We start from the raw sequence: 72,089 nt of genomic DNA on the forward strand, positions 1-72,089 counted from the left end.
ACACAGACTGGTTCTAAATTATTCCAAAACCTTTGAACATAGTGTTCCTTTACAGAAATTATTAACAATATGGTTCTTAAAAAAAAAAAAAAAAAAAAAAAAAAAGAAAAAATTAAAAAACAAAAAGCCAGATTGCCTTCATAGGCTCCTAGAGCAGGCAGATAAATGATAAACATAATTAATGGCAGGTTCTAGTTCCCGAGAAGAGCTAAGTACCATTACAATAATAAATAAATAAATAAAATCAGCTTGTTTTGCTATCATTTTTGTTATTTTAAACAGTGGTTCATCAATGCATTTTTCTTTTATTTTCATGATGTATATCAAAATTAAGAAAGAATTTTCCATCTATAGCTCTTTCTACTTTGCAAGAATTCAGACATAAGATACAAAATAAAGTCATTAAAATTCTTAATTCTCTATACTACTTCAAGTTTTCCTTAAATATTACAGACAATACAGAAATATGCTGAAGAAATCCAAAATATATGAATGTAAATGGCAATTTCCTTATTTCTATTCCATCAGAAAGATTAAGTATTTTGGCTAATTTGGGAACAAAATTGTTCATGACTCAAATGTTCAAAGCCAAAACATTTAAATTAAATTCTAAGCTCATCTTAAACTTGATTTCTATGTTATTTAAAATAACTTCTGAATCAAAATACTTATCCAGCATTTATGAATACACTTCAGATAGTGCAGTACTATTCCTGGACATTTTAAGTACATCTTTGATGATGTAAAGCTCAAGATGTAAGAGTAACAACAGGTCAAAGAGAACAGTATTGCAATGTCTCAACAAAATGCTCGTCAGAGGAAGATATTTTTGTCAGAATTACAAAGCAGAAGAATAAATGTCAGATCTGTGGGGTGAACATCGACAACCGAAGGAGTCTGTCATCAGCAGACAGTTTTCATTTCTACAGCTTACACTGTAGCCCCACCTAAAAAAAATGAAGATTGAACACTCATCATTTCTGCTATGGATATCCTTTGCCAGTTCTACATCAGCTGCTTTCCATGCCCTTTTTGCCCCCATCCCTTTGAGACATCAAGGGGGAACCCTGTACCCGTAGAGAAGTATGGGCAGCCTTTCCCTTTCCTCCATTTCACACCCCTTTTCAGAGGGCAGGTGGGTCACTGATTGCCTCATCATGCCTCAGTTACACCCCAGCTACAGAAACAGAGGGAAAAAAAGTGACAGGACCCTCAGGGCACAAACAGGCCTCAATGGCCCTGACCAGCCTCCCTCAGTTCTTGCTGTGGCTAAGGACGTCCCTCTTGGATCCATGTGAATGTCCTCTGTGTAACACTGTCCAGGAGTACCCAGCCCCTCCACAGCTCCCTGTGGCATCTCTAGCAGCCCTCAGTCTAGCAAATCTTTTCTGGATGAGGCCTTCTAAGCACCAGGGATATACTGGATCTGCCAGAAATGCCTATGGAACTTGTCTGTGCACATCCTGCATTCATGTCCTAAAAATCTGGGGGACTTTTTAATATGTGATAAATATGTCTTAGCTGTTAGTCCCATTATGGAAAAGAGAACTAAAATTAGAAATTTAAATTGACCTATAATGCAGCTAAGTGGGGCTGTTCCCAAAAAGGATGTTCACAGGGCAGCCTGGGCCATAGCCTGACCAGCAGGGTGTCACCACACTGTACATAGCAAAGGTGAGCAGAGTGGGGTGGTGATGACAAACATGTCCTATGGGCAATCCATTGATCCTCAGGGGGAAGCAAGGCAACCAGCCAAGCCCAAGGCCAAGATGAGAAACCCAAGAGCAATCCAGGACTAGGGCTGGGGCAGACACACTGCAGATGTAGACCGGGACAGGACAGAAAACCCAGGTCTGAGCTGAAATGGGGGCCCTGGCCAGAGGGGCTATGGTGATGTCCCAGGTGAGGCTGATCTGGGCGACTGAGGCTGGTCTGTAGGCTCAGGGTCACAACAGTCAGTCACCTCTGTGGCTGCAAAGACTTCACATTTCACAATTCCTTTGAGTCCTTTCAGCATGCTGTGGCTTCCTATACTTGTCCTTGATGAGCCATGTTAATTACCAACATCTCTTACAGACCACTGAGACTGTGTAGACTTTCAAATGCCCTCATCATTGACCTATCTCTGTTCTGACTGATTTATTTATTTATTTATTTAGTAAAATTCCTGTCTACCTCAGTGTTAAATGAACCCAGAAATTGGGAAAAGTTTTGTCTTACCACGTGGTTTGAAACAAAGTTTGTTGTTCTTGTAAGCTGTGTAGGCAGCTATTGATCCAACAACTAATATCACAAAAGCAGAAATTATAGGAGAAGTAACTCCAGCTATTAATCCTGAATCTGTAGAAAATGAGAGAAAAAAAAAATAAAATCAGAGGCACTGAAATAGCATGACTTAAGCATATTCCCCACTAAGATGTGTTTTTGCAAAACTTTGAGAATTGTTCAGTGAAAACATTGGAAATCTATTAAGTAGAATTAAACAGAAGACTGGAAATTATGTTACATGACAGCTAGTATGAAAACAGTGTCACACAGATCATTTAGTATATTTACTAATAAGGCTAACATTTTCCTACTTTTTATGGTGAACTGAAACAAATTGTAGAATACATTATTTACTATACCTGTGTTTCCACCGTGATTGAAATGATGCTCTTCTTCTCCTGGAATAGAGGGTGAAGTTTCATTAAGAAATGTCTTTCATCATGTTTGAGAACAAAGTATATGCTCAGCAAAGTGCGATTTCATGCAGCGTGAAATTGGGAAGCTAGTGTGGGACTCTGTGAGAGAGGAGCTCTGATTCTAATCCTGACTCGCACTGGTGTTGGTAGGAGGATTAACCTCCCCTCCTCCTGCCACTTCATTTCTGAAGAAGAATATTATCTGAAGAATATATATAAAAAAAGGGTAATCCTTAGCTGTCTACATCAGGCTGATTTAAAGGAAATAGAAGGCTAGTACTGTACTCTCATTATCCTCTACTGCCAGACAATCAAATGATTTATGTCAAGATATAGATGTGGTGCATTTACTTTCAGTTCTCAGCAGAAGCCCCGTGCTTTGGGACTATCCAAGCTGAATTTGAAGGGATTAATCTTGCAAGGTGCTGCCTTAGCCCTGTAAGGCATTTAGGGATTTGTTTCAAAAGATCTAGAGCTTCGTGCTCAAAGCTGTGGTTCGTGGAGAAAGGTGGCTAATCTAAATAAAAGTAGCAGAGTCTTGTGCTACACTATTGGTGACAAACAGATTTCTGCTAAAGCAAAACCAGACAGCTCTTAATTATAAATATTAGGAAAAAAACTACAATGAGAATTGGTAAATAAATACTACCTGCGATGTGCGGTGGTAAGGGCTTCCCATCAACGAGATCCAAGTCATTAAAACCTCCTGCAAGATAAAAATTAGGATTTCTATTGGAAAAATAACTGAACAGTGGTAACCCCTTCAGCTCCCTTGGCCGGTCGTTTTCTACTGTTCTAGGGAAAGGTGAGGGACCTTTGAAATCCCATCTGCTACATGGCAGTGGGTCAGGTGCCTTGCACAACTAGTCACCCATTCAAATTCACCCAGAAGCTGGATAATGAAGACTGTTGCTGGCTGCCCATTCTGAGCATGAAGACATGCATGTTTGTAAAAAAGTGCTGTATTTAAGAACCCAAAGTGTGGACTCAAATCCCAGCAGCTCCTGCAGTGGGAAGTCAGTGGGTCCCTTCTAGGCAAGACTCAGGAAGGGCACGTCCACAGCTCACCACCACAATCATACCAGTAGTAAATATGGGGTACATGGTAGTAGTTAGGATTGATGTACCACTTCCATTGTATTTAGAGGTTGTCTGGGACTACATCCAAAAGCAACATAGGCTTAAATCCATCTCCCCAGTCCCACCAGTTGTATGCCCCAGAGCCATTTCACATCCATATCTCAGCATGGATTTGTACGTAGGCTTATGTACTCCATGTCGACAGATGTCAGTTGAACCTTAGCATGGTTCAGTGTGTACATATTCATAATGAAAGGATAAACAAGGTAAGTATTAGTCTCCTGCCACTTAGGATTCAACATCCTACAGTTGGGGCAGGCAGAAAAGCTTTATGGGGCCATCACAAAAGCTCAGAAAATCTTTCCAAACACTGGGTCAGGAGCAGTGATAAAAAAAGGAAAATATACGGAAGGGATGATAAAAATTATGTATAATGAAAAAATAAGAAAGTAATCTATTCGACACATCTGCTCCAAACAGTTCAGTGGTAGATTTTCTTAGGAGAAAATATTCTTACCAGAACTACTGTGGCTTCCTGGTCGTGGTGGAAGAGGTGGGTATAAAGGTTGTCTTGGGATTTCACCTGTTGATAGTAAATAGTTAGGCGATTGAACAAGAAGAACTGAGAGCTGTAAATGAAGAGTCTAATAACCTGGGATTTTGTACCTATTGCTCATTTGTCCCCTGGGGAATTTGGAAAAGGACCTTGTCACTAGTTAAAACATTTCAAGGCCTGTATTAAAGATAATTAGCTACTAAATCTAATTAGAAAATGGAAAGGAAAATTTTCAAAACTGAAACGAGAGAAGAACTCGAAAAATGTTCAATGAAAATATTTCATGTATTTCTGGCATGTCCTAACATTAATCAGTGCTGACAGCTGGAAAGAACGGTATGCTACTGTAGGTGTCAGCGGTGCAGTTACACATAGCCAAGAGAGCAGCCGGTGTTCTGGGCTGGGTGGGAGGCAACAGGTTTTCTCTGTGTCCTCAGCAGGTATTACTAAGAACACTACATTACATTAGTTCATCTAAAACATGATGAATTCAACGAACGCATGATGAAATATCTGCTCTTAAGCAGTGCAAAATGTACTCAGATTTCAGCTATTTCTTAGGTCTTTGTGCTGGCATTTAGTCTTAATTCCTGCCAAAGTTATGGGCAGAGATGCGCTGGACAGAGAGGCATTTGATTAGCAGTAGCAGTTTCCAAATTGCACACAAAGAGCTGGTGCAATGAAATCTGACTCAAACAGGATGCCCAGGGCTGTTCCTCTGCATACACAGAGTAGGCCCCCACTTGCTGTCCCTTTTCCAACCAGGTCAGTAGCATGTTTAACTGCTCACATAGTCAGGCAGCAAATTTGCATCTGGTAAATCAAAGCTAGGTCACAGAAATAAATAACATTTTCCCTCCCTCTCCTTAAATCTTTCTTTCACCTACAATGCATGGCAGATGCACTTTTATCATGTTTTCTCCTTGTCTAGATACTAAACATAATGCTTCTGTTTGTGAGTAACTTTTATGTTCTGAGTCAGAAAATTATTTAGAGATATGTTCAGCTTTCAGCATGAATTTAGCCTATGGCAGCCAATGGATTCTAGGCACATTCTTAAAGCTTTTCTGAATCAGACTTTACCTAATGAATTCTATTTAATAGAAGAGACTTATCCTATTCCAGAACCCTGTGTACCGACCTAAGACTCAACACCAAAGGGAAAGCTACCAATCCCATTATTCCTTCTATTATGATGCTGCAGTTATTCAGTCTTCCTTAAGCACAAGATATTAGTAGCTATTAGATATTTTACATATTCTCTCATAGCTTCTAAGAAAATAATGTCTTAACAGCTATTGATAGAGGTATATATTAATCCCATTATACCACGTATGAATGTCAATTTAAAACATGAACTGAAAATGGACCAAAGAAATATAAACCAAGGAAATGGGAAGGCGGCTACTACTGAAGATGTTTTAGTCATTCATAAGTAATTTAATCAGCATATTAAAACAATCCTCTCACAAAGATAGTCAGTAAAAACTTGCAGGAATGGAACACTTGCTTTGAGCAGGAAGAAGCAACAGCATAAAAATGGGACTTATCAACAAAATTAGCTTCAGCTCTATAAAGTGCAGACTAACATGTCATTCAGCACAGGTATAAAATGCCAGAGGAGAATCTGGAAGTGGGAAAGAACAATGTAAAAGGTATGATTCTCTAAGACTGAAATACCTGTATATCCATCAGTGCTCATCTGTAAAACACTTCTTCCTTCATTTCTGATTTGTGGTCAGCAGAGCTAAAACAAGCTCACAGCTCTCTCCCCACTGTTACCTCTGATTTCTAAAATTCAGCAGATTCCCTTCTGGAAGTTGAAGGAACTGCTGGCATTATCTGCTGCTGTCTTCAACCTTCTGCCTCCCACCCTGGTCCCTCATGGCTGACTGGGCAGTATGGCCACTCCCTAGCCATGGCTGTGGTGGGCTGGCATGGTGATGTGAAGCACAGCTGACTTCTGTCCATACAAATTGGACAGCCAGCAAGCTCCTATAGCTGGCAATTGGACACAGCCCATCCTACTGTCCCCACTCTTTTTGTACAAATTAGGCAGACTTCAGAAAAAGAGTAACAAAAACAAAAACAAACAAACAAAAATCTGAGAAAATAAAGTACTCACCTCCACCAAAAGCATCTCCTAAATGCAGATCATTGTCTAAAAATGAAAGGGAAGAATATGTAGAGAATTAAGTAACACAGTTCTTGGGGGAAGAGAAATGTTAGCTTTTAACAGAAAATGTAAAACTATTTTTGACAAGGAACTGTTTTTCAGGTCATACCCACAAATTCAAATAAGATATTCCACTTTTCTTGAAAAACTTTACAGAATTTAATATTTGCCAACAAAATAATAGACAAATTATGTCATACTTTCCACTCAAAATACAAAGGATTTGTTCCTATATAATAAATCTTATACTGGAATCAAGATCGGTATGTCTTTAGTATATGTGCAAGATACATAAATAAAATCAGTTAGATTAAAATATTAAAATATTAAAATGTATCTGATTATTTTATTTTATATTAAAAAATCACACAACATATTTATTGATGTCTGTGTCTGTAGTTAAAACTTGTACGTGCATGCTTGGCTTCGGTGTAATTTGTTTGTCTATGCACCTGTCTAAGGTTGAGCAACAATCTGTTTTTCTTTGGCTGAACTATAAAAGTTTTAAAATGTTCTTAAATGTCTGCATAGGCACATCATGCAAAGAATAAGCAGACTGTTACCATTCCCCAGCACTGTGCATGTGTCTCACAGTACCTGGAATGGAATTTTCCATTAAACAAACAATTTGTCAATGAGCTGCATAAGATGCACAAGCAAGAGGAATTCCATTTCCAATGTTCAGGTGTGGATATGAATATGTGGGTGATATTTTAGGGTGTGTTTGGAATGACAGTGACCCCTCAAAGGTCACTAACTTATAGGCAGAAATACATTACTGTCCTTCTCTTGCTCCTTGTTAATATGGAGTGATAGAAAGTATCAGAAGAAAAAGCAAAATCTACCCAAATTTTCATAATGATGCTTATTGCCACATATATATATAATAAATATATACTTTTTTCTTTATAATGCATCACGATGCACAAGTCTGCCTTCACATGTTCTTTCCATCCAGAGAGAGAAGGAAGCTGCTTTTGCACAGTGTCTAGTCTCATTATATATATATATATAACATTTTTGTAACTTCTCTGAAATGCTTTGATGTCACCAGGAAATTTGGAAGGAAAATAATCAAATTCTTGCTACATGAATAGGTTTGTTCTTGTCAAGCCAGGTGTTAATTCTGTCTGGGTCTGGCCAGCAGAGTTGCATTTCAAAAATACCTTTACGTGTCAAAGGCTAATATCGTAAGAAACAATAAATTGCAAATTGGATTCCATTTATCATCAAGATTAAGAATTCAGGTAAAATGCAGTGTTCCACTTAGGAGCCTTCATGCAGAGATTTGTTAGAGAAATATTGAGGCTTGTATGAATGAAGGATGAATGGAAATGTGTGTGTAAGCACAAGAAGAAAGAGCAGAACAAAGGGTTAAAAGAACAGACTATAAAAGTCACCATTCCCTGCAGTAAAATTGAGGAATGTGTTGTTTCTGTGAAAACCAGCAAGCCTGAGCTCCAATAAAGCAACAGCAGAGATAACTTGTCAGCAGGAGAAAAGCAGAAGGGCACTCTAAAGCCAAAGGTTGCAGCTTATCAGCCATAGCGTTACTTTTCCTGTTAGCCCACCCAAAAAGCAGACTAGAGACAGAGTCTGTATACCGTAAACAACCAAAAGTAGACAGTGGACAGCAATCCGGCCTAAGGTTCAGGGAGTTGGAAGTAAGCAAGATTATGAAGTAAATGACCTTTCCATAATAGCTGGTGATTCCTGCAGAGTATGAAAGATCTGCCTATAAGCTAGCTTGGCATTTCTTATTGAGAAGAACCACAGAGACAGGATAAGGGCTCAGTAGTTGCTGTACCTTGTCCCACGTTGCACATGATGCTCACCAGACTACTGGAGTACACACATCTTGGTGCTCCCAAGAATGTGGGTTTGAGTTTATGACAATCAAATTAATAGCAGGATGAGTGTGAGTGGCTAAAATCAATGTATGTAGAGATTTTAAAAACACACTTCACCATTCCTTTCCACTGAATTTTGTTACACTAGTTGGAAGCTACCCACAGGAGTGCTTCTACTCAGACAGAGGTTCTTGTCTGGGAAGTGATGTGTGGAGGATATGGCCTGTACCACGCTCTGCCAAAATTGTCATCTCTGCCAGATTCACTTCTCTATGATACTGGCTGAACGAGACGCAGAGGAAACCCCAAAGTTAAAATGAATCATCAGGCAGATGTTAGGATATACTTTTGTATCATCCCTGTGCATGTTTCCAAATCCAGTAATTTACTTTGGCACTTTTTTCTTATTAGTTTTAATTACTTTTAAACTCCCTGAAATTCTCTTTAGTGTCAGGAAAGATTCCAAAATGGTCTGGAAAATATGGAGTTCTTCATTTGCAAGAATTAGCAAAGCTGATTCAGGTAGGGCAATCCTCCCGCTGCTGTCTCTCTAACAGATTTAGCAGTCCCTAAATATTCGATTTCTCTCACCTGACTGGGGCAGTATCACCATAGATATTGACTTCTGACTTGACCTCCTTATTTTACCTTTAAGGTAACTCTGAGGAAACTCTGAAGACTCTGAAGACTTCCAGGTCTTCAAGTAACATACTTAAAATGTCTATGTTAGGCTAACAACTAATCCACATTTAGGATTACGTGAACTGTTCCTAGACTTGATGATTTCTCTCCACTGACTTTAAAGGAAGCCAGGACAGCTAGTGAAGTAGAGAACAGTACTTCACAGTACAGCAACAGATTATTCTAGTCTAGGTCAAACAAAGATTTTCTTTGCAAAAGCAAGTGGGAAGGAAGAGTGCAACCATTGCAGGATTTAGTAGGTAGCATATTCACAAAACACTGCCCTCTTTGTTCACATCATGTGGAACATGTAACTACTTTCAAGTACCTAAAACTTAGTGAATATTTATCCAAGAAAAGACTGAAGGTTGTTGTGTAGGCTTACATTATCCAGCATTTCCCGATTCAAACATTTTGCTTGATAGTCAGAAATTTCCTTAAGTGTAATTTAGGTGTAAAATATCAATGTTGTCATAAAATGTTCTGTTATAAATATGCATGTGTTTTTATCATTGTTTGGCATTGGGGTTTTTCAACAGCAACAGGTATTCATTGAAAGTCATAATTTGTCATCCTCAAAATTACAGCTAAAACCTTTCAGTCCTCTCTGATCTTCCCAGTTTTCTTCCTTTCTGACATGGGTCATTGTAGCAATCAATACTAGATAATACTCAACTCTGTTATTAAGCATTATGAACATTTGTGCTAAAAGAAGAGATAACGCAAAAAAGTAGAACAATTACCCATTTTTAGCTACAGTTACTCATTTTTATACTCCCCAGGATGTCAATCCTGGCTGTATAAGTATTGAGGATCTTCAGGAAATAAAATGTTATCTGTGGCCAATCATGCTTTAAAGCCTTACTGGAAGTAGTAAAGACATGTAATTGGTAATTGTCAAAAAAGTACTTACTTTATATACAGAAGACAGCTACTATTCACACAAATGATCCCAGCTATGGCATATTAGTAAATATAATCAAAAATATCATGGGAGACAATTTCTACATAACATAAATCGGTAATGACCCATTCATTGCCTGTGTTACTCACTCAGCAGAGGCCGTGTTGGTCTTCTGATCACTGTAGGCTTCCTGGTAATAATGTCATCTGTGGGACCCAGTGACATAACAACAACAACAAAAAATCTTAAAATTGTTCAACTTATCAAAAAAAATTATCTACAGATCTAGAGAGCTGCATTCAATATATCTTTATGCATCATGGCAGAAACTAAAAAGGAAGGAATATAATTCCAAAGCCATAATCATTTTGTTTTAAAGAAAATTTTAATTTCATGACTAAAACATTGATTTGTTTAAAACAAACAAAAGCAACCAGAAAACAAAACAAAACAAAACAAAAAAAGAGCATTTTCCAGTTGTATGTAAGTTAAAAACCTAGTACTACCCTGACCTGTAGACTTTTAACTTAAGTACTAGCTACTTCATGTTCCAGTTCTCAACAAAAAGAGAACAGACTTAAGATTTATATTTAGATCTAAATGCCATAGGAAAATAAGGATAGCAGATTTACCTACCCGGGTGATCGAGAGCATCAGCTAAATCAAAGTCACGTTGACCTAGAAGGAAGCAGAGAAGATCAGCAGGCAGGCATCCAAGACCTCTGAGGGCTCCAAACAAAGCCAGAACACTGCTCAAAGACAAAAGGAAAATCCATCCAAACAAGAGCTGGTGTAGAGCAAGCTGTCAGCCACTGTCCCTGCCCCAGGCAGCCCTGAATGGCCATGCTCAGCCAAAGCTGTGAAGCTCAGAAGCTCAGTTTTAGAGATCAGCTTTCCTGGCATGCCTGACTTGAGACTGTTTGTCACCTGAGACAACTTTTTTTTTTTTTTTTTTTTTTTTCCCTGTAACATGTGCCAGCAGTAACATATAAAGATGTGTTTACCTAATTTAGTTTCCACTATACCTTAGAAAAATAGGAAAAGGGAGAAGATAACCCTTTGTGTTCTGTCTTAGGTGACAGTGCATGAAATGTCACAGCAGGAAAAGTATCCTGCCCTTCAAAGTTAGCAGGTAAATAAAACTGGAAAATATTCAATATATATAAAGCAGAGCATACAACTTTGAACTGAACAAACCCAGGTATTCACCCTAGATTTCCATTGCACTCTTTAAAGTCTGCCACTGTCCTTTTAATATACAGCTTTTGTGGCTTACCTCTTTGCAGAGAAAGTATCTGTTAGTCCTCATGTGGACTGAAACTCCATTGTTCCTGAGTTTGCATGCCAAATTGAAGCTCAGCATGCATGAGTACATGGAAAGCCACCGTGCGCTATGGCTTTCCTAAGCAGGCGTGCTTTACCGTGTCTGTCAAGCAAGTCTCTTGATCTGCATCTGTTTTTTAGCCTACCTAGCCCTCGACTAAAGTGTTTTTTCTTGGTAGGTCTCGAATGCCTCACAGCAAGAAAAGTGTTGTTCAAGCAGGGAAACTGAGGAGCAGACGGAGGCTGTCACAGACACCCCAGAGCAGCAGCACTCAGTGTCAGTCGCTGCTCTGCAGTTGCTGGTAGGCTGCATGGCGTTCCCCACATTAATTACTGCTCTTCAGTAACAGCTCTTGTCTGTGTCAAAGAGCTCCTGGAAAGATTAATTATCAGCGATAAAACACTGTGTGATCCTCAAATAGAAAGCAGCTTGGGAGTATAAGGTGAAACCATTTTGATTCCCATGAGGATTTTAACGTAAGACTGTGAACTTAATTATAGCTAGTGTCTGACGGAAGAGAGAAAATGAGGCTGGAATGCTAAATAGCGAGTGGCCTCTGTAACAAAACCGTCTCCATAAAACAATATGACAAACCCGTGTTTGAAAAGGAAAAGCAGATAACAGCGTAAGGCTATCCCGCTAATGTTATTAGGGTACCATTTTCTGTCTTATCACTTGAGCTGGTTGCAGAGTATCCCCTTCCCCTGCCCTGGCCTCTCAGCCAACCTAGCTGCCTGGGCCCTTAAATGGATAACACCCTAATGCCCCGACAGGTTCTTATTTTTATATGAATTCATTAATGCATAAATATATCAAGTGGCTTCCTCAGATGACATTTCCTGATGGGGTCCTGAGGCACAACCACCCCTTGCTGGCCCCGGGCCTGCCCATGGGCTGTCACAGCCATGCCACTGCCCTGCCCCTGCCATGGGACCCGCAGGCCGAGGGGCAGGCCCTGCACACAGGCCAACATCCACGCTTAACCTCAGCCTGGCCACGTCACCCCAGTCCTGCCATCCCTAGTGCATCCTGCTTGTAAGACATACATGTTCAAATTACGGTGTTCATTTTTTTTATGAAGCTTTTTTTTTCAGTGCCAGCAATAAGAGTTCAGTTTGTGTGTCCTTTGATTTTACCCTCTGGACAAAACTTCCTTCATAATCAGCATCCTGAGAGCTGAAGGAGGCTCTATGATCTGAGCCCTGCTGCAGGGGAATGCCAACAGGGCTCAAACCACTTCTCATCAGAGTGAGTCATCAGAAATACTTTTGGAAGCCCAAAGAGCTGTTGGCCAAACCAGCTCCTTTGTTACAGATCCTGACACGCAGGAACTAAGGATATAGAAAGCAGCTGCTGAGGTCCTAATGCTGTAAGGAGAACTTGACAAAATCATCTTCTGAACGAAGGCTACGGGAAACTTCTGGGTATAATATTCCTTGAAGTTAAGAGAATGAAAGAAAAATAAAGAATGGAGGTCTCAAACCAAAAGAGATGCTGGAATTAAGACAAGAGGATGCAGATGCTTCCAGCTGCATGAGAACCGAAGCAAAACAGCAGACTGAAACAGTTACTGGCATCTGCCCTTCTCCTGGAGAATAACTAGGTTTCCCTGTTGTATGTGTGCTCCAAAAAGGTGGGAGAAGACCAGAGGTGTTGTTCTGAGATGGCAAGGAAGACATAGAAGACAGAATTTAAGAGAAGAAAAGAAGCCTGAGAATCTCCTGCAGAAATTATTCAGATTAATTTTTTAATTATTTCTGATGATAAATCAAATTATAAAAAGAAACAGACACTAACACAGAATGACTGGGAGTAAGAAAGGAATCTACGCTGAAGTCTCTCTAGCTATGTAAATATAAGGCTTGACAGATGGGCAGTACGTGGACATCTGTGTAGCATAGTAAATGATATTCCAATAAACTGAAAAAATTGCTTGGACTTCCATCCTGGCTTCCTCCAATAATGACATGAAATGGCCGCAAGGAGAAAAATTTTGTGGAGCAGAATTTTAAGTGCTTATTACCATTTCTGAGGCTGCACCTAGACGTTTTAAGAATCTAATTTTGGAGGATAACAGATGGTTAAATAGCTGAACAGCCCAGATTTCATCCACAAAATGGTGGGTCTAAAAACAAAAACACATTAGAGACTTGGAGAATATTTAGCTCAATAGGAACTGCAGTCACTTCAGGGAACTCTGAAGATAAATGGCATCGGAAATTAATTAGACAAGCTTCTTCACAGAACAAACAGGCCAAAAGAAATTTGTTTTTCACCTATAAAAATGGCCTTTTTGGACCAGCTTCCATGATGGAAACAGCTGGAAATTTACTGATGAAAATGAAAGAAATTTCAGTAGGGAGAAATCATTTTTATTCCTTTGGATTTTATATATATATATATATTATTTTTAATGTAGATGAAGTTATGAAAAAAAAATAGTTATGCAGGATGTGCTATTTCAGAATTATCTCTGTTATTACTGCTTTGGACTAATATGCTATTTCTTGGCATCATTTCAAGCCTTTCTTCTGGAGTATCCCTGTTCATACTGAGAAATAAAATTATTGTAATATTGTTTTTTGTTGGGTGGTTCACAATTATTCTTGACGTATTATTTTAAAAAATGCTTATACACTCCTGCTTGACACCACTGAACAGTCGTTATCTGCAAATGAGGAAATGCCAAGCTAAGAAAGCAAAACTTCCAGATGGATATACAATTTGTATTGAGAAAGGGATGTTTTAATCATGTTTATATGAGCTGCTCAAACACAATAAACTATACTAACAGCAGGACTTTTGCTGGCACTTTCAGGCTTATTTGCAATGTAATTCCCTCATCTCTATCAAACATATAGAGCTGTGCCAGCAGAATTTTCAAGTGTAGACATGGCTTAAATTGCTGCCACTACACTTCCCTGTGACAGCCACGCAGGCGAGAATGGACTCCATAAAGGCAAGCATCAAAACACTATCACCCAAACTGCAGTTACTACATTTATTTTTACAGGCATGATTCTTTCAGGCAGGCCACTTGCTTTCACTAGTGCCCATACTTTCTGCTAATCTTTTTAGTAAAATGTGTGGAAGGCTGGTGATATAAAATCACTGTCAGTCCACTTGCTCTACTCTAGAGGTTGTTATGATTGCTTTTTGCCACAGAGATAGCAAGGCAGCTTTTACTAAGTTCCCTTGGATATATGGCACATCTTGCTAAAGCAACATGGAGCTCAGGTCACCTTAGCCCACCAAGGCAGTCACTCCCTTGCAAGATCATGTCCTCAGGCAGACACACACTTAATATTCATTAACTTTTGCCCATATTAGTTTTTTGAAAGTGTGATCCAAGTAACTAAATTCCAGCCGGCAGCATCTTTTGCCTATGACTGAATTTATAACCTAAATATTAAAGAGATCCATTGCCCTTCAGCTGTGTAACTGATTGATTTCAAGAGTCAGAGTTCCCACAGATTGAGACTATACATGGAGTAAGGCCAGGTTCTTGCAGGTCAATGTTACCTGTCAGACACTATGACTCCAGTCAGAATTTTTCTGTCAAAAGCCTACCATGGCATCACTCTGCAATTCTGAAACTCAGTAAGAAGGCTGAGTCCTGCATTGCATCCATATGAACAAAGCTCATGGCCATTAAAATGACACGCATTTAACCAAGACAGCATAAATGTTAAATGACAGTCAGGTTATGGGTCAAATGAAAAGAACTTATCAGGCATTTAATACATAATCTAGTAATAAAAATGAATCTTACATACATGAGAAAATGTGTTTATATGTGCATATGCGTCTGTATGGACATACATCTTTAATGTGCATATATATGTTAGATAAATTCTTTTTCTCATGGAGATGATTAAATTAATGGGCTTTCAGTGCATTGATAGCAGTCATAAGAATGGGATAAGATTAACTGTGTTACAAATAAACTAGAAAGAAAAAAAAAACTAGTTATGAGCTAGCTAGAAAGAGAAAATAAGTTAATTTCACATTATTTAAAAAACAAAGAAAAAAGGTTTCTTCAACATAATTAAATAAGAATTGTTCTGCAAATACAATGAGCTTAAAAGATTATGAAGCTGGCAGAGACTGAGGAAGAAATGAATGACTCACAAGTGAGAAAAAAATATCTGAAGAGGAACAATATGTTATCTAACTCACTCATGGGACTTATGTTCTGTTTAGCAGAAATGGTAAGTTATTCCTTGTACGGATCATTTCTGATTATTATACAATCATGATACATATTTTCCCCGTAATGAGAAAACAGTATGTATTCTCCCAAGTCTGTGGTTCAGAACATCCCCATTTACTGGTCCAACTTTACTCAGGAAGTAATTAGGTTTGTTTAAAGGAAATTACTCATATAAGAAAAGTTGTGGAAGAATGTAAAGGTTTACGCCTCAGAGTGGACACTTAGGACAAAATCTCAGTGAGTTAGTACTGTTTCTTTGATGTAGCACTCTCATGATCCATATTTCCTGATGACGTTAGTGTAGCTTTTCTTTTCCACCATGGCCCTTTCATTCTACAAACAGTGATTGCGATTTCAGCCCCTTGATGGCATGGTGGAAAATGAGCGTGCTTTAAAATCTGTAATTTAGATCCAAGTTCCAGTCTATAAACCACAACATATGGACCTGATTATTGGTTTCATGTGTTTTGCTAGGCCACTTCTGTTTATGTTTTGAATTCAAGGGAAATTAAAAGTCTCTCTCACTTATTCATACAAAAACACATTTAAATAATTACCAGCAAATAAGATATATTAATAAAGCAAGACTGGCAGTACTCCTTTAGGTCTGGGCAGCATGGTCTCATCAAACACTAAAGAATAACATCTATTTTTATAGTGTTTACTTTGCTGTGGACAAATAGCAGCTGTTCAAAGGTAGCTACTGTTCTTCATGATGTGATGCACCCTGCATACATAAAATCTAATATATATATATATATAATTTTCTGTATTTTGCTTGAGAGTGAGTGCAGAAGAAGCTGGTTTGTCCTGTAAAATTACAGGCAGAGCAAAGGATTTGGTATCTCTAAAGAAGCAGCACCATATGCCTCTGCATCTTATGGAAGCAGAACATGGAAACTGAGATCTTCAGCCTTGTGTCACAGGGAAGTGGAGCCTATGTCATGGCACGGGCTGTTCAGCCAAAGCATCTTGCTGTACATGCATGGTTCTTGAAGCTGCCAGCCCATTTCAGCCATTTGTTTCAAGTGTTAACCACAGTCACGTTACGTGAGAGCTGCTCAAGGAGGTGGTCGCAGAGAGAGGCCTATATGAGTGTTCCTACTGAAATGCTGTGGTGTGGCACAAGCAACTGCTGTGTTTGGCTCTCAGGGTGACAAGGCACTGCCTGAGCACCCCCTGGCTAATCCTCACTCTCCCTCAGTGGTAGTTTAGAGACAACATGGGGTGCTGAAGATAATGCAGGAAGTCAGGGAGACGCCAGGATTTGTTTCTTCTGTTGCTTGCAAAGTGCCTTCTCATCCCACCTCTACCACCAGGGCAGTACTAGAGTTCATGTACTACCTTTAGATCTTCATCAGGCCGGATGGGCGGCACAAATCTTGGTAGTGTTATTCCATAACCGACAACAAACGAAATTACTTTTTTTTTTTTTTTAATAAAAAAATTCTATTGTGTAGCTAATCCTGTGTTCCTGAAGTCACAGTACTCCATCTGCATATGGGTCCCAGGGGGTTACTAACACTGCCAAGTCAAAGTGGGTGGCCTGGGTGCCTCATACACATTCTCTGCTTGCGCTTTCAAGATGCAAGACAGCAAAGAAATTAGGCCTACAACCTCTCTATTTCATGCCATTAACAATGTGTTTTCTTTAAAACAACAGGGTTGAAAAGAGTTGCTGGAGGTCAGCAAGCAGGTCTGTCCAGCAACAAAGTGTCTGCTGAGTCTCAAGAGCCACCCTTCCTCTCATTTGGTCTACATGAGAGAAACAATTAAAATCCCTTCACAGATGTGAAGGAGCCACTGGAATGCACAGAGAAGCCTCTGTGAATGACCCTGGGCAAACAGTGATGGGGCATTAGTTGGCATCTGAACTTCAAAAGCAGGGGAATTGGGAGAGGATCTGGCAAGGAAGAGCCCTTCAGAGGGAATAGAGGCCAAGACTCCCGGCATGCAGAACACTCCGCAAACCTGGGCTGGATTTGTAAGAGAAGGGCCAGCCTTCTCTTTGGTATCACCATGCTCAAGGAATGAGCTGGTCTGTACAATCTTTGGGAATGGAAATATCTGACTCGTATCTCAATTTCTGCCTCTTGCAGATGCCAACCTGCAAGGAGCAGTCACAGTTTTGCTCCAACATAGATAGTGATCTGAGGAGCTGGGGGGCAGGTTGTGGCTGCTAACTCAGGGCTGTGTGAGGAGTGTATGCCTGGCTCCTCCACTGCTGTAAGGCCTCGGACACAAGAAGGGACTTCGCTTTATTTTGTCTGCTAATCTTAGTGCACACTCTGGCTGTTGTTTTCATTTAATCTGGAGCATCGTTGCTCCATATTTTTTAATAGATTCCTCAGGAATTCCAAAATCCATTGATGTCAAACAAAGCATACACAGCAGATGTTGGATCATTATATTTTCACAGCTCATTCAAGTTATTTCTTTCAATTAGGATGGCCTACCTGGCTTCATGAGATATTGTATTACAGAGCAGATTTTAGATAGTATTTTCCTTTAACAAACATGGATCTTAGCCCCCACATGGAAAAGAAGGAAGATTCTAAAGTTAAAAGCAAAGATCAAAACAATCTGGAGGCGCACTTTTACTGATTTTTGATCCTGAAAGAATTATGACATTTATTAATTTATTGCTCTCAGTGGGATGGAAGAGCATTGGCAGTTGTTGCAAATGAGGGAAAACTACAGCCTGAAAACAGGCAGTTTGGGTACTTCTATCAGGCCTGCAAAGTGGCAGCAGTGTTTGAAAAGTGAACCAGAGAAGCTGAGTAAACACGGTAATTGTTAGCTCTTCCTGAGTGTTGGCATTGTGACAGCTCTGCTGATATTAGTATTTCAAACACTTCAGGTATGCTATCTATCAAACTGCAGTTACACCCTGGGATGGCAGCGCTGACATGCCTACAGAGGATAGAAGCTCTGCTATTGGGAGTGAAATAGTTTTGGTACTCAGCAACAAGGGAATTCATTGTCTGGTATATCCCCATGGTGCCATGAGCACCTCAGCACGTACACAGGGACCTCACGCAGTGATGGTCGGAACAGGAGCTTGATGGAACAGAAGAAGATAAATAGGACTGCGTTTTGCATCTCTCCCATGCTTTCTTTTAACTCCAGTGAAAACTACATTATTCATAAAATTAAGTCATATAGTATCTGAAATCCAAACAGGTCTGTAATTTTCTCCCTGCAAAGTGCTTGTGTAATTATCACAATTAGTTTTGATTCAAAAACCTTAGTAAACCTTAGCTGGATAGTGGTACATTGTTTACTGGCTAGCAAAAATTGCTGTTCCCTTTACCTACATAGCGCACAATATCCAATGGAGCAAACTTAACTTGTCTTAAACATCATCAGCCTTTATGCTGTCTTTATTACTAATGATGTGGCCTATCAGTTGGTCTTACAGAACATGGATACATGGATTGTACCTATACTAGGAACCCAAGGAGCATTTCGGAGCAGTCAGGTCTGAGCAAGAGTCTCAGTTTCATGCAGGAGGGAGACCTCAGTTTGGACTGCCTCTCCCTGACATGTACACACACAGTGAAAACTAAAGTGTATTGCCCAAATGGGACCTTCAGTATATCTCAAAGAAGTCCACCGTCTCAGTTACCGGGGGACTAGGTCCTAAGCTGTGTCTTTCTATGCCCTAAGTGGGATGTGTAAACACAGCTGAAGCTGAATTACCACAGGCCAGCTGAGCCATAGTAACTGACCTGTGACATGAGCGTGAACTTCAGTGAAAGATGTTTCTGTGAAGTTTCTTTCATTTGGGTTGGGCTAAAAGCAACTCAGGCAATTAGCTGTTGCAGCTCAGCTTTTGTGGGAGAACTCATGTAACCTGCCTAAGCTTGAAAATAACAAAACACAAAAGAGCTTGAGTAAAAGCGTTGAAGAAGATTGTGGTAAGCATGCAAGTTTCTAAACTATATCAGGTCTCACTTTTCTTGAGCACTCTGGTCCCTGGTTATGCCATGTTTCTGCATCAAACCAGTCCAGCCAACTACCTGAATACAGTCTGACAAAAAGGAAACTCTGGATCATAAGGGGAGTGATATGATCTGGCCTGGCCATAGTGGCATGGCAGTTTCTAGGGGCTCCCACAGATGGTTTACAGTTTAGATCCGAATGAAGGCTGCACGTATATGCACCCATTTGTGTGAATCATACCATAGACTTTCCTACCATAAGGACGTAGACCAGCTTTTCACTAGCATGCCCAAGATTTTCCTCATGTAATGTCTTGACTGGGACTGAGAGATGGTTCATGTAAATGTCCAGTGGAACATGGTAAAAACTTTGATGATAAAATTCAGTTGCTGTAGCAATAGACTTAAAATAATTCATTTTGCTTTTCAAAAGTGGATGACATAGTTTCCACAGGCTTGATACTGTGCCCAAAGCCCTCAGCAGCTTGTAGCAATGACTTCTTCCCCAAAGCAGGGCCTGAACTGTCTCTAAATTAGCACATGTGTAAAGTAAGAACGGTTAGCCTGACTGTCCTTGTAATTAACATGACGCAGTATATGGAAATTGACTTGCACATGCTCAGATTATTTAAACAGAAATATTCAGCATGAGACCTCTCCAGAACAAGAAAGACTGCATGCCAGCAATGAGAGACAGTGTGAATCATTGCTGTTCACAACACACTGTGGGGCAGGCCATCACTGTCCTGCTGCTCTGATGTTTCTGTGACACATTACTTGCAGAAAACCTCCAAGTAATTCCTCATTTAGAAAAAAAAAATGTATATATATATATATATTAAGTCTGTGGAAACAACCACTGAATTTTATCATCAAAGTATTCACTGTGTTTTCAGGGACATTTACAGGAACCATTTCTAATTAAAGGCAAGGTTCTTCCCACTGCTCATCATTGCAAGATCTCCCAGGGACTCCGTTTAAAACCAGGCTGGTAGGAGGAAGAGCAACAGCAGCGATTTTATAACTAGTGCTCAATGATTGGCTTCTTCCTGCAGTCAAACGCTGTTCTAAAAGTATTTGCAATAGTAGTCATATATGACAAAGGAACTGTTACTAGTACACTGCATGGCAGATGCACACAAGGACAATCCTATTTGTTTTGAGATCAAAACGAATTTTTACAGAATGTTTTGCTAAAAGAAAATTACTTTAGAATTCAAAACAAACACTCAGTTCAAAAGGATTACATTTTCCCCAACTGCTATTCATTCTTCAAAATATATGTACAAAATGTATTTAGTTCTGCATTAGTCCTGCGTATAAAGAAATATGCATGCTTTTGTCTGAATTTTATATATTCAAGAATATGTTGGCTAAGGTTAATAAAACTACAGCAGTATTAAAGTCTGAATACCTTAAACTGCAGCAGCATTTTTTTTTACAATATACCCAATGTATTCCAAAATATCAACAACCAAGGAAAGCTCTAAAAACATGAAGTAAGCGTTTGACTGTGGACCTTTTTGGAAAAATTTTACAGCTTCCATTAGAAAAAATATATACTCAAGTTCAAGCTTCTGGATAATTTTAGAACAACACTATAGAGAATAAGAAATGATAGTAAACAAACTCCGATCAGCATGATCATAGATCATCAAAAATGAAACTGCAGAAGTACTTACCTAAAAATTCTTGAACGCTTTTCATGAAACAGAAGCAACAATCCTAGTGATTATTTCTAAATAAACAAGTGTAGTTGTTGAGGGGCTGGGGTTTAGCTTTCTGTTGCTGTTTTGTTTTTCATTTTTAATAACCACACCCTAGAAATAAGTCAAGGCAAAGGTCACTTACCTCTTACGTGGACTAGAAGAAAGCCAAGGCACAAGAGAAGGATTCTTCTGAATTTCCCCATGGTCTTCTATGTAGTGCTCTGATTGCACTGATTACTTTTTCCAGGCGATACCGATAGATGTTGGCAATGCAAAGCTTTGAGGGGACGCTTTTAATCAGGGGCTCTGTCCAACAAGATCCCTCACCATCCCACTCAAGCACTGCAGAACAAAGAGACGTCCCTAAAAAACAAGTCTGGTGCAGGACAGGTAACAAAAGCAGATGGCCCCACTACGGCAAAGCCATGAGCAGCACCGTAGGTGCCACCTGCCCTCTAAGAAACGCATTTATCGCCCAGGTGGCGAAGGCGGAGAGCAGGGGAGCCAGTGAGAAGGGAGCCAGCATGCGCTTACTCCACCCGCTCCCCTGAGGGAAGGCCAACCTGTTTGACATCCTCGCCTTCCAAGTGGGGTGTGGTGCCATAGGCACTAAAATTACCTGGGAGAGGAGGCAGGCCTGCTCTGGAGAGTGCTCAAACAGCCTCTCAGATACACTTTGTCTGCAAAGCGCTGCTTCCCTGCTCAGATTTTGGCTGAGTGGGACCTGCTGCTGAAGTCCTGTCAGAGCCCAAATCACTGACCAGCGCTGCCAAGGTAGGGACGGGGAGGCCAAGGATCTGCTCTGTGGGACTTGGGAATTCTCTGCAGAGGCATAACAACAACTAAAAAAAATAGATTATAAACTTAACATGTGATGTCAGCCTGATGACCTGAAGCATGCTCAGCTCCAAGGTAGATGCTTTTATTCACAAGGTACATATTATCTGTCTTTTTTTTTTTTTTTTTCTTTTTTCCATTGATCTAAATATATATTTTAAATGCAAAATATCCATGCACATCCTGCATGGAGAGTGACCTCGAACAGTGCTACGCCACAGTCTGACCATGAGAACAAAAAGCTTTGGAAAAAGAAATTGTGTATACTTCCATTAACATATATTAAAATGACAGTTAATCACACATATTAAAATGCAGTTTTGTCATAGTCTTTATGTAGCAAATGTATGCCAGTTCATTTGTCTGCTGAACTGAATTGCCACCATCCCTCTGGCACCCAGCACCAACCAGGACACCTGTGCGTGCACCCTTTTGCTGGGGTGTAGGCTGCAGGCATTTTTGTTAGCACTGCTTTGGCTAGGGCAGCAAATACACGCAGGACTTCGCTACCATTAATGGCAGATCTGTATGCACTTGGTGTTGCTGGATGATCCCATCCAATAGGGAGCAAAGGCTGGCCCCAATTGCATTTCTGTGGAGTTAACTAGAACACACGATACAGAGTTTGCTCTGACTTCATGGTTTTATGTTACCTACAAAAAAACAGATGATACAACGTAAATTGGACTGATAAAACCCAGTGATATTGGATCTTCAAGAAGCTTTATGTTCAGGCTAATCAGGTTTGTGCCTTTTTCCCCCATAAATTCAAACAAGGAGAATGGTTTCTACGGGACTAGCCAGTATCACGTGGCTTAACCATTTCACAGAATCACAGAATTTTCTAGGTTGGAAGAGACCTCAAGGTCATCGAGTCCAACCTCCAACCTAACGCTAACAGCCCTCCACTAAACCATATCCCTAAGCTCTACATCTAAACGTCTTTTGAAGACTTCCCGGGATGGTGACTCCACCACTTCCCTGGGCAGCCTGTTCCAGTGCCTCACAACCCTTTCAGTGAAGAAGTTCTTCCTAACATCTAACCTAAAACTCCCCTGGCTCAACTTAAACCCATTCCCCCTCGTCCTGTCACCAGGCACGTGGGAGAACAGGCCAACCCCCACCTCGCTACAGCCTCCCTTGAGGTACCTAAAAAGAGCGATAAGGTCGCCCCTGAGCCTCCTCTTCTCCAGGCTGAACAAGCCCAGCTCCCTCAGCCGCTCCTCGTAGGACTTGTTCTCCAGGCCCCTCACCAGCTTCGTCGCCCTTCTCTGCACCCGCTCAAGCACCTCCATGTCCTTCTTGTAGCGAGGGGCCCAAAACTGAACACAGTACTCGAGGTGCGGCCTCACCAGAGCTGAGTACAGGGGGACGATCACCTCCCTAGCCCTGCTGGTCACGCTGTTTCTGATACAAGCCAGGATGCCGTTGGCCTTCTTGGCCACCTGAGCACACTGCTGGCTCATATTCAGCCGACTATCCACCATCACTCCCAGGTCCTTCTCTGCCTGGCAGCTCTCCAACCATTCCTCTCCCAGCCTGTAGCTCTGCTTGGGGTTATTGCGCCCCAGGTGCAGGACCCGGCACTTGGCCTTGTTAAACTTCATGCAGTTGACCTCAGCCCATCGGTGCAGCCTATCCAGATCCTCCTGCAGAGCTTTCCTACCCTCAAGCAGATCGACACACGCACCTAACTTGGTGTCATCTGCGAACTTACTGAGGGTGCACTCGATGCCCTCGTCCAGATCATCGATGAAGATATTAAAGAGGACCGGCCCCAGCACCGAGCTGGGTGATACATAAATTTCTAATTTATGTATCAATTCATGTATCGTTATCCTGGTCAGGGCCAATTGCTCAATCTCAGACGAATTAAGGACATTTAGACTAAAGAAAGGACTTTATCAGCCACTTAAAACAAAGGTCAGATTATGACACTAGCAATCCCACAGGTTTACTGCTTATTTTTTTCCAGGATAACAAAAGCAGGCACACGTGTTAATCTTCATATCAGTAACGAATTTGCCTGAAGGGAACAGAAATGTTAGCAAGGCTATGTACTAGTTCCAGACAAGTCCAAGCACCTCACAGACGTTCAGGAGCTTTTTCAAAATAGTCGTTCTAGTAACTGAGATCTTCCAAAACACCTTATCTCACCTGTCTGCTGATACTAGTTCTTTGGGATACCTTTTTTGGGATACTGAAGATTATTAAATTTGAAGATGATGTGCCCATTTCTAGCTCTTCTGAAGCCACCTACTACTCTCTGTAGCTAAATAAAAACAATACAATGAAGCGACAAGGAACTGTGAGTTGAAGGAGTGGATCTAGCATTGGAGTCAGGATGCCCCAAATACTTATCCCAGTTCTGTTCCTGGCACACTGCAGGACTTTTTTTAAACTCATCTCTCTCTGCCAAATACATGTACTATGGCTTGTCCAAGATATCAAGTAAAAAATATTGCATATTAAGCAAAAATACAGGGCTTTTTACCTGACCACAGACTGTAGTTTTATTACTTTGAGCAACTATCTACCTATCTTTTCCTATTTAAAGGGAAAACAAAGATCTGCCTAATATTCACCTGCCAAGGCTGATTAAGTTGCCTAATTTTTCTATTTATTTTCACACACACACACACACACAAAAAAAAAAAAAAAAAAAAAAAAAAACTCATATATTTAAGAAATAGCAAATGGCTTGAGAAATGTCTGTCTATTCTCTACGCCACATAATTTTTGCCCATCAGGCCTCTTTTAGATGAGACAAACTAAAGAAGAGCAAGAGGACAGCCACACCTCACCACAGCTGCAACCCCATCCTTCTTGTGGGCAGAGGTTAGACATCACTCCCTTTGACATGGGTGTCCTGCTGTATGAGTCTATCAGAGATGAAGGAACCAAATTATAAACAGGAACTACTGGGGAAAGCCACTAATATCCTACAGTATTAATTTTTCATCATAAAAATAGAAGTATTTTAATTAAAGTCTTGAAACATCTAGTAATTTTAGACATTCATCTAGATGCAAAATAAATCAGCAAGTGAATAAGTGATATAATTTCTTGGCAACAGAAGGATATAATTTCTACATCCTAACTAAATCTTCAGTGTTTTATTATTGAAGGTATGGAAACATGTATTTTAGTTTTTCATCCTTGTGGTTCTTAAAGTACTCCTAATGCAGGGCTCTGAAAAAAATGTATTTTTATTCCATTCAATTCCATTTCCTTTTGTAAACGTCTCTTTGCTTTCTTTCAAGTTTGTCCTTTATATATGCATAACAGAAAAAAGCAAAAAGAAGATAATCCTTCAAGTTCATGGAAAGGTTATGGTATATGGTATATGTCAGAATCTTGCCAAGTGAAATCTGCAGGAAAAAAAATGGGGGGGAGGGGAAGAGGTGGGGGAAGGACAGAATAATACAGTTTATCGACCTAAAATAATGAGTGAAAAAACTACTGAAATACACAATTGGGGGTGTATATCTGCCCAATGTATGCTGAAAGCTGTGTGCATGAGAGTTTTCCTTAACGTTCAAAATTTGGCACAGATTTTGAAATGGGTATGAATAGTAGCTACAGTAGAAAGCAGCAAATCTTATGATTAACAATTGCTGGTTTTCATTTCCACAGCTTGATGAATTCTTTTGGATAAGTTTAGATAAGTAACTCAAATAGACACATGAAAGCCATCAGAACATTTTTTCAAGCAGTCCTCTTACTGATAGTTAGGATAAACTAAACCGTATCTTCAGCTCCTTCATAGAAGCTAAAGTGATGCGATGCCCTAGAACCAGATGAACCTGCTTTGTTTTTTTTTTTCTTGTTTGTTTGTTTGTTTGTTTTTTCTACTATTACTGCAGGTAACTTGAACAGCTTTAGGAATGATGCAGCTCCCTGCCCCAAAGGAGGCAGACTGGAATAAAAACAGAACCCAGAGGATGTGCAACAGGAACAGGAGAGAGCTCCGTGTTGCCATCCTCTTTTAATGATGGAGATTCTTCAGCAGGATTGAAACTTGCAGTTTGGGCCTGGGAAGGACAGTATTTTTTCATCCTACTTCTCAGGCTGATTGAGACCCATATGGAAACCAGAACATAAATTTGCAAACTGGGATCTGAAGGTCACGTTGTGCAGATGGCCACGATGGGCAGCAGCTAATGCGTGGGAGGTGACCATAAAAACACGTTATGGTGAGGAATAGTTGTTAACTGATGTTTCTTGAGTCTATGAATGTGAGAACTAATGGACTGGGATATTTAGTTATGCAATGGAAGAGCAGTGGAGCTAATAAAATCAAAAACTTTAGTGGGTAGTGAGGCATATAGCAATGTAGAAATTAATAGCCTGATAACTGAAAGAGAAGTGAACTGCTATGCTTTATGCACATATAACTAACATAAACCCCCAAATGGGCAGCTTTCTACTCACAGAAAGAGAACAGCCTCGAATTTCAAGCCTTCTCTTCAGCTTTTTCTCCCTAGGTGGCAGCACCCAGTCTTCCTTGTCTCACAACACCAGCCCGTGAAGCCATAAATGGACAAAGCCAGAGAAGATGAGACCTGCTGAAATCAGTGTTACAACCACCATTTCCCCTAAACACCACCCCAAGGCTTGCCTGCTTTGTGGGGTACAGCTGTGCCCAAATTTCATGCAGCATTATGTGCCTATTTAGAGTGAAAAGATTAATAAACTTGTTCCTAGATAGTCAACCACAACACTTGGCAACCACAACACTGGTGTCAGATGTAGTTCTGGTCCTCTCACTATCAGAAAGTGAGAAAAATGACAGAAATGCCCTCATAGCCATGTCAACTCCCAAAGGGGGAGACGATAGTTGCATGAGGAACATTGAACCCACACAAACACCATTAAGGCTGCCCATACTAAGCCTTCTATTTCTGTACCCTCTTTCATCAGATTCTGTGTTACCAGATCTAGACGTTCTTGCTCAAAAGCCACACCTGTACTTCACACAAATGTCATCTCTGAACTTCACACTGGTAAGCACCCTGTGAAAACAACTCATGGCTTCATTGCTACTGGGCAACTTCACTCTAACCCGATAAAAAATAAACAAATTGTAAGAAATAAATCTGAATTGCCAATGGAGGAGAAAGAAAAGCTCCCTTTGAAAAATGCTTTCTGGTAGAGCACCAAAACTTGCATTTCTAGAGAAACTAAGAAGGAAAATACTTTTTTTTTTTTTTTAATTTTAAATTTATTTTTAGAAAAATCACAGGACAGGAGGGTTTTAGTAAGTATTTTTTAGGCTTGCAAATGCTGGAAAAGGATTCAAGAATCTGGTTAACCAAAGCTACTCTGAGCTTCCCCCTCATTCTTTCCTTAAAGACTGGCTTGTTTTTGTTTCCTCTACGCTTGGCATTTATATATTTATTCATGCAGATAAGCTGTACATTTAATTTCTTTTATTTACATAGATCAAATGTTTATGTATAAATCACTTTTCCACCCTTGAAAACACTTAAAGGTTTTAGCACTTTCATGTTAAAAGCAGAAGTGGGAAAAGAAGAGGTATACAAATAAATTCCATGACAAAAGTCTGTGTAAAGCTTTGTTGCAGGCTAAAAAGTACAAGAAATTCTTAAATGAATTATAATTGGCATACATTCATATTTGAATGCACAGATGTGCATGTTTAATATCCAAATTCACAATGACTTCTAAGATATTCAATGGAATATCTTCTTTCTCTAGAACTCTGCCAGGTGGCTGAAGCATATTAGTAAGACATACAGTAAAATTGCATGAAAATTGGAACCACTTAGAATGAAAGCCAACAGAACTGGTTGGACTATTCCATCCAGACGGAACTAGTTATTATTTCAGACTCAGTCCTTTAGCTGTTATGAAGTGCACAGTTTCCCATGTTTCCATAGATCCTTGAAAACTCCCTGTGGCTTTCAGAAGCCACAGCAAACTTCACACGTGCTTTCAACTGAGGATGTAATCATGGCCCTTCATCCCGATGGCAATCCTTCACGAATCCAAAAGCATTCTTCACATGTATGTTCAGTGGATGCTTGTGGAGCGAGGCTGGGTTGCTCTGGTCAGTCTTGTCATTCTTTATTTCTGAATCGAAGTACTGTTTTTGCCTTCTAAGTGCATTATGAGCCATCTGCATTCAAAGTATTTTCTCTTAAAATTTTGCTTATGCAAGCGTGATGATGTTAATCCCCACTCCCCAGTACTTCATTCACAACTGTCCAGAGAGTTGCCAAACCTCAATCTCACAAGTTGTACAAAATCCAATTATGGCTCTAGTTTGTCAATCAGGCTTTTTTCCACATCTGACCAGCTCAGTAGTTGCTAAGCAAGAAGAAGAGCCAGAAAGGATGAAGGGTCTGGGTGGACTAGTTTGTTTGTTCTGAATCTGTACCAGACAGATGAAATGGAAAAAAAAAAAAGCAAAAACAAAACTCTGATTTTTTGTCTTTTGGATGCTCAAAAACAATTATCATTTCCTTAGTGGCTGACCAAGGCAGCTACACAGATTGTATCAGCAGCACCCACACTGAGATCCATTATCCACACAAAACGAGCCATTTCATTTGCTTTCAGGTGCCCACAACATAAACCACTTTTGTTGGTTGGTACATTGACTTTATACAGGATTTAAAATAAAAACAAAACAAAACAAACAAAAAAACATTTACACTGCCTAAAGATATGACATAACAAATCATTAATTGCTTATTGTTTTTGGAAAGGTAAAGAAAAGTAAAACATACTGAATGCACTTGAGGCACACCCATTTGTCACAGGAGTAAAGGAAAGAACAACATCACTCTCCACTCCTGTCATTAAGGCCATATATTGATGTGCAACATTGCTTCACGGGGTAGCCATACAGAAGTACTCAGGTCTAAGTCATGCTTCCTAAAATGTTTCAAACATGGACTGTTTTCTCACGCAGCTTCAGACTCTGCTGTTTACATTATGCTTTTTTTTTGCTTCCTTTTTTTTTTTTTTTCAGGCTCCCTATCCAGTTTCAATGGTCTGTTCTTCATCATGATTTCTCTTAGTTCCCCAGAAGCGTGCGCTGAACTACAAAGACAGAAACAACTCAAGGTTAGTACACTAAATTAGTATACAATGCAAGGTGCATAATACTATGTAACAGTATATGTGGACAACAGACATTTTCAGTAGGCATTTGAAACTGAGATAAATTCAGGGAAGCAGAGACTTAACTCTGAAAAGCCAGTGCCCTGCATAACAAGGGATACTGCATCCCATATTTCTCACACAAGTAACCACATCCTACTAGATCCGTGTAGCTACCACCTACACTTACAGTTCGAACAATCCAACATGAAGTTTTAGATTTGCAGTTTTACAGATGTAAAAATGAGATGTAGTACTGTCTGCATATCTAATGGAAACAGACTTACCCAGGCAATCTACATTTTCAGGAAGTCCAAGATAAGTCCACATAAAATTTTAAAAACACAAACTTGTCCCCCTTTGCCATTTGGCCTGGCTTAACGCAGGACTGCTTCAACCCAGAATCCAGGTAGCTACATCAACACTACATTACCAAAAGCAAAGATAATGGCTGCTGACTCCCTAAACTTAGATCAGCAGCCGCACCATGCTGTGCACGATTGGTTAGTTCCTTGGCACAAAACATGCTCACGTTTGCCTACAAAATATAATACAAATATGAAATCTGGGATATAACAGGTTGACATAAAAATGTAGGCAGGAGTAATTATTTATGGTAACATCCCAGGCTTGACTTCATTTGTTACAGTATGCATCATCTGATCTGGTGTTCTGATGAAACTCGCCCAAAGTTTCAGCATATCTTGATTCCAAACCCTATGTTAACTGCCTTTGTTTTTTGAAGAGTATTACTTGTCTTACTAGCACATGGCTGAACTGAGGATATCTACTTATCTCCTGTCCTGACTTCAACAGCCAGCTACCAGCTAATGCTTTTTCCTTGACAGTTTAATATATTTAACAGCTTTAAGGAAAAATGTTCATAAAGAGGATCATTAGCCAGTAAACCCATACAAATGACTACCTTTTTTTTTTTTTAAAAAAAAAAAAAAGTATAAGAAAATAGAACTGGTTCTGCTGGGCTTAAATTAAACAATATTGCAAATTTATACTAATTTGAGTTTTCAGTGTTCAGTATTTGAAAGATACTCATCAAACTTCGGCATGAGGTTGTATTGCCTGTTCCTTCACTGACCAGTCACAAGGGCTAGAAAGCTGAGTTTTCATCTACACTGCTTCCTTCAAATCTATGGCTTTCATAGATTTAATCATCTGTTCCATCAGCTCAGGGCAACGCCAACCATATCTGGAAGGGTGAGGTTGTTAGGCTTTTTGTTGGCTTCATAGATTTTTCCTCAGCTGTCACAGCTTGTTATACACAGATTTGTTATTTGATAACTCTCATATACAATAATTTCTATTCAAAGCAGAATGTTTTAGTTAAAACAACATGCTTCTAAGTTCAGTCCTCCTTGCCTTCAGTGTAGTTTTCTCTCTGCCCAAATGCTATTAACCTTTCCTAATGTGCATTCATGCAGAGTTCTCTATGAGTTTAATATAAAACAAGGTAACAGATCCCAATCAGATGCAACATATGCTAATGAAATACTTGTCAGCTAATTGTAGTTATGTAAAACACTAAAGGAGCAGTCATGTTCTCATAAGTGTCTTTAATAATACTTTTAGAGAGAAAAGTCAATTCTTCTTAACTTTCTCTAAGCTCCCGTATTTCAGAGACTCCTCAAGGAAAAAAAAATAAAAAAATCATCTTTTCAAAAAAGAAAAGAACTAGAGAAGAATGGCCATATAATCAGACTTGAAATCTTGACCTGGTGCTAAGTTAGTTGTACTGGTAATTACAAACATTTGTTTTGTAAACAACAACAACAGGGAAAAAAAATAACATAAAAAACAGCACAAGTAATTTTCTTCATAATGTTAAATGTCAACAAAGTGTATTTAATAGGATCCCCACCAAAAATTTGGTCTTCCATCTAGATTCTTCTCTTACCAGGTGGCTCAGATTGCGCTCCCCTATGGCTATCCATATTCACATTCTCTTCATCTGCTGGGAAACAAACAGATGCTTAGCACTGAAATTCTCTTCAAAGTTACTGTTGAAAAGAGATAATTTGAGGGAAGAAATAGCACTGAAGAAAACGGGCTACTGATACTAGTTAAGATCCTATTAATTTTAATGTATATCATAGATGCTTCTATGATTCTATGTTGCTCAGCTTTCAAACTTCCCAAATTCGGAAACATCAGTGCTTCTTTGGGTTGCTGTTCTGTCCTCTCCCTTCACCAACCATTCCAAAAGACTAGAAAAGACAAAAACAAAGCTTCTGTCCCACGTATTACCTACAGTACTGCCTAAATTCTATCTTATTTAGGTGAAAAGGAAGTATTGTGTGATGAATAGACCACTGCAGAAAAAAGGGGATGAATATCCAAGGTAGTTGTCAAAAACCTAATGTATGGGTAAACATCTTGTGAAGACACAAAGGCAAGATTTCCAAGTTAGAAATGACAAGGTACTTTCCAGCATGAAAATAATCTGTAATCCGCAATCTCCACACAATTTTCCTTGAAGAAATGTTTTCTTGCAATCTCTCCTGCTCATTCTTTAGCAGGGGGTGGTTTTATTTTAAGGAATACAGAGTCCTAAGGCTGCCTGCTTTTGAAATTCTACGATTTGGGCAAGGCATTCTTCAGACTCCCTGTCTTAGATGACTAGAAAGAGAGGTTACTCCCTGTGAACACAAATTCACCAAGCTATTAAAACTACCTGATGCAAAAACTCAATTTCTAGCTCCCATATAAAATACAAAACAGAAAAAAAAAACTCTATAAAAGGGTCTATAAAAAAAAAAAAACACAACATAGTTTAGAAAACTTACCACTTTGTTTGAAACAAAGTTTCTTCTTTTGATAAGCAATGAAACTAGACACTGCTCCAATTACAGTAGCAACGACAGCGCTTACAATTCCAGCTATTGCTCCCTGAGAAGCTGAAAGAGAGTTTTACAGATATTATTTTAGAATTGAAAGTTATGTCAAACTTGTATTGGCTCAAAGTAAATCCCATGAACACTTAAAAACCAATAAACATGAAATTGTAGGAAAGCGTAGTAATCAACTTTTTCTCTTTGTGAATAACGAAAAGTAGTTCCTTTGATTTTATAGTTATTAATTTCTTAGTAGTGCCTATTGTTAAGCAACTTCAGCATGGCTGTTACAAGTTCCACTATTTCAAAAATAAAAATTAAAAAAATTACCCTTTTCATGGCCAAATATAAGTTACATGTATATGCATGCAGTCACTGCACCAGCACCTCTGAGATTTTAAAACTTGGAATCATTTCCAACAGAGATTTCATAGATTTATAAAAGCAGAGCTTGAAGGTGAATTCTAGATTCCACAGAGTTCTGAAGCTGAAATCCACTGCCAGCAGTGAGTACTCTCGCAGAATATTAGCAACAAAGAAAAGGCCAGAAAACAAGCTTAAGATATACAGACACCATACACAGAAATTCATGCACTTACCCTCACCATCTTCAACCTTATTTGGACCTGAGTCCTTTTGTCCTACAAGGATGAACAAAACGTTTAGTTATTATATGTCTAAAGAACAGTTACATCACGTTTTTTTTTTTAATTCATCACACAAAGTTAGAAGCCATTTGATGATGGAAAAAAAAATATTTTATCCATACAATATTAAGCTCTCTGGCATTCAAACTTTCTGTTTTCAAAGCACAGATCATGGTTACATCAACTTCAACCTTGGGCGCTCAGTACTGCTGCAAAATGAGGGCAGCCCATCTGTGAAGTTTAATCAACTTGCCCACCACCAGTGGTGTTAACTCTGTCTTAGAAGTGGTGAAAGTGCAGTCATGCACGCAGGGCATGATGACCAATAGTGCAGGATGGTCCCAATGACCATCTCTGTACTGAGATGTACCATAACATTTAGACATGGCAGCTTATTTAGATCAAGGTTGATAAGGTATTAAATGGTTAATGTATCACTCTGTGTAAATATACTCTACGTCACTTGAAAGTCTAAGGATTAATTCATCCTGTTGGGCAGGTGAAATCTTTGAGAAAAACAAGATGGACCACCTTCTAGCCCACCCCTGGGCTTCTTAACCACAGGAACTAAAAAAAAATTAAGAGTATTTTACATAAGATCTGAAAAAATCACTCAGGTGCCTTTAAGAACTATATTTGTGGTGAATTTTGAAACGAATAACACCTCTGCATCTCAGTTTTAAAACTTACCTTTCTTAATATTACAGTAAAAATTACTGAAGGTTCCTAGATCCTCTTAATTATCTGTGTATTTTTTTGGCAGGGACAGAACACATTGCCTTTGAACTGGAAGGTCAGCTGTTATAGCTCTGATATGAAAACCAAAGGTGTTAGAAATTAGAGCTTGTAAATAAGCTTTCTTCAAAAGCTCATGTAACCATGGGGTCAATAAAAAACACAAACTACTATCTTACCACTGCCACCACCGCCGCCACCTCCTCCTCTTGGTAAATCACCATTGTATAGATCCGTATCATCAAAGCTGCCTATAAAAAGTAAAAACGATATTATCTTATGTGTTCTAGGTTCAGTGGAAAGACACGATGACATGCAAGTTTTCTCTAGTTCATTCCACTGAGTCCTTGGCAGTTCTGGGCTCAGCGTCATGGTTATGTGTTCACCTTGCAAAAGCCCTCCCACTCTAGAGACGTTTCAGCTCAGCACTATACAGTTTTGAAGCACCACTGCTGCCTGACTTCCTGAACAAAAGAGAGGCCAGCGTCCAAGAGCAGGTATTAATGCACAAATATTACTTGCTAAACAAGGAAGAACCTCTGTAGGCTACTTTAGTGGAATGGCCCAAGCCTCACTACATGTATCTTGATAAAGCAGAGAAAGGGTGTGGACAGGAAAGGAACATTTCTGTTCAAGGCTGCAGGTGTGAATGTATTTCTAAGGTTAGGTTTCTAAGTCACAACCCATCCTTTGAACCTGTACAACACAGTAGCTAAAGGAAAGAGTTCACTATGCCACAGTCCGGTGGCTGCAGTATTTGCCTGAGAACGGGAAGATTCAAATTTAATTCTCTTCTCTGATTTATTGCAGGACACTGAACCAGTCCATTTCCACTCTCACTGGACCTCAACTCATGGAGCCTGGAGATCTCCTTCTTCCCTCTGCGGTCAAATGAATCTTTAGCTTATGGAAAGCAAAGATGTTTCAAACCACAAAGCTAAAACCATCAGACCAGAGGATGTTTTATTATCTGGCAAAAGCACTGTACTGAGGCATGCAAAACCTGCGTACAAGTATCTGCTGTAAATCAGGCAGGGGAAGGAGCAAGAACCAGGGTTTGTGTTCCAGGTGAGAAATATTGCCACATTCCTGGGTAACAGTATCAGCGTAGTTGAGGCCCATGAATGTGTTTTGTTTGGAGATAGGCAAAGACAGAGAAAACCTCTAAAGCACAATAGGCGGGGAAGGGCATGTGTTTTAAACATACCTTTCAAACATGAAAGGATTGTATTTCTGTATTCTGAGTTAAGAAATTTATTTCTTAACTGAATGTAAGAATTAAGAAATATGTATTAAGAGATGAATTAAGAAACCTATTTCTCAACTTAGGGCCTTTAAAAATAACTAAAAAAGCAACACTTTGCTTTACTTTTATTTTAGATACTTTAAGAATACAAATCACATGTAGTTATTCCTACTTGCTTTAGCAAGATTAGTGCAGATTCAGTTCGTGAAGATGAAAGGAGTCAATCTAATAACATAGATGCTCCACCACAGGCACCTAACAACAACAATGCCCCGAACACGTACACTCTGTCCTCACCTTCCTTCCTCCTTCCCACTTTTAAGTAAAAGAAAAGTGACTCAACATATTTGTTATGGAATGTCGAGACAGCTGCAAAGCTTATTAGCAAGCCAATTTTTCCTCACTTCTAAGTTTTCATGCAAACCAACACCTGACATAAATTGAAAACTATTAAAAAAAGAGTAATTAGTGGAAGTTTAACTGGGATAGTAAAAACATTTAATGATTTGGGCATTTGCGCCGGAAGTCTTACCAGAGTCTCTAGCAGGTGAACCTGGCTTCGGGTTATCTACACACAAACGAGATATTTAGAAAAAAAAACATTGAGAGATCAAAAGCAGATTATAATACAGTAACTTTGAAAGGGACGAGGAAAGATTAACAAATGCTACTGTTCAGAAATTTCTCTTTGGACAGTTTTGACAGTGTTTCTAGGATTTTTGCAGGCAGAGCTGGCTGGGGTCACATACACAGAGTTGGAATAAAGTGACCAAACTTAACTAGTGTGAAGAAACCAAAAGCAGTGGGACTATCTGACTCGTAAATTATGTCAGTCACCCCCCCGTAATTTTTTTTTCCTTTCATAAGCTAATGCTGTTATTTGTTTGGTTATTTTACATTAAAGACTGTACTTTAAGTTGATGCAATTAACAGAGTTTCTGCTACATTAGCCTATATGTCAGACCCTTGTTATGCCTGAACATATGCAGTACAATTCACTAAGTCTTATGCAGCATTTTGGTTTGCAAGTCTGATTTCAAATGCTGAACTTTTAAATTTTTTTCTACTAAATACACATTACTTAGCTATTGTCACTTTTAGAACTACCAGATTTGTAGTTCAACAAAATAACAAACAAACAAAAGCATGAAAAGATCCACATTATATAACTATTAATATGGTCCCTACAATGACACTTCACTTTGCTTGCAACAAAACAGGAGAATAAAGGATCTTAATAAATACTTCTGTGCTGTTTGGTCACAGTCTTTGTTACCCACATTAAATTAACACACCAGCAGTAGTTTTCTAAAACTGTGTTTTGACCAACAGCTGACTCCACCCAGAGGCCGGTATCTTCTGTATAGTGCTTCTATTCGATGTAGCATGGTCTTGCCTCCTCCTAGCTCTAGCACAAATCAGATCAGGTCTCCTTAGGCTCTCTGCATATTCAGTGCAAAAAGGCTGGCACCTCTAGAGCACAATTTTAAGACCTCAACTTCAGCTTCCAATTCAATAAAAGATCCTCTCTCTTCACTTGCCTTACCATCTGATTCACTCATCTAGTTGTTTCTCAAATAGCCACCTGTTTTCAAGTGTCAGGGTTCGGAAACAGGCTGCTTTAGCAGAGAGAAAACTTTGAAGGGCTAAATCAAACTGATCAGCAGAAAGTGCTACTGTCCTAGGACTGTAATGTTGTGTTAGGTACCACAGTGCAACAGATCTAGTGATGGTACCCAAAGAGCTACTGGGCATTACCTGTTTAACTAGACTTTTTTTTTTTTTTTTTAAACCAACTGAGTGAAAGAAAAGTGACTCAACAGGTTTTCTTATAAAATGTCAAGGCAGATGCAAAGCTTATTTGCAAGCCAATTTTTCCTCACTTCTTAGTGTTCATCCAAACCAACACCTGACATTCATCAAAAACAATTAAAAAAGAGTAATTAGAAGTTTAACTGGGATAGTGAAAACATGTCACAATTCAGGCATTTGTGCTAGAAGTCTTACCAGAGTCTCTAGGCTTTGCAGGCGGACCTGGCTTGGGGTCACCTATAGACAAACAGAGTTAAAATGGATTAATTCAGATTTAAATGCTACTTCCATAAGTAATTATTTATGGACTTAGTGCCATCTAGTGAAGACACAGCAATGAAACAAGTAAGACTTGTTAAAGAAATGTGTGAAATATATGCAGCTTTGTGATCCAGACCAGTAAAATGAAATAAACACAACTGGACTGCAATTATTTTCATCTGTAATCTATTACTTCAGTCAACTCAATGCCATTATTACATTTAGGTAATACAGGATGGATAGACATTACATTAAATACCACTGAGCAGTACCCAGGAAAACATGATACTTACCAGGCTGAAGAGCATCTTCCAAGCTAAACCCATCTACAAAGAAATAAGGGACATTTTAAGTGTAAGGTGAAAATTGAACTAGTTTTAGACTATTTTTTACACAAAACGCTCACCACAATGTTTTCACCAAGAATATAATGGCATGCTCATTCAACAGCGGCCCACAGAAGAGCATCACAGAGTTATGAGTCCATTAGCTGCTAAACCACATGGGATATCCCAACAGCTAGTTCAAGTTGAGCAAGCTTGAAGCATGCAGATGAAAGCCAATGAAAGGAATTTTCAAAGGGCCTTTAAACTTATAATATCAAACTATTTATCTCTGTAAAAGCATTAGCAGAAGAGTCTAAAATGTAGAACTCTTTTTGCTATTAGGGAATTACTTTCCTTTTCAGAAATATCACAACTTTGTTGGCCACTAAACTGAAAAATTCAGTCTCAAATTAGTATATACAGTTATACTTGACTTCACAGTAAAAGGTATTAGAGGGCAGTTGGATCTCACCATTGTCTGATGGTGCCTTCCGAGTTGGAAGAGGTTTCTCTGAAGGTACTGCTAAAGACAGATAGAGGGGTGGGAAAAAAAATGTTGAAAAACAATTTCCTACACTATTAGGAAGATACATACAGGACAAATTTAAGCCCATGTCTATACAATGGAAAGCACAAGATCAAACCTATACAGCAAGATGTTTTCCTCTCAAGATGAATCTGAGTGTTCCCAAAAATAAATTTCAATTCTAGGTGGTCACCATTTTGACCCAATGTAGCTGAATTGTTCTACTGAGGTTTAAACAAACTGTATGTGGGGACACTGTCACGCTCAGTCATGCAGTGATATTCAGAAACCATCAGAGGGACAGCCACTATTTTCCTGCCCTCCCCCCCCCAAAAAAAAATTAAAAAAAATTGCAAGAGTGTAATACTTGCCAAATGCATCTTCTAACCTGAAGTCATCGTCATTGCCTATAAACATATGAAAACAAAATCACAGTATTAACACTTTTTTCTTACTCAAAATCAACAGTTACTATGGTTGTAAACATGCCTTTGATCTTTCTTGAAGTATGTTTTCTGTTTCCTGCGTCAGACGAGAAGGATGTTTTTGAATCAGAGCTAAAGACAGATATCCTTCTCTATTTCTCCAGGCCACCACCCCCCCACAAAAAAAGGAACAGTGCTAAAAATTGTTGCTATAGAAAGGGTCCAGAGCACCACAACCTACTCCTACAGTTAATATAATGTACTTATCCTTTTTTTTTCTTGCCACTGCTATTGCATGCCTTCTTAGTGCCATTCACTGCATATTCTTTCCCATCCTTCTTTCCCCTAAGCCACAAAATGAGCAGGGTTACAGCTCCAATTCACAGTAATTTACAATATCCAACTGTGAAGAAGAGCAATGGAGAACAAAGGCTGGTGTGAAAGTGATATGATTAGGTAAGGATTTAATACTTCGGCATTAAAAACAGATTTTCATGGTTTTAGAAGACTTATCTTTTTCCCCTAACAAAGGTCAAAAGTAGTGAAGATGATTAAGTTATTAGCATAGGTAACCTTGAGCAGTCTCTTCAGCTTCCTAAAAGACAGCTGTCACCACCGTGGTCTCTCTGCTCCAGCTAGATTAAGTTTCATTTTCAGCCATTAGGAAAATAACATTTCTTTTGCTATATTAGGTCAATTGCTAGAGCTACTGCTGCTCAACCAGCCAACTGCAACACACTTACTCAGGGCGTTCGTGCTACAAACTGGTTTCCCAGCATGTATATAGTAATGTGATCTTGGCAGCGGAGGCTTGTATGATAAACTGACACTAAAACAAATGCTTGGGATATTTCAGACAGTTCATCATTCATACTCTCACTGAGGCACAGCAAAAGGAAAAGGCATGAAGATCTATGGCGGATGGTGAAGCAAGACATCCAAATTTTCTGCTCGAGACACAAAGAAACTGGGAGTATTTTTACCTATTGAGTATCAAGCCACCCAGAACAAACCTTAATTCCACCACATCTAACTTAATTCAGAATATATACACATAAAGCACTCACTGATGTGCATGGCTTTTCCTGCAACTAAGAAGACAGCTACAGAAAGGGAATCATCACTGGCTACTGCAAAGTCTGAAGAAGGGAATTAAAAAAAACAATTGCAAGCAAAATGTTCCTTCTGCTTACAGGACAGGCCACACTAAGACAAGGACAAGTCACGAGACTGAGGGATGCCCATATATGTGGTGGCATCATTTACCTCAGCTGAGGTCAAAATTGAAATCTCTTTTCTTTCTCAAATAACTGCACTTTTAATGCTGTTTTCACAGAAGAAATGAATCTTAGATCCTTTATTTTATTTTTAATATGGAAACATGGAATGACAACTTCCAGAAACACCCTTCAAGGTAGTCTTCAATTCAGGCAACTGAACTGCTATAGCAAGAACTGAAATCTAAGCAGTAATTTGCATGCTGTAACATCCAAATGGATTATTATCACCTTGCTCACAACCAGGTGGGGAGGTAGCACTGCCTGGGCCGTGCCCCGTCCTTTCAAGGAAACAGACAGAGGCAACTCATGGCTTTATGGTAGTGGATCAACTACGTGACTTTAGAACCCCCTAGATAAAGTCATGAGGTAAAGATCATGAGTTTAAAAAAGAAAAAAAAAAAAGTTAGTTTACTTCATTTTCTTCACTCCAGATCGAGACTATAAGCTCTTTTTGATACTTAGTTCATGAAAAATCATTTCACAGAAGACAAAATATTTGCAAGTCATTTATCTGAAACCTACATTATCTTGCAACACCTTAAAGCCTCAGTAAAATGACCAGACCCAAACTACTTGACACAAATCTCAGCTCAGGAGTCACCCCTTTGCTTAGACTATAGCAAGAAACCTCCATATTAACAAGAAAAAACACGCCAAAGAAAGAAAATTCCTTCTTTCAGAAAGAAAAAGGTATTCAGAAAACACCTGGAGCAGAGAAGAAGTTTGTTTATCCATTGTTCATAACAATCCTTCGTATGTCTTTAAATCTCTTGCTTTTATGACTGCACTCACTCAGCGTTTAGTACTGGTGGGGCTAACCAGAGGAACAGTTCAAATAACCTGAACTGAAGGAGGCCCAGAACCAAGGACTCGGCTGGTTTAAGGGAAGAAACAATGAGACAGTGCAAATACAGATACAGAACTAGATTAAAGGTAGCAGCCTGATCCAAGAAGAAAAAAATCAGCAATAGTATGCTGCACTCTTAAGAGGTTTAAGCCACACCTACAGTAACTGAGCTTATGTGCATTTTGTTTAGTCTAAACAAGTTTAATTGCCAATAAAGCTGATTAGCACAATACAGCAGGTATTTCTAGCTCCTAGGGGCATGAGAAGATTCAAGAACATCTCAGAAGTGTCCGCACCATTTTCCTTCCATGTCCACAGTTCAAATACCAGGATATCATGAGAAGAGTCAGCTCCTTTCACAGGTTTTGTGTCAGATGGAGGGAAAAAGCAGGTAAAAGAGAAGGTGAAATACTTCACCTTTACACGAGATAAGGTACTTCAGCTTTTCAAAAGCTTGTGGTTGCTCTGATGAGCTAGAAGGTACTCAAGAGAGCCAAACAGCTACGAAAACAGGAGTCCTGCAAAGACCCACTAGTGCTCCCAGATATTTACTGCTGCAGAATTACTCAAATTTATGTAGCACTGCAGGAGCTGACAGGGGCCTTGAGCTGGGGAAGTTCCTCCCTGAGTAATGTGTGGCAACACACCCAGACAAGGGACTTGGGATGAATCACCACACACTTTCTTACATAAGCAGCAGTCGGCATGAATTTTGTTCTCATAGAAGCGCCCGTGTTTTCCTCCTTCCCCTGGAAGGCAGAGATTTCCCCTGTCTCCCCAGCGCCCCTGCACGCTGCAGCTGGCACCGACCAGATGGCAGCAGCGAGCTCGTCCCTGCCCCACCGCTGGATGCTACCTGCTGCTCCTTCCCTGGCCTCAGTTCAGCTCTGTCCTGCTGCCTAGCTGCTGCTCTTCATGACACCTGCAAAAACGGTCGTGTTCATGAGGCCATGGCACGTGGATCTTGGAGGACGGGGGTGCTGGTAGCCACACGTGCATAAATTCAGGAAACCAGACTAAACGCAGCTTTTCCGGCTTCCAATGTGGAAACGGGAATTTACACTCTCATGTCCCGCACATGTTCTCCTTGGGGGACTTAAAACAGAAGAAGTATTAATATTCAACACCTAACCATATCAGAAGTCAGAGAAAAAGCAGGAAGGCCAACAGACAGAACCTTGCTCATGAAACACTTCAAACATGAGAGGATAGCCATGAAACCCCTTTTTAAGCTTGAGTCTGAATCAATTTTTGCCCCACCAGCATTAGTTACAATCACAGAATATCACAGGTTGGAAGGGACCCACAAGGATCATCAAGTCCAACTCCTGGCACCACACAGGTCAACCCAAAAATTCAGACCATGTGACTAAGAGCACAATCCAAATGCTTCTTAAACTCCAGCAGGCTTGGTGCTGTGACTACATCCCTGGGGAGCCCGTTCCAGTGCATGACCACCCTCTCGGTGAAGAAGAGATGCAAGTGAATCACAAAAATTTTTGAAAATGTCAAAAAAGTGACACTGTTCTCAGAATGTAACTGCAAGAAATGCCTCTGAGGCTTGAAATGGAGAGCCTGGAACACGAAGACCACTCGCTGCGGGTGGAGGAATGAGCTCACAACCACATCACTCCTCCCCGCTAGGGCAGAGGTTTGCAGGCAATGTCCCTCTGCAACAGCAGCGCAGAGGGGATGTTTACTCCCACTGCCAGGCAGCGCTCTCCTGGAATTAAATCCCACATGGTCAGTGTCAACTCCAGCTCCTCCTGTAAGTATCCACCTACCAATGCTGCTTTTCACATTTATTTTTTACCAGACAGACATTTAGAGCCACAGGAAATAAAAAATCTTTGCAGGAAGTTCTGTTCAGAAGAAAAAAGCCCTCTCCCACCTAACACAAATACAGTCTAAACACAAATAACATCTGCAAATCAGCCAAAAAGCAACAACAATTTTCTCCATTTAGGGAGTGTTGTCTTTCTGCACATCTGGAGCAGTTGCTAATGTTTCTGCCTGGAATAAAGTCAGCTAAGGCTCCAGAGCAACCAATAAAAATACTCATTTCCTCTTCAAAAATATGCATAAGACTAATAACTATCACGTTTAATTTTGGACAGCCATCCAAAAGTATGAAAGTACAATGGGGCTCTAAACATCAGCTTTAAAGCAGAGTTTTCCAGGGAGGATTTGATGTGGGAGTAAGAGGACGGAATAAATAGCTCTAAATTAGCAGAAAATGTGCAGAAGAACTGGGTAAACCACAAAGCTGGAGAATTAACACAATGGCCACAGTCCTGCCAAATGATGAGCTGCTTATCCAGAAAAGAGATGAGGTAAGAACGAACTACAGAATAGTTACAAAAGGTCTAGGAACCCCCGTGAATCCATCCCGTGCAGATAAAAGCAGATGTTCAGCATCTCAATCACTATCTCCAGAGGTGCCCTCCAGGCTCAGCTGTCCCACAGTTCTGTGACTTGGGTCAGTTCTAGTCGCTGGACCAAATTCCTGCTCTGCAGACCTCAGGCAGCTGCCAGCCAGATAAATCACTCGGTCCCCCTGCAATTCTTTGTTTGGATCAGAATTGAAAAGCGCTGCTTCACTGCACAAAGTTAGTAGGCAGAAACCTAAACTAGACTCAGAAGCAGTCTCTGGAAACAGAGCAAATCTCACCCGCAAATCTCTGCCCCCAAATCTCACCAAAACCAAGCACTGTGGGCACTAGGCAACCACTTCCCCTTTGGCCACTTTTGAAACTCTGTCCTGGCTAAGCAATGCCTTTAGTGTTTTGTTTTCTTTACTAAGGCAAAGAAACCAAAATCCTTGAAGTACACGTTGCTCACAGCCTACAGCTTCAAGGTTCAGGCTGTGCCATAGAGAGTCACAAAGCTGACGAGCCTTGCAGCTACTAGTCACATAGCTTACCTTTCCATAACCAGCTGCGTTCCCACCACAAGGCGCAGGTTTATTCTGCAAAGGTCATATTCAGTATGCAAGCACCTCTTCCAAAGTCATCTTACTTCTTGAGGATTTCTGCACTTAAATCTAGCAATAGCTTCAACAGCTTTTGGCAGGAGCCTTTCCATCGTCAACCAAAGTCTGAAGCACGTCCTTCAAAACACAGAACATGTCACAGGCAGCCAAAACTGTACTTTGAAAACCATGGAGCAATACACACAGTGATGGAAATAAGACACTGTGAGGCTGGGAAGGGCACCCACACCAGGCTGACGCTCCGTGCTGATGAATATTACGCCTCGCCGTGATAACTCTGCCCACAGCTATCGCCAAAAAATAAGTTAAACAGACTAGAAAAACTAAGATGGAGGTAAACCAAATGATTAGTCTCAAATTTAAGAAAACTATTTTACTCAAGCAAGATGCTAACTCATCAGTATTCTGTAATTTAATAAAATCATTGGTTCTCATGAAAGCAGCTAAAATTGACATCAAGTAACTTAATGTTATTTTATCACCAGAGGTTTATCTACACAACTATTCAGATAACAACACTCCAATTTCTCTTTGCACTGAAAAACTTTACATGCATCTGTGTACTCCAGCACCCTTCGCAGTCTCGTACAGAGGAAGGGAAAAGTACCTTCAGGACAACCATGCAATCTGCCGTGACTTCAGAAGCCATGTGCTTCCCCTGTTCATCTCAGTACTCAGCAGCACACTTTTTCCAGCTATAAAGCATGTCAGGTGATTGATTGGAGGCTTCCCTCCACCAAGCAGTCAGGAATCACCTAGGAACAAAGCCAGCCATTGTTTTGTTTATCTACACCCGTATTTGCTTATACTTTGCACCTCCAGTGGCTTCCTGGAGTGGGGTCAGGGCAGAAAGGGAAAAAGCACAGTCCTGGAGAGGGCTCAGAGGGAAAAAGAGCTGCAGCAGCGAGGCTCAGCTGCAGACAGGTTAGGGAAATCTTCATTGAATGGAAGATGATGTTCAATTTTAGCACAGGAAGGAAGCCAAGATTTGTGATCTGGCAGCCAGTTAACTAAAAATTCCAAAACCTCAACAGTTAAAGAGTGGTAAATAATCTTCACTCTTATCGAGGAAAAAGAATCTATATCATAACTTATAATTAACAAATCTCCAAACCAGAACTTGGCCTTTCATTAAAAAAATTCTTTAAAATGAAATTTGAAATACACACTGGTGGTGTACACCCAAGTCAGCCAAGAACACTTGTATTTTACAGAAGTTCACTGAAATGATGGCTCCACTGTAAGCAGGAACATTTTAGGTCTGCTGACACCTGCAAGAATCACAGAATCACAGAATTTTCTAGGTTGGAAGAGACCTCAAGGTCATCGAGTCCAACCTCCAACCTAACGCTAACAGCCCTCCACTAAACCATATCCCTAAGCTCTACATCTAAACGTCTTTTGAAGGCTTCCAGGGATGGTGACTCCACCACTTCCCTGGGCAGCCTGTTCCAGTGCCTCACAACCCTTTCAGTGAAGAAGTTCTTCCTAACATCTAACCTAAAACTCCCCTGGCTCAACTTAAGCCCATTCCCCCTCGTCCTGTCACCAGGCACGTGGGAGAACAGGCCAACCCCCACCTCGCTACAGCCTCCCTTGAGGTACCTATAGAGAGCTATAAGGTCGCCCCTGAGCCTCCTCTTCTCCAGGCTGAACAAGCCCAGCTCCCTCAGCCGCTCCTCGTAGGACTTGTTCTCCAGGCCCCTCACCAGCTTCGTCGCCCTTCTCTGCACCCACTCAAGCACCTCCATGTCCTTCTTGTAGCGAGGGGCCCAAAACTGAACACAGTACTCGAGGTGCGGCCTCACCAGAGCTGAGTACAAGCTGACAACTTATTTCACAGCTTATTTCTCTTTCACTTTTTTCACCAGAACTCCTACCAGTTCGGTACAGTTTCTATACCAGTAGCTAAGTCCAAACAAAATGTGTAAGCTAATCAGAAACATTAACTGAACAGAAAAATAGACTCTGCTTTTATAGACTTTTTTTCATTGTGGCTTGCTCAATTATGACTAAAAAGATTTTTCAAGAACTATGCATGCTTTAAAAATAGCTACTATGGTTTTTGCTGAAAGGCAGAAGAGAAAGACATTGCATTTTACAATTTGGGTTTCCTGTGGGTAAGATGGAGAGAGAGGGAAACAGCCCCAGTGCTGTGGTTTGCAATGACTCAACTCATATTTTAATCTGCTGCTCTGAGACTGAATCATTTCTGGCACCACTCAGCTCATTTTAAAACAAAACCTACAGGGGCCTGGTCAAATGCCAAAGCTTAAAGCGTTTCAAAAGCACCGAGGACACTTTTCTTCCTGTAAATATTTACTATTAAGGTGTTGAGATAGAACTGTGATAAATGACAATTAAGTAAGACAGGGCTTTGTGATTTGCACTGCATTGTGCCATCCCAGCGTTGGCTTGGGAAGATGCAGGACTAGGTTCAGCCACCAGATGAGTGATGTGACTGACACCAGCCGGCTTCCCTGGGTGACGAGGAACACTGGAGGAGAAGGTTTATTTTGGTTTTTTTTTGAGTAACAGTCTTAACGCCACAAAACTGCTACCTAAAAATACTGCAGAAGGATAGCCATGCACACAGAGGTCAGTGTGACTAGGTTTTGTTACCTAAAATGGGTAGATAAGAAAACAAATATGGAATTCAGCTCAGTGGCAACCAGCAGGCCTGTATTATGGCGTATGATCTTTCTCAATGAGGTTTTCTTCTGGTTTCCTGTCAAAAACAGATTTATCTTTTTACTTTCCATCCCTCATTGTTGTTACTTCAGCAATGAGATAACCTTTCTTTTCATACCAAGGCTACTTTCTTGAGACACAGTAGGTCTGATGTGTTCATGTGCTCAGTAAAACATGTGAAATGCGTTCAGAATAAAACCTTTGGCATCTCTAGCTCAAGCGCATCTGGTGGAAGCACTTCTGCTTTGCTATATTTAGACAAAAACATTTATCACAAATCCTCCACGTCCACCCTGGGAAATCGTTTCACCATCCCTTGTTTCTACGCCACCTTCCAGCACTAAGTGGATTTTATATCCTAATGTTAGCCCTCGCAGGGGGCTGTTACATATGCTAGACTTTAATCTGCACTGTACATTTAGTCATTTCAAGACAACCCAGGAGAGCAATAGGAGTGTATGGAAGAACTGTTTGCTGATGGGAGCAGTGCCAGCATGGGGCTGCCAGGGGAGGCAGTGACAAAGATGCAGCAGCAACACCTGAGGGAAAGGAGAAGAAGGAGCAGTGGGCAGGGAAGGGGAAGAAGAGACAATCAGAGAGGCCTGGGTGCAATGAAGTTGTCAGCTCACTACAGCCACATGTTTCACAACACAGCTCTTGCCTAAAGTTTTTTTTGGAGGAAAAAAGGTCCACATTTCTGCTTAATCTGCACAGTAAAGACCTGGCCTTTACAAAAGGCCAAAATGGGAAGAAGAAAAGCTGGAACTTTTTGTGAAAGCTGAGGGGGAAGGAGTCTTGTAAATCAGAAGTTAAAGCCATCGGGTAAGACGAGTAGGGAGATCTCTGACAGAAATACATTAGCTATGGCTATGTGACAGGCACCTCTGCAATATTTTGGGGAGGCAGAGGGCAGGGAATAGTTGCTGAAATAGCTACTGAATTCGGGATTCAATCCCAAGATGCTTAGCCTCTGAGATGTATTGAGAAACACAGCGGCAGGAAGAGATTTCTGGCATGAAAGAGGGAAAATACAATCCAGCATGGGACAAGGAAGCAAGGGACGAAACAGAAGACTGAAAGAATATCAAAACGGATAACCTTCTCCAAAATCCTCCTACATAGCTTCCCCAAACCCTTCCCTGAAACTTCTTGTTTCTAAGCTTAAGATGGACTTGTGTGCCTCCAGAGCCGTCCAGAAAGCCCACAAGGCCTACTAAAAACTACCTTATCCATGCCACACTTGCCTCACTGATTTTCTGTTCACCACCTCACACTGCTACTGCTATCACCACTAGCCCTTTCCCTCTTCATACAGGATAAAGATTTTATGCCAAATCACAGGGAGAAAACGGTGGGAAAAAAAAACACAAATTTCAATACTCTTGCTCCATTTTTTCCAGATACAAGATTTAATTTTTGTGGCATGTATCTGTAAACCAATGATACTACCAGCATATTACCAGACTTGCAGGATTTGCTCTCATGAAAATATCAGTTTAACCGATTTTTCACTTGTTTCTTTCCTTCAGAATACTGCAATTCTTCACAAGCAAAAGATGCAAACAATATTTTCTGTGGTTAGGCAAAAAAAAAAAAAAAATTACAAAGACAGTTTTGTAATTAAAATCTGAGTAAATTTTTACCACTAAAACTTTCACCAGTGACAACTATAGATGTTTTTAAAAAAGTCACTTCACGGAAAGGTTAACTTGTACCTCAATACATAACATTAACTGATGAAAGAACAACTGCTATCCTACAGAAGTTTGATTTTACCTGGATGAAAACTCTTCAGCTCAGAAACTTTACACACACTAAGATACAAATACTATTTCTTGTGAAAAATTTGTAAGAAATCGGGGGCCTAACAGGAGTCTTACAGGAGTTAAACCATGGGGAAAGCAGAACTGAATTAACATCTGCAGCTAATTAACAGCAGCACCAGTCAATAGCTTTCCTTTTATCAGTACAGTTAAAGACGCTATTTCTTAGATGTTTATAGCATGTGTACCCTTCCCAGATGACTGAAATCTGTATAAAAAAAAAAAACATAAACAGGATTTGTTACATAGTTTTAGTAGGATTTGTTGCACAAAACAATGATGTTTTGTGCTGAAACCTGACTTAAATTTAAATTGGTTCTTATTTTAAACACATTTAAAATGATCTTTTCCCCAAAATATGTTAGCATAATTCCTGAATTTGGTGTGTTAATTATAGATTTTAAATGAATCGTTCTATATCTGGAGAAGGTATTATAAGCATGCCTTATGCCACCACGAACTAAGTGTGCACCATCACAAAAAATTCTTTTATGACTTTTTGGAACTCTTCAAAGAAAATCTTTTAGATCCTGCTCTTCCGGGCTCCCCAGTCACATCAAATGCCAAAGGATAAATCAGTCTAGAAGACGTCTGTGTATAGTATCCCTGCAACAATTTTATTTTCAACAGGTGAAAAATGTGCTTTCCTGTAGCAAGCTGGGAAATCTTTCCCAGATTACAGTCTGTGAGCCAGAGAAGCTAGTGTGCAAGGTTGAGAAAGCAAGAGGGTTTGTTTGTTGTTTTTTAAATGGAAAAGCAAACAGAACTAGCTCTTACCATGACAAGCAAACTTCCAACTACTAGCTTTTTGCAGTATTGGCCCTAGGTCTGCAGAAAGAGTGACTCAGTGCTGTAGCTTCACAGTTCGTGAGCAGGGACAACACTGCCGAATTTTTCTCAGTACCCAAAACCATGATAAGATGTGTGTGGTAACTTGCAGGAAGTTAAATTAAATAAAAGTTTCCAGAGTTGAGACTGTTTGGCCCTCCAAAGGAACCAGCAGAGAACACGGGCAGCACCAGGACACGGCACAGCTCAGGGTGAGAGATACTGTAGTGACCCTCTGGCTCCAGAAGGAGCCTTGATTCTGGCATTGGGAATGTGTGGTGGTGTTTGTGGTGGAAGTGCTGTGCCCACTGCATATGGGCAGGGGTGTGCAAATGAGGTGTTAACAAGTTGGAAGTGCAGGACCTGTGAAACTCCTGTCAGACTGGAAGGTGAAAGCTAAGAAATGAGCCAGTGCCTGCCCCGGGGTCTGTGCAGGAGCCAGGAGCACCGGGCAGGGCACCCTGCTGGGGCAGAGACCAAAGCTTGGGCTTGTCTCAGGAAGTCGTAATGCAGGCAGGGTGAGATCTGTGGAACACAACACGCTTGGGAAGTATGAATGGCGAACCAGTATGTGTGCTGGGAGGGAGGAAAGTCTGGAGAAGCCTGGCAAGCAGATCGGCCCCTTTCCTCCAGGAACATTGTCTGGTACTGTGTTCTCACTGTGGCAAAGCTAGTGATGGGTTGCTAGAGGTTTTTCCGCTTGGAAAGAAAATGTAGGCAGCACGCTACAAGAAATAAACACACTTGCTGGCATCACAGAATGCAGCCTAGGCTAGCATCAAGTATCAGCAGGCATTTCACGAACACAGCAGTCCAAGAATGAGAGGAAGGTCATGGAGCAGAGCGGGTGCATCGTATTCCCTATAATCCCCAGGCATCTGGCAAGGTACACCAGTACAATGGCTTGCTTAAAACTGTGCTCCAGGGAAAGGGAACCTCATCTCTAGGAAGCTGCACGGATAATTCAGATAAAGGCAGGAACCTGCCATAGCAGCCCTGCAGAAAATTAGATACCTCAAATTCCTCAGGGTGATACAGTACCAGCCAGCCCTGGGGACATTAGGACTGAGACAGACATTCATGTTTCTTCCCCTGCAGCAGATAAGATCCAGAAGGAAGGGATCCTTATTGCTTGAGGACCTGGGTTTACCTACTAGGTGGCCTTTGAAAATGAGATAACGAAATATACTGTTGCATATGATAAATAGGATTATTTTACCTCATAAACTATTCTGTGCATTCTGCAGATACAAGACCTGAAGTCTGTAGGTAGCATTCAGACATCTGTGACATTAACCCAACCCAGACTGTATGGACAAGGCTCGGAGTTTGTGATGGGTCCATGCTCAGACTGTGATGTTAAGGCCTACCATCTGGTTCTCAGAGAGCAAAGGCTGGGAAGGGGAAGATTTTAGGGAGTGTACATGCCCATTGTTACAGGACTAATTCTTATTGCCTTCTCTGAAGGTGTGGAACAGTTGCTGGAGGTGACTTATTGTGATTAAAGGTATGGTTACATCTCCAGAGAAGGTTCAGCATTGAGGAAACTTCCAGCGTGAGATGTGGCAGATATGCAAGGAATCTGTCCCTGGATCCCCTTGGCTACATAACCTGAAGCCTTAGGTATTGGCAACACCAGGGGCGCTTGGTGTGCAGACTCTAAGAGAAATAGCATGGAGGGTGGAGCAAAGACACCACGGCCAGGCTCTGTGCTGTCACTGCAGGGATGGGGAACCTGCTGCTACTATAGAACTGAGAGATTACATGGCCAGCCCTGACCCAAACTAATAGCAAAATTATGTCCTCTCGGTGAACTCTGCTCACTATAATGCCAAAACACACCTCTGTCACAAAGGCTACCCTCCTCCAAGGTGGAGCCACCCCTCTGTGAGCATGCACCCAAAATTTCTGAGCCTATACTTTTAAAGAAAAAAATAGAAAATGTTCTACCAATCGTAAGGAAGGTACGTATGACTGCAGTCATTCAAGCTCCACCTAAAAGTAAGAAAATGGTATAAAAATACCTCAAGAAAAAAAAAAGTGTTCGGGAGCTAACATCGTAGACAAGTAAGGAGGACACTTCTGACTTCCGGGATCAGTCAATGGGCTGAATCTCTTTTCCCCCATAGGGACACCTACTGGATGAGATTTGAATCCTCAGTTATACTGAGTGCTTCCCTGGGAAACCTACCATTCCCTGTAAAGATAACTTATATGTAGCTGGCTGTGTTAGTCATGTTCCTGGTATTTGCACATGCTTTGTAGAGAGGGTTTTTATCACCAGCAATTCAAAAGAACCTGTACTCCTGTTGCTTCAATTAACTACACCAGTCATTAATCTACTAGACTGAACGTGTATCATGCTACTTGTGCATCCATGATCATGGTAAATCAATATATTGAATACACCTGGGCTTTAGTGCCGAGCTGGTCACCACTCACAACCTAGGCCCAGCTGCCCCCAGCCCACCTGATAGCTGAGGACAAGCTGCAAGGAAGGCAGAGGGGCTTGGGGCCTGCCAAACTTCCTTACCTTTTAACACAACAGAAGGGAGGTAGGGTAAATTTAGCAATGAACATCTATTAATGTCACGATGATGTTAAAAGAAGAGCTTAGAGTTAGGTGCATGCCCAAACAGCTCTTAGATACACATTTCTCAAGAATGTACTGGGCATGGCCTGGGCAGGGTGCGAGCAGCAGAAGGCTGCGGGGTGCCCTGCGTGGGAGGTGGCCACGACCTGCCCCGTGCTGGTCACAGCCGTGTCCAGTCAGCACTGAAACAACCCGTCACACCTTCCCCTGGCCTGTGGAGCACCATGTGCTCAAATACACTTAAACAGCAGTATCCGCTAGGGCAGGGAGATGCAAGGAGATGCTGGTGAACAGGCACAGACTGAGTGCAACCAGCGAAAACCAGGGCATTTGAGACTAGGAGGGTGAGAGATTCTGGGCTCAAGTTGAGCCTAAGGGAACAGCCTAAGCGTTTGTTTCATTCTTTGTGTCAATACCTGAATCCACGATCCAGTTTGCTTTAACTGACAGTAAGTAAAAATTCCCTCAGTTGAGACTGTTTTGCTGATGACACTCTCTCAAAACACTTTTACTAGACTGCGAAGAGGAGTTTCCTGTGCCAGAGCAGGGAAAAACAGTTTGACTGAAAGAAGCTGGCCCCTGTCAAGATGATCTTAACTGATAAAGATTACTATTATTACAATATTTCACTAACACAGCTGTCACTTGATGAAATACAAGTTTAGTGCAGAGTGAGGTTCACAATAGCAAGAGCTAACTCCGAATCCTTTCTTAAGTGCAGGCAACCCCATCACGCATACCAGAGTCACATCAGGAAAATATTGAAATTGGTCTTGGCTGGACAGCAGTAGGCTGAGTCACACTTAACTCTTGCCAAGTTGCAGCACTTTAACTACAGAAAGCTGAAAGATTGTTGCAGTGATATTATTTTGATGGAGCAATGCAGAGGCCATTTTATATAAATAACAACACATAAAAAGCTCTTACCCATCTCAAATTAGAGGAAACAAACATGGAAGAGTATGTGCTGCACTTTTCAAATTCATGCTGTAATTTATGCACACTAGCACTGCTACTAAAATGTTTAATTGGAAGAAAAATTTATTCCTTTAATGATATTTAAAAGGCAAACTGCAGAGACCACAAAGCAGAGATCAGTCTCCAGCAGTCCCTGCTCCAGACGAGTGCTCTATCCACAAGATCACTCATTTTGCCTCCATTCAACCAACAAACCAGTCATTCTTGTCAACAATGACTTGCCCCAGCAAGAGATCAGGAACACACCCATTTCTTTCCCTCTACTCATAGTCCTATAGTTACCGCAGTCTTAGGAAGAAGGGATTTTCATCTGTAATTTACCTTAGGCTACTGATCTTACAACACTGATACATCAGCTCTGAGCACGTATTTTCTTCATATCCTAGTGTTCACTACCACAACTATTTCTGGTGGCTACTGTGTTTCAATCAGCAAGCTGTACTCAATTCTTGTGAAGAATACTTCAGGCACATATTCCCAAGTCTAAGCCCTAGTATGTCTTGATCTTTCAGCAGTACAGAAGGGAAACTGATCCTTCCGTCTGCGTGCAAGCTCTAGTAGTTTTCTGCTGCTCATCATGCAAGGTTTTTTTATTTTTATTTTTTAATTCACCTTCTAAGGTTCTGTGCTCTTCACATAAATTGTGCAGATATCCTGTTACCTAGTACTTCTTGTCACTGGATTCTGAAATCCAGACGCCTGAAGTTAGATACTGGGCTAACCTGGTGTTTTTTTGCAGAGTTAAGATGGCTGAGCCAACCCCACGACCAGCCCAAGCAGGAAGTCTCCGTCCTCCCCTGCCCCCCCCATTTCATTTCCACCCTGATGTTCAGTCCTGCCCCTCCCTTGCGCTGGCTCTGCCACCCCTCAAACCCTCTGCAGCAGACTCAAGGAAGCATTAGTCATCTGCCGACTCATCAAGCTGAATCATCGCTCTGATGGGCACCAGACCAACCACAGAGGGAGAGAAATGGACAGATCCCGCTTCTAGCGGTAGCAAGCTGTTAGACTGGACATGTAAAGCGATGATACAAAAACCTCACGTTCACCCTTCCTCTGGATTCAGCCCCAATGACATCTGAATTCCAGCTCTGCCTGATTTGCAGAGTTTGTATTTGGCAAGTGAAAAAAAAGACACTTCCATACCAACTGCACAGTTAAAATCATAAGCCCTTAAGCAAGTTCAAAGTTCACCACTGTTTAATAGCTCTCAAATATTCACACATTGAATACTGTTTGAAGTCTGACAGCTTTCATGTGCCTAAAATATATGACTCAATACAAGCTTATTCTCAAGGCCATAGACTTGCAGGCTTGAATTATGAAAGCCAGCAGTCCAGGAGAACTAGTCACAACCAAACAGTTGCATGGCAGCTGAACTCACAGCGTAAGATCCTTAGCTTTCTATAGCAGTTCTGTCAGTTCAGACTACAGACAGCCTACCAGCAGAGAAATTCAAATTTTCAAAAGGATACAATTCAGGCTCTCCTTCCTTTACTTTAATCTAAAATTGCACCACCACACATCTGAAATTCCTGAGCGGCTCCACCCTCCCCAGGCTGACATTCTCGACAGTTCTTGAATTCTTGTATGTTTTCTTTAAGAAGAAGTGTCCAAACTAATTATAATCTATTTATATGGTTCATATTACCAGAATTGGCCAGTGCTCTGATAAATTAACCTCAGTTTTGGAAGCAATCTGTAAAAAAAAAAAAAAAGTAGCATCGGTTTCTTCTGAATTCTAAGCAAACCCCCTGAAGCTGTGTTTTGCACACCTGCCCTCCACTGAAGCAGGAACCGGACAGCCTGTATTCACCTCCAAACTGCTAGGCAGTACGTTTAGAAGTGCTGTTTTTGAGCAACTCCAAATAATTCCACATTGTAAGAGCCTCAAAAAAGACCCTGCTGTCCAGGACTGTGGGGACTGTTTGCAGAGAAGCGCATTTTCCAAATAAGTAGTAAGATGATATCTCAGTGTCAACAGCATGAATCATCTCCAAGTTTTAGAGTCAGTGACTATAAAATGGCACTATTTTTCCATGAGCCTGGATTTGCTAGCCTCACAGCTAAGACCACAGCAGTACAACTCCATTCATATAGGCTTGAAGCCGAATTGCTTAGCTAGCATCCTGCCATACCTACAGCTTCCAGCTAAAGCGAGGAACAGGTATTTTTCCTTCCCTCCCGCGGTGAAGAGATACCGAGAGTTAAGCTTTGAAACGGTACTTTTACAGAGAACTTGAAAGAGTGCACCTAGGCATAGCGTTAGGTCTTACTAAGAAGGTAGAGAAAAAAAAGTTTCTTAGAAAGAAGTGGGAAATGACAGTTTGCACGGCATTTTCCAGCTTTAGGAGCCCGGCCATCAGGTCCCAAGTGGTGTGCGGGGGGGGGAAGCACTGGGAACTCACTGAATGTTTTTTGCTCAAATGCAACCACGCTACGGCACAGACACCCTCCCGAGACACTCGCTGCAGACGCGAGCAGCTCTCAGAAAACTCGCTGCCGTGCTTTACGCCGCTGTTCTGCCATCGCAATCATAAAGAGCGGGTTGGCAGGCTTCCTGGCCAGCACGGAGCCGCTGCCCGAAGTTACTGTCAGCCTGCCTGCTTGCCTAAAATGGAAGCCGAGCCGCAGCCGCTGCCACAGCCACAGCTCCGCTGCTGGCTGCTACGGGCTACGGGGAAAGCGCCGCGCCCCGACGGCGAGGCAGGGAAAAGAAGGGTGCTGCGGGGCGAGAAGGGAAGGGAAGGGAAGGGAAGGGAAGGGAAGGGAAGGGAAGGGAAGGGAAGGGAAGGGAAGGGAAGCCGCGATCCGCCGGCGGGGCGGAGAGGGGGACCCCGCCAGCCGCTCCTCACCTCTGCCAGGTGCCAGGAGGGCGAGGAGCGCCGCCAGGAGAAGCCCGCCGCCCCGCATGGCTGCCGCCTGCCGCCCGCCCGCTGAGAGGCTCCGCGACCCGGCCCCGGCCCCGGCCCCGATCCCGGCCACCGCCCAGGCGGGGCGGGACCGAGGCGTAGCGGGGAGCCCCGTCGGCAGCTTTCGGGGCCGCCCCCCGGAGCCTTCGGGGAGCCGCGCCCCACAAGTGGCCCCAGCCCTCGTAGGGCTTTGCCGGCTGGAAAAGTGGAAGGACACCAAGTTTGTGAATCACCCTCACCAGTTCGTGAAGCGATGGTAGTATTTTTTCCTCCTTGACGGTTCCTATTCCAATAATTTTCGGAGTTAACCCGCGGCAATAAGGAGTTTAACTCTAGTAAGCTTAATATCTTAAATTTATGCCGTGTTTTAAGTTAAGGATAACCTTTTCCCATTAAATACTTGAATTGCAAGATTTTTTTTTTTTTTTTTTTTTTTTTCCTAGCTGTTAACATTTACGGAGTCAATATTATGTTGCTTGTAGCAGCTTCCCCTTTTCTGGAGATAAAAGACTGAATACACGCACGTGCCTTTTGGCATAGTCGTTAATGCTAAGTGTATGTACATAGGAAGTTATTCACATGCCTAAAGGATGTCCTCTAACAGTGTTTGCTTATGACCGTTGCTAATCAGCAGCACTATGTACTTCTCTATTTAATCAGTTTGTACCAAATGACATGTATTTATTTTTTTTCAGGAATGCAGAACTAGGAGGGAAAGCCTACTTTACCTCACTGGAATTGCCACACATCACGTCAGGCCCATGTAGTTTCCTGTTTCCAAAATTAGACTTCGTTACAGTTAACATCTTCAGATGAGATAGAAGCAACCTCCTGTTAGGACAGCTGTGAGATAATTGCACTTCACGCTGGAGCTCCTCCTAATTCCTAATGGTTTTCAGTTGGCTCTACCCTTCAGGCAGTGATACAGTTTTTTGCCTCTAGTCATTATAAAGCTAATAAATTTTCCAGAAACACCAAGTTATTTTTTTTTTCAATCTTGCTAATCTTTTGATCTGAAGATGTCACCGACTTTCTGTGAAACTGAGTTCAATTATTTGTGGTTACCAGCTCTTCTTTGTCTGGAATTGTGATTAACAAGAACACAGTCCTTACCATTTCACATGTAAAGCCAATGCATCTGAGAAAAAAAAAAAAAAAAAAAAAAAAAGAAAGAAAAAGAAAAAAGTACTGGGTCTGGTTATCTGATTGTGTAAGTAATATGAGTAATCTGAGAACCAATTCTGATGGCACCTGTGTTTACCATGCTCATACTGCAATGCTTGCACTAGCAGTTCTCTCACTCTGTCTTCTGCCCATAGCCTCCACCAGGAAGCATCTACCTCAGAACGAGATTAAAATCATTAAGGTTGGAAAAGACCTCAGAGATCATCTGGCATCCCATTGCCACCAGTATCACCCACTAAACCATGTCACAGGTTATCTTAACACTTACTTTTAAAGAATGCAATCTTCAAAAAACATGCATGTTCTATGGTTTTGCCTGAAGAGGAATATAACATACAGCAGAACAATAAAGGTTAGAAGTTGTAAACCTAAACCTACAGTTAGATAACTGTATCTAACTTGAACATATCCTGATGTGAGCAGCTGGAGGAAAAGAGTTGGCTTTGCAGCTGTCTGAGCTATGGAGGCATATGCTCTTTACTCAGTTTCCTCCAATTCCTCTTCTGAAGTAAAAGCCTTGTAGTTCATTTCCTGCCCGAGTGTAACTTTTTGCCCATTTTATCTGTGAGCTCTCAAACTTTCAAGAAACAGAATAATTCTTTGGATGTTTGGATAAGCAAAGAAAAGACAAATAGTTTTTTATTTGCTACAAGCAAAGCCTTCAAGGAGAAATTAAAACCTTGCTGCTCATTCTACCAAGGACAGCTTTTGGAAGAAGGGGGCCACAGCTACTGCCAGTATGTGGTGAAGCAGATGGGCGAAAATATAACTAAGGAGAAAAGAAAGGAGGTGGGTAGTATTATCAATGACAAAAAGCTATGCTTTGAAGCCTAGGCACATTTAGTTACTGTGACAAAGTTGGTATGAGTAAAAAAGTAGCCCTGGAAATTGTTTCCTTTTTGCTTTCACTATTCACCAGAATTTGGTAATACCGTGCAATGAATCTTTTTATTCCCGGTACCATGTTTCTATCACCAAGAATGCTCATAGGCAAGGAATGTGTCTGGGTGTGCAGGTGTTGCAGTTATGACCTCATCTAACAACATACATTGGAAGTTTATTTGCCAGGAGTACCTCTTACTTTTTCAATCAATTGAAACTCCAGCTGAACTGCAGGGTTTCGGTGATGGTTTCCATCATGGCATCCACCAAGGCACAGGATCTGATCTTTATATTTCTTCCTGATGTGAGGAAACAAAGATGCAAATTTATCTTTAATTTTAAATAATATTTGAACATGTGAAAGCTTATTTTCTCACAATGTTTTCATACTTGTGCTGTGAGAAGGGGAAGGGGCTAGTTCCACCAGCAAAGATTCCTGGAAATTAATGTAATATTTTTGCAGTAAGTTGAAGTTTTAGGCTCACAAACAAGCTGATATGGTATGGTCAGTCAGTAGAATCATGATTTTCTTAAAGAGAATGAGATATAAAGCATGTAGTACAAACTGTTAACCCCCATTTGGTCTTTGTTTGAAGATGACGCAAACTGCATCAAGTAGCAGTATTATTTCCAGTTCTGAGGGTATATTTAGAATGAGCTAGAGTCCAAACAGGCTACAGAATCTACTACGTAACCTTTGCTGGCTCTCATGTTCTGTGCTATTTTCTGATGCTCTCTGCTTTGCAGGACAGAAGAGACATTAAAGCACTGCAGCCTAAGGATTTCTTCTTAAGGATGCAAATTAGATCTCTTTACAACCAGTCTGTTCAATAATGAAGATCTTTAGGAAAGAAGTTTATGTAGGATGTGTGTAGCTCCAGAACAACCTCTGCAAAGCCAATTACCAGGTCTCAGTCACTCAGCTTTTCCTTCTGTAAATGCTCTCTATATGTTGGTATCACTTGTTCCCTGCCAGTAGCAGCAATTGTTGCCATATGTCTGCATGACTTAAAGCACTAGCTCGGGTTATAAGGCACCATGGCAGATGAGATCTGACTTCTGCTACTATAAAGATTTCTCTTACTGTGAGTATAAACTTGCTATAGTTTCTTTGTCACATTCCCTCCAAAGAGTTTTATACTTTGTTTTGTTGTTTTTTCTCTTCCACTAACATCTGTAAATGCTTTGACTACACTTCCTGATTCTGTATACCATCCAAAGATCTTTCTGTGTCCAAAATTTATTATTTTCTTTCAGGACAGTTCATAAAGAGAAATATGCTTTTATAGATTGTGTTTTCTTCTTTGTATTAATCTACATATACATTTGAAGAAGCTTTAAGTGAAAAGTTGTTAAAATAGCAAAAGTGTATTATGACATGACTGCCACTCTAAGCATAATTCCATAATAGAACGTGTAGCTTATAGATTAATCATAGAAAAGCAGAACCCTGAATCAGAAGGGACCCACAAAGATCATTGAGTCTAACTACTGGGTCCACACAGGACCACCCAAAAATCAGACCCTGTGTCTGAGAGCATTGTCCAAATAGTTCTTGAACTCTGGCAGGCTCAGTGCTGCAACCACTTCCCTGGGGAGCCTGTCCCAGTGCCCGACCACTCTCTGGATGCAGAACCTTTCCCTCACACCCAGCTTGACACTCCCCTGTCCTAGCTCCATGCCGTTTCCTTGGGTCCTGCTGTTTTCCCCAGAGAGCAGAGCTCAGCGCCTGCCCCTCCGCTCCCCTCCTGAGGGAGCTGCAGGCTGCCATGGGGCCTCCCATCAGCCTGCTCTGCTCTGGGATGAACAAACCAAGGGGCCTCAGCTGCTCCTCATACGTCTTACCTTTGAGATACTTCACAGTCTTTGTAGCCCTCCTTTGGACACTCTCTAATAGTGTTATGTCCTTTTTATACTGTGGCACCCAAAACCACACACAGTACTTGAGGTGAGGCCCCACCAGTGCAGAGCAGAGCAGAGCATGATGATCCAGCTAGCAATGTACAGGCCTGATGCACCCTGGGCATGGTTGGCCCTCCTGGCTGCCAGGGCACACTGCTGGCTCATATTCAGCTTGATGTCAAACAGAACCCACAGATCCATTTCTGCAGGGCTGCTCTTCAGCCTCATGTCCCCCAGTCTGTACGTACAGCCAGGGTTGCCCCTTCCCAGGTGCAGAATCTAGCACTTGCCTCGTTAATCTTCATATTGTTGGTGATTGTCCAGCTCTCTAATTTGCCAACATCTCCCTGCAAGTCCTCTCTACCCTCAATGGAGTGAGTGAACAGCTGCTCCCACTTCAGTGTCATCTGCAAACTTGGTATACATTTGAGTCCTGCATCTAAGTCATTTACAAAAACATTAAAGAGAACCTATTCCTCTTATAAGAAATGTTTGAGTTTTGTTCATTTGTTTGGTAGTTTTTTAGCATAATTCTGTTTATTAGAAACAGAGGGATATTTTGTTCTCTTGGTAACCCTTTTTAAGCAATCCACAGCAACAACCTTTAACATGTTCTTCCTAGGTCATGTGGAAGCCCAACTACTTTTATGCATATATCAGCAGAATAAAAGAAGGCTGTCAGTCAGATTCGTGGTAATGATAAAAGGAATATGTAAGTACATTAATTTAAATACCTATAACTATAGGTAGTCATTGATAATTCTCTTCTGAGTATCTTTTCTTAATAACTAAATCTTGAGGAATTAACTTTTCTACAGTTTTCTGAGTGATCTCTTCTTTACTATTTTTCTCTTGTCTTATGGATTCTCTTCCTTTATACTTGCAGTTTCATGTATTTTGCCTTAACACCAATTTATTTTTCTTCTGGAGTAACTCACACCAGTAGAATTGGAACTTGTAGCCTTCTATTAGGATCAGGTGTTAAAGAGCTAGCTACCCACCATCCAGGGTGTTTACTTGTGAATTACAGGATGAATTACTTGTATATAAGCAGTGGATTTCTTAAGATATTTTATCCTTTCTAGTGATCTAGTGATGTCAGAGTAGGTAGGTTATAAAGAGGTCTTCTTTGTTAGTATTAACCCTGTGGCATTTTTAGGCTAAATATTGTGTAGTTTTTTTTTTTTTTTTTTAATTTTCTTTTAATTATTATTTTGTATTTTATTTGGTTCCACTCATTAGAACATTTTTTTAAAGTTACTGCAATGGTTTAAAGTTTCTATTATGTATTAAATCTTTGCATTCACCTTCTTCAATTAATGGTTTATTTTCTTTAATTCCTACTTCAGAAGACTATAGTATCCTTGCTAGTAAGGTGGGTGTTGTGTTTTTGTTTTGTTTTCTGTCTAGACAGCTATTCTTCTGAGTTCATCCTCAGAACATCATGGGCTAGAAATATCTAGTTTAGTATAAATGCTGAAAGCAACCTGGTTGTAGCAGTACACAATATAGGCCTCTATGTGGACCTTGCAGTTACACTGAAAAGGTTTTGTTGTTGTTGTTTTTAAAGATAAAACCTTACACAATATGTATGCTATGGAGTGGAGGTATCCAATGAAAGTTATATAGGTCTTCGCTGTAGCTCTTGATTCCTCTAGTAATATATATAGTAAAATATATGTTTGATAACAGCTGAGAAATCTGTCTTTGTAATTAAACTGCTGAGGTTCAAGTTTCACTGTCTACCACCTATTTTTTGAAACCTGTTTCTCCTATATCTGCATTTCATCATGAAACTGTTTTGAATGTTTTAAGTCTCTTTTACTTTACTGTAAATATTTGGCTTACTGCTTAGAAAACACGGAATACCTTTCCTGTTTCTGGTAAAGTGACATTTTCAGTAATGAAGTGTTTTGTTCCTTTTGAAAAACCTTTGAAGTCAGATCATTTTATTTATTTATTTTATTTTTACTTATAAGGACAAAGTAGCTCAATTTTAAGATAATAATTTAGCGCTGGGTTTGTATGTTCTTTCCTCTGATGCTAAATTCTATTAATCTCTGCTCTTTAGAGAGAGAGGAAGGAAGGAGGAAGAAAAACTGACTAAACCAGTTCTTAAGCAAAAGCCACATTCAATTTATGCTATTTGATCAAGCTGCATCCTTCTGAGTTTAAATGAATGCAATTTAGTCTCTCCTGTCATATATTGGATGTGTTTTATTCTATAAAACAGGAATATGTGATTATGTGTTTTAACTGTTCAGGTACTGGTACCATTTGCTATATTATCTGAACAAATTCTACTTAATATTTTAGTTGCTGCTTGTATTTTCTCCTCTAAGGAAAAATAACTAATTTCTATAAACTATTAAACCTTTAAGAAGCAAAACAATTTTGAAATGCCTTCATTTTCAGACAGTGTGCTGTTTGTTACATTTCCAGTACTGCCATTGTCTACACAGTAGAAACGTGGAAAGTTCCTCTTTCCTTGAAAAAATCTTCCTTTCAGGTTCAAGTGTGCATGTCTTGTTGTTTTGGAATCAAGCTTCCCAAAAATATCTTTCCTGTAAAGATTGTGGTAAACAGTCATACGTGTCATTGTGTGTGTTTGCCCTCCTTTCCTTGCAGCAGGAATCCTGCGCTGTGTGATTGCTGCTACAAGCAGATGTTTTCCTTCATGTCCTCTGAACCATTCTGCCAAAGCCTCTTCCAGCATGTGCCACGAGGCCACCTGTTCCAGAAATACAAATGGGACCAATTGCCTCAAGGAGCAGTTATTTTGACACAGAAGTGTATGAAATATAAAAGTGATATGATTTAGGAATTTCAGAGTTTATCCAACGTGGTAACCTCAGGTTATGTGCTGTGCTAAGGGCTCAGGTTAGAGACAACTACTTTAAAGCAGGGAAGAAAACCAAGGCATAACAAGAGCTAATTTTTTTTCTATGGTCTTCTAAGTCTCCACCTGTTATATAGCACAGGTTATGTAAGCACTCAGTTTCATAAACACAGTAAGGGTGTAGCTGAATTCTTGAAAGAGGTTAGCAGATCTGACAAATGTGGTGAGAATTTAGCAGCCATTTGTGAAGGCATTTCACTCCTAATGATTTTTGTGTATGCATGCTAGATACAACACATCAGGGCAAAATCCTCTGAGCTGCATTGATATAACAAAAACATCTCTGTATTTGTCACTTGGATCTCCATGTTAAAATCCTTCATTAAGATGCTGTGGAAAACGCTGCTGGCAATTTCAGCAGTCTACAGTCTAGGCAGGCATGTGCCATTTGAGTTGTTTGTAGCAGAATACAAGAAGCAGTTGCTCCAGAACACATTGTGAAGTGTACTGTTGTTGTGCTCAGCTTCAAAGCTGTTAAATGAATGCTTTGGGCCCAGGCATGGCTTGATGGACAGTGACCTCACAGAGGTCTTTGCACAGTCTGGCTATGGACTCAATGACCCAAAGAAGTTCAAGTCACTAAGATATTTGTGTGTATGGAAAAACACTGTTTTGTGCTTTGTGGTAGACACTGCCCAGTCTCAAAAAGACAGAGCTATATAAACAAAAAAATCATGGTAGCAGAAACCATGCAGTACTTTAAATAAGGGAATACACAGAATTAATTTACACCTCCACAGGGTAATAATAGTACTACTTAATCTAAGTATATCTTAGCAGTGAGTGCTACCTATAGCTCAAGAATCCAGACTTCCTGTCCCTTGTTAGCGTTAGCAGCTGTTTCTGCTTTGAACAAAATGGTTATTCTACCTTAAACTCACCTGAACACATTGCCTGCCTGTTACCTCCTGCCTCCCCACAGACTCGCAATATGACCCATAAGACTCTATCCCCTCACCCCCATAAGGCATTCAAAGCCTGTCTTTCAAGCATGGGTATTTATGTTTCAAGTTAATTTTCAGAGATGCCCAGAAGGTCCCCTTTCACACGTGGGACAATTAAAATAATCACTAGTCATCTGTGGTCTCAGGAACAAATTAATCCAATTAGTCAAATGTCCACCATGGCACTTAGGAAGGTGCATAGGAAATGTGTTCTTATTTCCCTTTTAAAAGTCCTATGCAGTTCTTCAAAGAATAAATTCCAGCATTAGAGTGGATTTCCTGCTTTTGGATCATTCCTGTGGTTTATCTCGTCATCTGTTTAGGAACAGATGACAGTCTGTGTCTTTATGCATGGTGATGCCTATTAGCTAGCTCACGAGGCTCCCTCCTCAGCTCATACAGCTTTTTTTGGATTGTGACACAGAAATGCTTGGCTATCCTCGTGCACTTTTTTGGTGAACCAAGTTGATTTCCTGAGTTTGGTTCCTGAAAGATGGATGTTTGTGTCTTTCCCTTGCAGCTGTCTGTACAGCACTGCTGGAGAAAAGTATAACATTGGAGAAGCTGAGATACTGCCTGAGTGGAAAAAAGCAAAAAGTTGAGGAGTTGCTGATATTTATGTCATAGTCCAGATGAGAAGAAACTAAATGAAGTTTAAATTATTTCATGGTTCAATTTACAGTAATTGATAACATATTTCACAAATTCATTGGTTGATTCACACTTGAACTTTTCTTTTTTTAAAAAGTTGTGATTTAAAGTTAGTTGCAGGAAGGGAATAACATTTCAGGTGTGTTTTTTTTTTTTTCTTTTTTTTTTCCTTACTACAGAAGGAAATAGTTTTTCCTCCTGTTCTCTGTTAATTACTTGCTTCTTGTTTGCTTCTGTCTTTCTGTCTCCTCAGGGGAAAAAAAAAAAAAAAAAAAAAGGAAAGAAAAAGCAGGAAGGCACTCAGCCTAAAGAATTCAAGATCTGTTTTATTATTTCCTTAAAGGACATCTTATGAATAAGCATGTATTTGTTTGTATATGAATTTGTTGCTAATTCTGGGATCTGTGGGGGCAGATCTCCACTGTAATTCTGAGCAAGAGAATACACAACATTGCATTCTTTTCTTGTAGTATTTTTCTCTTACAAACTAAAGGAAATACAGAGAACTTAACTGTAAAGTTACTTAAGTTACTTAAAGTAAACTTACTATAATTTTTACTGCCTTGCAAAATTAAGTGGTAGTAAAAAAAAAAAAAAAAAAAGGCAGAAATGTGAGGAGAAATGGTATGTATGTGAAATACAAACACCACAGCTGGAACACCCCCTTTTCCTGTCTTCTTAGTGTAGGAAAAGTCATTAAGCCAAACAATACAGCATTTTCCGTTTGAGCCTATAAAATTTGAGTTCATAAAACAAACCAGTATAATTGTACCTGCCTTGGGAACATTCACTAGCTGTGAATAACTTCTCCATAGAATTTAAGAAATGTGGAAAGCAAGTGCCATATGGGCAAAATAGCTCATGCATTCGTCATTCCCACATCTATTTTTTCAACTTGTATATTTTTACACTGTTATTTTCCTAAATGCCCAGAGTGCTATCAGAGAGCTTAAACAAATGAGAACAACCCGCTTGCTTTTTTTCTTTTTTTTTTTTTTTTTTTTTGGCAGGGGTGGGGTGGGGAGGGGATTGGAATGAGGTCTCACCAATCCTGATAGGGCCAAATCTCCATGTATGGGGCTTGTTATTACCAGGTTAAAAATCCCAGAGCTATTGCTGCTTGCCTTTCCTGTCATTACTTTGCCTTCTTTTTGTTGTATGCTGTTCCATTTTATTGTATTATGTCCTTCTTATGTATCTCGGTAATTGGAAAAGCTTTTTAAGTTTGCCCCTGCTGTCTGCTAAGAGTGCTAGACAGGACCCAGCAAAGGAATTCACTGCGTCCCAAGTTTCAAGCCCCCCTAGCTATGTCTGGCACTCTGGAGTCAGAGAGGAGACCACGTTGAGATAAGTATTGTGCAGAGACTGTACCTCCAAACCCCTGTAACAAGATTTTTGTGATTAGAAATCTGAGGCCCCAGGGCTGAGAGAGGACTGCATTACACAGGGGCAACTGGGAGACCAGAGCCGTGAGCTATGCTGCAGGATGAGCCAGGCTTCCAGAACAGATACAGCCTGCTAAAGATGTAGTCTGCCTGAAGTCAGGAGAGATGGTTTATCTATCTGCTTAAATTGAATGTATGAGGTACCATATACTCAGCAGAACTTGCTGTTGTTGTTCATGTGTCCTTTTGTGCACTTATTTTAAGGAGTGGAGTTGAGTTAATAATTTGAGAGTACCTAAAAGCAATCCTTTTTAATAAGCCATCATGACTTCTGAAAATAATGTGATCTGTTGGGAAGAGAGTGAGAACCTGTAGGTAAAGGCCCAGATTCTGCTGATGCTTATGTATGGGTGTATAGACTGTAAGAGGCTATGTATTTGTTTAAGCTTCTGTGGGAAGGAGTGAATATCAGAATTACCTGCAACCAAGCTGAGATGTCACGGAACAGTTAAAAAGCAACAACATCAATCAATTTAAAATCAAGCTGAAGCTTCTATATATACAGCTTTATGCTTGCCAAGAATTAAAAGAAGCTAAAACTACCTAGGGTAGATGTGGAGGAAGGATCAAAACCATGAATATATATCAATTAATGAGGTATTGCATTGCCAGTTTTTATGCTGTATCTCACTTCTTGTGCTAAACCTAGCCAAACCCTAATGATTAAGATGATTATGCATCAGGTTGGGCTTTGCTGAGTGCAGTGAAAGACTTAAGTATTTCAAAGCCAGCTAAGAAAGTGGTTGAAATCATGCTGGAATGATGTGACCAAATCTCAAAGTAGAGGTGAAGTTTATAGAACTGTCCAGGACACTTCAACCACTATTATGTATTTTGCTATTACTAGTTCTAGTTGACATTTGCTGATGTGTATTTATATATATATATATATATATATATATATATATATATATATATCTCAATATCAGCAGATACAAATATTTTCAAAATACTAATTATAAAATATTAAAAAAGCTACAACTTCTTTCTCTCTGCACATTAGGAAGAACTAACTGTTTGCACGCATCTGGGCTTTGAGTGACAAATACATATTTGCCACCTCAGTTGCCTTCCTCCAGATGCATCCTGCTAGCATGGGTTCCTACAGGAGACTGCTGTGCAGTAGGGCATTATGAACAGCTGAGGCCTGTAGTTCTGATGAGCTTTCAGAGAAAAGCAAAGAAAGCTGCATGTAGCTTCTGTGAATATTGGGAGTGTAGCTGTGGGGAATGAGCTGTCCTTTTAGAATTAACTAGCCAAGTCCTACAAGGTGCCATTGCCTTTGTGTTTGAGTACAGAATACACAAAATGATTTTTGTTTGGTGTAAATGTACAAAAGAGGGCTTTCTGTATTTTGAGCAAAGGTAGTGATTGTTTAGTGATGAAAACAGATAATTTAGTAGCTGAGATTCCTGTTTATATTCCTGAGCTGTGATTTTGAAAATATCAGACTCTCTTCCTCTTGTTTCTTTTCATAGCTTGATAAGTGGACTGATGTCCTTGAGACTATAAAAAATTGACTTTCCTGCTACAAAGGTCTAATTTTTTTAACAAGCTAAAATGTTCAGGATAAAACCCTTGAATGCAAACATTGTTGATGCAGTGGATGATTTGAGCAGACTGCAGGTTGCACTGAAGTGGAATAATTTCAGTCTTCCTGACAACAGAACCAGGAAGGCTACCAGTCAGTCTTCTCAGCTGAAGTTACCAGAGCTGAGAAATGGACCAAAACTTTATCGCAACATCCTCCAGAGGCTGTGCAGTTAACAGGAGCAAGCACCACCACGCTGAATCTCATATGTGTCTTGTTGCATGTCAATGCTGAGGAATTGGCAGCCCAAAGTGGGCGACACCAGAAAAATCAGACATTTACGACACGTTCTGTCTCTAACATAACAACAACAAAACCATTGGCTTCCAGAGGTTTAACTTTGTACAGAAGTGTCATCATGTATTACCCTCTGTCAGATGCTCTCGACAAGAGCTTCTTAGCCCGCTTCCACTTCCTCTTCAGTGCTGCTGAAGATGGCTCAGAGAAGCAGCAGGTAGAAGCAGCTAAAAATACTCTGAAACACCTTCAGATCTATAGTATTTTTCTCTGCTGCATTAACTCTACTCACCATCCTAAGGGTGGCTAATGAGAAGGAAAATAGAGCTTTGCTTATCCATTTGTCTTATGGTAATGAATTTTCTGCTTCAGAAATAATGCTGGGCAGGAGAGGATGCATGCGGAGACTGAGGTGGCAGACAAACATGCATCAGAACTGACAAGTTCTGTTCTGGCCCAGTGCTTTTGCAGTGAACTTTTTAAACTCTGCACAATGGGATTTAAAGAAAACATCAGCTCAGCACATCAGTTCTACTGGTTTATTGTCAGGCTGAAACAGCTCACTTGGCAACAGCTGAATGTCTCATTTGTGCTGTTCTTGCACATGCCTCTTCATCATTATTTACAAATAATAAGTTACAGATCTTCTTTTAACTTTTTATTCCACTCTTGAAGATAGCCATATCACTTCCAGCATTTCTTTGTTTACAAAATTAATGACCCTGTAACCTATTTTCTCTTCATTTAACGTATTCCTCATTCCTGTGAGTTTCTGGGTAAGTTTAATTACCATATTAATTCACGGTAATAACATATGTTGTTGTTCCCCAGATAGCAGTTTTTCTTCAGTGAGGCACTTCTGTAATGATATGAACAGTTTTACAAGTTTAAAAAAGTACAACATATGCACAACTAATCTGAGATATATAAAATCACTTATCCAGCTAGTACCACCTAAACTGGAAAACTAGAAGTTTATGTTTGCCTCCTTGTTCACATATTCTATCTCATTGTGTGGGAAGGCAAAAATCAGCACTTGATTGCTTGGTGAAATTTTCAGGTGTCTGGCTTGCAGACCCTTGATTTACTCAGCATTAATTTGTGTAAAAGCTATTTATGAGCTAGGAAACCAGCCTTACGCAGGGTGGAGGGGTAGAAGAAAATCATCACATCCTCCCAGAGTGTGTTCTTTCAAAGTAGGACTTTTTTTTTTTTTTTTGCAAAGAGAGGCATATGAATATGCATGCATTACTGATTGTGTCTTCAAGCCTGTTTTCAAGAAAAAAAATATCATTTTTGTTGTTATCCTTATACACAATTGGGGGATTTTCTGCGTATCTGCTACTGCTGGAAGAGTCAGCTGGAGTAGCAGTGAGCTGAAGTCCAGTCTTCTTCAGAGTATGGAGGAGAGGCTGCCACTGCTTTTCCATAGAATGGTGCTGTCTGCTAACAGAAACCCAATATAACATATTTCCCAACTGTAGTCACTGTATTTGCGTTCCAGCATCCGAACACTAGGTGCTAGATTTAGCTACACTCATTGTTAGAATAAAACTGCAGCTGCCTAGCCTGTATGCAAAAAAAGCTACAGCCAAAGGCCTTCTCAGTTACTTCCACTTTGTAGTAAGGACTGTGAAAAGAGGAAGAGGATCTGCAGTGGGCACGGTACTAGAGCAACAGGATCTCTGAGAAGCTGTAACACAGACTGCCTATAAAGACAAAAGCTCAGCGCTGTCATTTACATTACCTGCTTGAGGTTTTCAGCTGATTTCATCCGCAGCATTAGGTCGCACAGGAAATCACTGCCACTTGGGTAGGGCACATGCACGGTGCCAAAAAGGTCTTAGATATGAGTTGAAACTTTCTTCGTTCTCCACCCTCAGATAAAGGAAACTGTCAGCAAAGCACAAAGAACAAAGATGTCTATGACTCATAAAACAGATTAATGGGGTTTTTACTAGTGTGCCTAGCTTGAGCTGAGTATAAAGGACAAAAGATATTTCAGACCATCCCTGGTCAATTAAGCAAATGTGGGATTCAACTGTGGCTATGCTTGCCATTCATACTTGGAAGCTGATTGCAGTTGGAATTTATCATATCTGTTGTTTTTCTTCATAACATCTTTTTTTTAGTGTAGCCAATAGCTGTGGGCCAAAATGAAGGCATGCACACATACAAAAGCCGTGGGTTATATTTTAATAGGGATCCCTACTGCTTATCATTGCTGCTGTATGTAATTGTCTGGAAAAGGTCAGCATAGTTTGTGCTGCAAACAATTGAAGCTGAACATATTTTTTTTTTTTTTTTGCACTGGACTTGTAATCTTTTGACTAAATACAGTATGAAAAAGGAACTGTGGAAAAACTGAACCTATTCCAGCCTCAGGTCATTGTACCTTTGTTTTTAAATCATTGTGAATCTAACTAACAAAGTTAGTCCCAAATAACAGTTGGTTACAAAATGTGTCATTTAAAGACAAAAAAAAATGTTCAGACCTTTAGCTCTAAGGCCAGTCCCACAGTGCCTTGCTGATTTGTTTCTGTATCTCTATTATAAATTCTGTGCTATAATATCTATAATTTTGATTTTTCTGTCTATAGCACATATGCAAACAGTCATCTTCAGCATGGCTTTTTATGTTGATTATACTTCTCTAATTACTTCTGTAGGCTTAGCATAGAATTTAAAGTATTTGCTTTGCTTTTATCTTTGTGCAGTTGTTCAAAGCAGCTGGCTGGTTGCTTACAGACATTTCAGGGGGAGGGTTCCTGTTGTTAGCTGACTGAAGTTGGCCTCTGCTGTCACGAGGATGATCGGTAAGAAAAAATCAGTGTCAGCTTTTATTTGAACTAAAGCACGTGCCAGGAGAAGGATCTGAGAAATTTGGGCATGGCACCTGGTCCTTGGAGAACGGGGGGAAGAAGCCAGCCCCCATGTTTGTTTGGTCAGGTAAGCTGACAGCTCACCTGCGAAGTCGAAGCAAGGTTTTGTTTTCTTTACAACTGGGGACTCAGAAGTTGCTCTGCTACAGTGCAGTGACTGGGGGAAAGAGTCACTCGAACCTGCACTGCCAGTGGAGCAGTTTTATAGAGGTGCAGTCTGAGGAAACTCAGCGCAACTGCCCCAGCACTGAAAATGAAACCAATCCAGAGGTGGCACCAGCAGAAGGGACCGTCCTTAGGGTTCTTCAGAGCTTTTCCCCCTTACTGTTTAATATGCAATAGGTGGAGTGCAAGGACTTTTCTTCTAGTGTTCCTGGAAAACGCGCAGTTAATTTCTAAATTTCAAATTACATTGTCACCACTGAAAAGTATGTATTGCTAGTTTTGCTGTGTTCGGGAGAGCAGAAATAGACAGAGAGATGCACAACAGAAACAGCTGAATTGCTGTGAAAACATGCAGCTCTTAATGAGGAAAGGCAGCAACTCCTCATACCCACATTACTTCTCAAACAGATGAATAGGTCTCCACCGGCAGTCCCACAGGCAGTTTGTAGCAGGGGAGCCTGGTAGAAATTCCGACCCCCTGGTTTCAGATGTACCACCTAGCACCATCCTGGTATTGAGTCAAGTGAAAACCCAGGTCACATCTCTCCTGGAAAGCTAGACACATGGAGGAGTCACAATGTTTTCAGGAGATCTCATAACGAAGGTGACTGAGAACCAAGATGTGCTATGGTCTTGCTGTGGAGTACATCTGTCTTTCTGGGTAAACATAGTCACAGATGCCCCAAAACTGAAGGCATGGCTATTACACAAGAAGTCCATCTATACAGGTAAGGAGAAAATAACATATAGGAGACTTGTTTTGAAATTGCAGTGGCAGCCAGGAAGACTGCCTTTTGTCACACCTTGCTTTCATAAAATATTCATAGAAACATGTGAATGGTGAGCCATAACCAAAGCATGTTCTATTTCTAAATGCAGCATTCTGCCAGTCGAGGGAGATGCAAGGCAGGGTTCCTTACAGCAACAGAAGTTACAAGACAGCTAGCTATCCAGTCAGATTTAACCTAGAATTAAAGTCTTTGTATCAGTAGGAACTGTATATTGGTTTGGATTTTATTTCCTCTTTGTAACCTTGTTTTGTCCCAAATTGTATACAATAAAATAAGTAAATTATTCATATTTTAATTGTGTTTTGTGATGCGTAGAGCTTCCTGGCAGCAGGACAACTGTGTGTACATTAGTTTCACTTACAGAACGACAAGCTTATAAACAGAGCAGTGCTTTACCTCCTCCGAGGTTTGTTTTTACAATTATCAGGCATTTGCCTCTGTGTTTACAGAGGTGCAAAGGTCAGATTAAAGTCTGTAGCACCACCTGATGCCCTTGTGAAGAGAAATATCCATCAGCAGCTGTTAGTCAGGACCACTGTACATAAAGCAGGTTTGTAGAGATACTCATGCCTGACTGAGGTGTTCTCCTCCTGCCAAAGCCAGAAAAAGCAGAAAAGCCTGGAAAGCTAAAAATTCAGTGTTGGCAGGAGGGCACAGACTAGAGCTTGTCCTACAGCTGAGTAAGAAACTTTCCTTGGTAAAGGGAGAAAAAAAAAAAAGAGGGACCTCAACTGGGGGTGCAGTTATGGGAAGAAGATTGGCTCCTGCTGTCTGGGCAGTCATGTAGTGAAATGCAAAGGGGCCTTGCAGGCTAGATAGCAAGTGCTATTAGCGGTGTCTTGTGTTGCCTCCAAAGCTTGTCTGCTTGTTTTGAATAATTTTGTGTCCCAGCAGAAAGGCCAGAAGGAAATACAGGCACAGAATTTAATTCTCTTTGTATAAGAGAACAAGGCTGGACTCGGCATAAGAAATATTTGGTAGGGAGGATCTGATATTAGTCATGGCACAAAGTGGCTTTTGTCTGATGTAACCGGCTCATTTTGGATTGCAAAGTCAGCACTTCAGCTCTCCTAAAACTGCCTGCTGGAGCCTTTTGTCAAAAGATCAAATACTACATGAGAAAAATCAGAACATCAAAACAATTACCCTCTGGAAGTGAGAGTATGGCAAGATAAAGCATGAGAAAAGGGCAGTCCTGTGTGAGGCAAACTGGAAGCAGTGCAAGGGCATGAGTAGCGAGTATTTGTCATCAGTATTTTCCATGTCCCTCCTGCACATCCTGGCAGAACCTGGCCCCAGGCTCATGCCAGAGGCAGCTCTGCAGGAAGGGCACTGCACAGGGCGCAGCCACTCAGCTGGGTGCATGAAGGGGCCTGAACTTTCTGGCTGAACGAAGGCTGACCTTTCTTCTCTTCCCTTGCTCCAGAGAGCTTTGCTGAGTGATAGAGCAGCCTTGGAGCGTGTGCTCTCCCAAAGGCGTGGGGGACCACACTTCTCATGGGGTTCTTGCATGCTTTGGGTTTGGTAGAGGGCTTTGGAGCAAAACCTCAAAACCTCGGTCAAGAGAGTATTCTGAGTGACATATGAGTGTTCCCAGAGTCCTCCCTGGTACTGACTAATGTCTGCTGAATGACACAATGCCAAACGGTGTGGTT

General features: G+C 40.6%; 2 protein-coding genes across 5 annotated transcripts; both read right to left on the reverse strand.

The window, feature by feature from the left end:
- Nucleotides 1-930: 930 nt before the first annotated feature.
- On the reverse strand, nt 931-21,324 carry XG (Xg glycoprotein (Xg blood group)). Its single transcript, XM_032199206.1, has 9 exons — nt 21,264-21,324; nt 10,568-10,609; nt 10,081-10,137; nt 6,446-6,481; nt 4,282-4,347; nt 3,334-3,390; nt 2,628-2,666; nt 2,221-2,340; nt 931-947 (listed from the first exon to the last, which is right to left on the reverse strand). Exons 1-9 carry the CDS (start codon nt 21,322-21,324, stop codon nt 931-933), a joined length of 495 nt encoding a protein of 164 aa, XP_032055097.1.
- Nucleotides 21,325-27,591: 6,267 nt separating this feature from the next.
- CD99 (CD99 molecule (Xg blood group)) lies at nt 27,592-54,885 on the reverse strand. 4 transcript variants are annotated; one of them, XM_032200526.1, is made up of 11 exons: nt 54,804-54,885; nt 37,863-37,898; nt 37,438-37,485; nt 36,933-36,965; nt 36,574-36,615; nt 35,099-35,134; nt 33,500-33,571; nt 32,538-32,579; nt 31,891-32,001; nt 31,002-31,058; nt 27,592-29,029 (listed from the first exon to the last, which is right to left on the reverse strand). In XM_032200526.1, the coding sequence occupies exons 1-11, from the start codon at nt 54,859-54,861 to the stop codon at nt 29,004-29,006; spliced, it is 561 nt and encodes a 186-aa protein (XP_032056417.1). In that variant the 5' UTR covers nt 54,862-54,885; the 3' UTR covers nt 27,592-29,003. The 4 variants fall into 4 exon arrangements, with proteins under 4 accessions (XP_032056417.1, XP_032056424.1, XP_032056410.1 ...); XM_032200533.1 differs by having other exon boundaries at nt 31,002-31,055; nt 37,438-37,488; XM_032200519.1 differs by having other exon boundaries at nt 37,438-37,488.
- Nucleotides 54,886-72,089: the final 17,204 nt, after the last annotated feature.

Source organism: Aythya fuligula, chromosome 1 (assembly GCF_009819795.1).
Source record: "Aythya fuligula isolate bAytFul2 chromosome 1, bAytFul2.pri, whole genome shotgun sequence".
Lineage (NCBI taxonomy): Eukaryota > Metazoa > Chordata > Aves > Anseriformes > Anatidae > Aythya > Aythya fuligula.

Excerpts from the sequence above, each read along its gene's own strand:
- XG (XM_032199206.1), bottom strand. The coding sequence starts at position 21,324 with ATGGGGAAATTCAGAAGAATCCTTCTCTTGTGCCTTGGCTTTCTTCTA. Across the intron at positions 10,138-10,567 it reads TGATGCTCTCGATCACCCGG|ATGACATTATTACCAGGAAG; the intron begins GTAGGTAAATCT and ends TGGGTCCCACAG. Across the intron at positions 2,667-3,333 it reads CTTACCACCGCACATCGCAG|GAGAAGAAGAGCATCATTTC; the intron begins GTAGTATTTATT and ends CCTCTATTCCAG.
- CD99 (XM_032200519.1), bottom strand. The coding sequence starts at position 54,861 with ATGCGGGGCGGCGGGCTTCTCCTGGCGGCGCTCCTCGCCCTCCTGGCA. Across the intron at positions 36,966-37,437 it reads GAAGGCACCATCAGACAATG|ATGGGTTTAGCTTGGAAGAT; the intron begins GTGAGATCCAAC and ends ATTTCTTTGTAG. Across the intron at positions 36,616-36,932 it reads GGAAGATGCTCTTCAGCCTG|GTGACCCCAAGCCAGGTCCG; the intron begins GTAAGTATCATG and ends GTTTGTCTATAG.